This window comes from Hyaena hyaena, unplaced genomic scaffold, assembly GCF_003009895.1.
Source record: "Hyaena hyaena isolate Hyena2069 unplaced genomic scaffold, ASM300989v1 scaffold_680, whole genome shotgun sequence".
Lineage (NCBI taxonomy): Eukaryota > Metazoa > Chordata > Mammalia > Carnivora > Hyaenidae > Hyaena > Hyaena hyaena.
The window spans coordinates 523,446-593,056 of NW_024081312.1; the positions used below are offsets into that span (position 1 = coordinate 523,446).

The 69,611-nt window shown below is 36.8% G+C and overlaps 1 non-coding gene and 1 pseudogene across 1 annotated transcript; one reads left to right on the plus strand and one right to left on the minus strand.

The window, feature by feature from the left end:
- Positions 1–18,945: 18,945 nt before the first annotated feature.
- On the plus strand, positions 18,946–19,049 carry LOC120220257. The gene has a single exon (XR_005525503.1). It is a non-coding gene; the product is annotated as a U6 spliceosomal RNA (small nuclear RNA).
- Positions 19,050–21,344: 2,295 nt separating this feature from the next.
- LOC120220246 lies at positions 21,345–28,523 on the minus strand (annotated as a pseudogene).
- Positions 28,524–69,611: the final 41,088 nt, after the last annotated feature.

Sequence of the window (69,611 nt, forward strand, 5' to 3'; positions counted from 1 at the left end):
TTTCAGCTCAAAGTCCCACTTTGGGTTCTGCTCTGGGTGTGAAGTCTGCTTGAGATTCTGTCTCTCCCTCTCCCTCTCTTTCAAAAAGATAAAAAATAAATACAAATAAAAAATAAAAGAGAACTTGATATAAAGCAGTCACCAATCCCCAGGTAAAGCTTATATTGGAGATGCAAATGTATAGAGAATAAAATTTTACTTCCCCAACACAAATCTTCCACAAACCTGCTTTGTATATGAACCTCTTTCCCCAGTAGCTATGGTATTCTTGTATCATATTCACGTTGTAACGATCTGTGAAATGCTCTCTACTCTTGTCACCCATCTCTGGCCTTCTTTTCATTCATATATAAATCTTTTAATAATCTCTTAAATCCTAATCACATACACACACATGCGCGCACACACACACACACACACACACACACACACAAATCACATCATATCACACACACGTCTCCTGTGACCCTAACTAATATCTTCCCACTGATAAACCCAAAAGACATTTATAGCTCTCATTGCCAGACCAGTAACATGTTTCTCATCCTCTAATCTGTCACTTACGTCTGACCTATTCAACGAATCTTGATGTTATTTGAGGGTTGCAAATATGATTAATATAATTTCCTTATTCCCAAAAGAGTCCCTTGTTGGGACTCCATAACTGAGGCAACTCTGAAAAATCTTCCAAAGTTTAATAAAAATTAAATTCCCTGATTCTACTGAGAAAGTATTGCAATCTTCTAAAAACAAGAATTCACTGAAGAATGACCCCAGTTTATGTCAGTTTCACATAGTGGCTAACTTGAAGAGATACCCATAAATACCAGTTACAAATTTGGATTTAGGGCTTTTGGACTCTATTTCCAATGTTTTTCATTATGAAAGTTAAAAGAAAACCGAATTTAGCTGCTCCTGAGGGCCTCTATTTCAGAGATTATGCTGCAAATAAAATACTAAGTTGATGAGTAAAGTGGAAATAAACCAGAAACAGATGGCTGATATCTCCTTCAACTCATACATAATTTTAAAGACAAAGACAAAGGTGATTCACAAAACAACAACAACAACAACAAAAACACGATTCTGAGTTTAATACCTTTCAAAAACTTCTGTAAGATATTCTGATAGTTCAAAATCATTTGAGTTCATCTATCCATGACAAAGAGTATATAAATATAGCCTGTAATGTCTTTCTTCTTTATTAGCCTTCAAGATATATTTCTCCTTGAGTAAATGCACATCCCTCACATCTAATCTAATCTCTCCAATTCTTTCCCAATTGTACATTTCTTGTGCTTAGCATCATGATATCTTAGTAACCAGTTATACAGACAAAGAAATAAAAGTTTTTAAAAAGACAGAGATTTTTTTTTCTTACAGTAAAGGAACAAACAAAAAAATCTCACACACACAAAACTATGCATGAAGTTCAAATCAATACACCTAACCTTATTCTGACTTCAGTTTTCAGGGAAAGAGGCTTATTCTTTCTCTAACACTTTTAAAATATATATATTACAAGTACCAACAAGCATTTATGTTCACTGAAAAATATGTTAAGAATTATTCTCTTCTTGGTAAAACACTTCTGTAAACATGTTAATGAAACAAAAAAACAATGTTAACCTTATAATGATGGTGATGATAATGATAATGATATGATGGGATGTTAAAAAACAGGCTTCATCTCTAAGAACCTATATTATACCATCTGTGTAACCCTAGGCTAGTTACTTAAATTCTGAGTCTCAGTTTCCTTTCTTATTTTTGAAATGCTGTTATAAGGATTAAATAAAATAATGTATGTGAAGCTCCTTATAGAGAACCATTTGTGAATGTTAGTTTCCTTCAGTATCAGTTTGAACATTTGAACAATATTAAGTCTTCCAGTCTGTAAACATAAGATGCCTTTCCATTTATTTGTGTCTTTAATTTCATTCAGCAATGTTTTCTAGTTTTCAGTGTACAAGTCTTCTACTTTCTAGGTTAATTTTATTTCTAAATATTTTGTTCTTTTTGAAGGTATTGTGAAAGATTATTTTCTTTTTTTTCAAATGTTTTATTTATTTCTGAGAGAGAGACAGCATGAGCAGGGGAGGGTCAGAGAGAGAGGGAGACACACAATCTGAAACAGGCTCCAGGCTCTGAGCTAGCCGTCAGCACAGAGCCTGATGCGGGGCTTGAACCCACGAACTGTGAGATCATGACCTGAGCCGAAGTCGGAAGCTTAACCGACTGAGCCACCCAGGCGCCCCATGAAAGATTATTTTCTTAATTTCCTTTTTAGATAGTTCATTGATGATGTATAGAAATGAAGCATTTTTGTACATTGGAATTTGTTTCTTTTTAATAGCTTTTATTGTGTAGTCTTCACGGTTTTCTACATATAAACTCATGTGATCTTCAAACAAAGAAAATTTTGTGGTGAAAGTGTGCATTCTTGTCTTCTTTCTGATTTTAGAGGAAAAGCTTTCAGTTATTCACTGTTGAGTATGATGTCAGTTGTGGCCCTTTTACATTTGACTTTTATGACATTGAGGTAAATTACTTTTATAACTAGACTGTGGAGAGTTTATATCATGAAAGGGTGTTGAATTTTGACAAATGATTTTCCTGTATCTATTGAAATGACCAGGAGACTTTTATCTTTCAGTTAATATGGTGTATGAAATTAATTTATTTTCCTATGTTGAACCATCCTTTCATCCCAGGGATAAATACAACTTGATCATGGTGTATGATTATTTTAATGTGCTGTTAAATTTGGTTTTCTACTGTTCCATTTAGAATTTTTGCATCTATATTCATTGAAGGCTTTGGCCTAGAATTTTCTTCTCTTGTGGTGTCTTTATGAAGGTTTGGCATTAGGGTAATGCTGACCTCATAAAAAGAGATTGGAACCATGATTTCTTCTTCAAAGTTTTGGAAAAGCTTAATAAGAACTGGTATTATTTCTTTAAATGTTTAGCATAATTCACCAGTGAAGCCATCTGGTCCTGGGGTTTTCTTTTTAGAATGTTTTTTATTACTGATTCAAACTTATTTGTTGTTAGTCTGCTCAAGTTTTCTGCTTCTTCTACAGTTCAGTCTTGGTGGGTTATATGTTTCTGAGAATTTATTTATTTCTTCTAGGTCATCCAATTTGTTGGCATATAATTGTGTATGATTATTTCTTATGATCTTTTTTTAAAACTGTGACTTCAATTGTAATGTTTCCTCTTTCATTTCTGATTTTGAATCTTCTCTGTTTTTTCTTAATTGGTATAGTTAAGGGTGTGTCAATTTTGTTTACATTTTCCAAAAATCAGCTTTTAATTTCAGCAATATATTTCTAGGTTTCTATTCTCTATTTCATTTATTTCTACTCTGATATTTATTATTTTCTTCCTTCTGATAACTTTGGGCTTAATTTATTCTCTTTCTAGAAACTTGAAGTATAAAGTTACATTGTTATTTGAAATCTTTCTTCTTATAAATGTAGGCATTTAACACTACAAGTGTTCATCTTAGTACTGTTTTTGCTACATCTCAAAAGTTTTGGTATGTTGTGTTTTTAGTTTTCATTTATCTTGAGATATTTTGTAATACCTAGTTTCCCTTTTGATTTCTTCTTTGAGCAAATAGATTGTCAAGAGTGTGTTGTTTAATATTTATGACTGTTTCAGTTTTCCTTCTTTATTAATTTCTAGTTTAATTCCACTACAGTCAGAAAAGATACTTGGTATAATTTCAATCTTCTTAAATTTGTTTTGTGACCTAATCTCTGATTTATTCTGAAGTATATTCTTCATGTGCTTAAAAAGAACATGTAGTGTTTGTATATGTGTGTTAGTTGCAGTGTTTTGTATATGTGTGTTAGGTTCCTTTGGCCGATAGTGTTATGGAAGCCCATTGTGCCCTTATTGATTTCCTGTTTGGATGTTCTACCCCATATTGAAAGTAGGATATCAAAGTGTCCTACTGTTACTGAATTGCTATTATTTCTCCCTTCAGATCTGTCAATGTTTGTTTTATATATTTAGGTGGTCTGATGTTGGGTCCATATATGTTTATAATTATGATATCTTCCTGATGAATTGACCATTTTATCATTATATAATGATTTTTTGTGACAGCTTTTAAGTTAAAGACAATTTTGTCTAATATAAAATACGTCTACCCCGCTCTCTTTTGGTTATCATTTTAATGGAATATCATTTTCTAACTTTTTACTTTTAGCCTATATGTGTTCTTAAATCTAAAGTGATTCGCAGGGTGCCTGGTGGCTCACTCAGTTAAGCTCCAACTTCAGCTGAGGTTACAATCTCGCAGTTAATGAGCTCAACCTCCGTGTCAGGCTCTGTGCTGACAGCTCAGAGCCTGGAGCCTACTTTGGTTGGTGTCTCCCTCTCTCTCTGTTCCTCCCCACTTACACTCTGTCTCTGTCTGTCTCTCTCTCTCTCTCTCTGTCTCTTTCTCTCTCTCTCTCAAAACTAAAGAAACATTAAAAAAATAAATAAATAAAAATAAAATAAAGTGAGTCTCTTCTAGACAACATATAGTTAGATCTTATTTTTTAAATTCATCAGCCTCTCTCTGTCCTTTGAATGCAGAGGGTTGGTGCCCTATCCCCATCCCAAATTCATATGTTGAAACCCTAACTTCCAAAGATGATAATATTAGTATGTGGGGCCTTTGGGAACTGATCAGGTCTTGAAGTGTAGTCCTCGTGAATGGGATTAGTATTCTTGTAAAAGACACCCCACAGAGCTTCCTAGTCCCTTCCTCATGTAAGGATACCATGAGAAGTATCCAACCCAGAAGAGAACCTTCACCCAAACATGCAGGTACCCTGATCTTGGACTTCTAGCCTCCAGAACTGTAAGAAACACATTTCTGTTGTAAGCTACTCAGTCTGTGGTACTTTATTATAGCAGCCCAAAAGGACTAAGATTGCTTCTTTAAAATGATTATTTTAACTTTATATCAGGAAATTCATGTATCTCCATTTCTTTAAGGTCAGTTCCTAGAGATTCATTTTATTCCTTTGGACGTATCATGTTTCCTAATTCTTCACGTTCCAGTAGCCTTAGGTTGATATCTGCATATGTGAAGAAACCATCACTTCTACCAGACTTTATGAACTGGCTTTGACTGGTAATGACCTTCACCAACCAATCTGGCTAGATTCTGGCCTTTGTACCTAGCTGCCCCAGGCATTCAGTCTTTTATCTTTCTTTTCTTTCTCCTTCTTTTTTTTTTTTTTTTTTTTTTCCTTTTTGTGGAACCCATAATCTCTTGCTCCCTCTGCTGTCTGACTATGCTGGTTCCTTTGGCATTTATTGTGAACAATAAACAGAAACTGGCCTCCAGGGAGTGCACTAAAACACTAGAGATGTTAGAGACATGTTCTGTTTCTCTCCCTCAGTTCTGAGTTTTTTCCCGATCTCGCACAGCCAAGCCAGATGCAGAAAGCCACCTGCCCACTTTACTTTGTTCTTAGCTGCCTCAAAAGTCCAGATACGCCAGTTTCTTCAGTTCTCTGAGACAGGACAGAAACCAGGCCTTCAGGAAATGCACTGAAACACCAGGGACGCTGAAGGCACACTCCATTCCTTTCCTTCTCTACCAGGGGAGAAGCTCAGTTCTGTGCCTTTTCCCAACCTTGCAGATCTATGCTGGCTTCAGGGAGATTCCCTCTCTTCTTTCTTTCTCCTACCTGTTCAAGGCATCCAGACAACGTCAATTCTTTCAGCACTCAGTGAGAGGCAAGACAGAAAACCAGCCCTTGGGGTGTAAGTAAAAGAGATGGAGGCCAGGTGCACGCTTCACTCTCCTCCCCTTAACACACAACTGAGAAGTCATGGGCTGACCTCACCTCTGCTGGCACTGAGCTATGACAGTTTGGGGGAGGGGTGCTGATACAGATAAAATGACATTGCTCTTCTTACCCATTTCAGCGCAGCTGTTTTCAGTTTTATGTTTGTCTGAGGTGCTGCAACTTCTTAATTAGATTTTGGACTTCTCATAAAGATATGCTGGGACTGCCTCTTTCACCATCTTCCTGACATCACTCAGAAAACTCAGAAAAAATTACTTTCATTTAAACCAATATATCCAAAATCTTATTTCAACTTATAATCAACATGAAAAAGTATTAATTAGATATTTTATATTCTTTTTACATACAAAGTCTTTGGGACCTAGTGTATAATTTACATTTACAGCACATCTCAATTTCGGTAATGATTATAGTCACTTTGCAGATAGTACAGCTCTAGATCTTCTCCCTGTCCATGGCCATCCATAGATTTTAATTATTTTCCCGGGGGCAGGGGGAGCATTCTCTTCATCTACCACCCTCCAGGGCTATAAGTGAGGTGAACATAATGAAGAATGTCATTCCTGGAGCTATGTGGTTTTCACAGCCCCCTTGTATTTTATGTGTGTCTGGAAGTTCCACTGATAACCTTACAGGTTGAGTAATTGCGTAATACCTAAATCTAATTGATTCCATTTTAGAATAAACCTCCATCTTGAGAGTGAACTAGGCCCGAACCCAGTCCCAGGTTCTGCCCTTAGTTACTAGCAACGGCAATAGCCAATCAGTTTAAAACAGGTGCCTATATCCCAAGACTTTCCAGTTGGCAGTTTGCAGTCAGGCCAGATGGGCCAAACCAATCGGGTGCTGACAAGACAGCCTGTACCTATCAGGAGGCTGCCAAGCTGGAATGCCCCAAATTCCCAAAGCCCTGAGATCACGAGTTCGGGGCTCCATATCATCACCGCTGCGTTGGGGTCCATTGGAGTCCCTGCTCGAGCTTGTAATAAAGACCCTTTTGTATACTTGCATCAGTGTCGGCTCCTTGGGGGTCTCAGGGGACTCGCGAATTGGTCATAACACTGGGGCCTCGTCCAAGATTTCCCAAGACCCCCAGGACCCCTGAACCGGAGGGCCAACCAGCTGGTAAGAATCTTTTTCTGTTGTGTTTATCTGTGTAACTCTGGTCTCGAGACAGATCTGTATTAGGCAACCAAATGTGGTCAAGGCGGATGAGCTGGGGGCCACGGTCGCGGGAGACCTGGAAGTCTGTTGCTTGTTAAGTTTGTGTATCTTTGGCAATGGAATTCCCTCAAAAAAATAAGTATTGCTCCTGTTCAGTTACTTATAAAGCAATCATAATCAAAGATCTTGTGAAGACAGTTTCTCAGGATGTCTTAGGAAAGACCTGAACTTAGAAGAAAGTAGGGCCTCAATATGATGTTCGAATTGGCTTTGGTGACAGACATAGAAGTGGTTGGCATTTTCATCCTATCAGTCAATATGGATTGCGGGCTGAGATAAAGAGTGTCTCCTACATTAAAGATGTACTTCCTTCTGCCTTTGTTTGCAGTAAGGTGGCCAACCCTCTGGTTTCCCTAGGACTAAGAGTGTTACTAGAATGTAGAGCTTTCCATTTTAAGACTGAAATAGTCCCAGGCAAACACTAGTTTGCAGATAAGTCACATCAAGACTTATGTTGTCTCTGTCGGGATTCTTTTTCCCCAAGGTTCCATCCCAACGGTATTTTAAGATCTGTTATTTATAGCAACCGCTTCCAGGTTTTAGATGCTTGATTAGTTAAATGTTGTATTTGAATGCATACATCAGAAACCTAATTACAGAAGCTTGACTAAATAGAAGACTATTTTTCTCAATAACTAGAAGTATGAAAGTAGATAGCCCAAGTCTGCCACGGCAACTCCATGAAAGTATAAAAGACTCAGGTTCCCTCTAATTGTTTACCACTTAACATGAGGATTTGGCTTTTGTCCGTATCACAAAATGGCTGCCCCATCTTTAGGAACTGCATATGTATTTTAAGCAGGAAGGAAATTTAAGGTAAAGTACCAAAAAAAAAAAAGAAAAGAAAAAAAAAGAAATGTGCCAACTGAGGCTGTGCTATTAGCCAAAAAAAATTTTTAAAAAGTCTTTCTCAGAGCCTAAGTGTCCATCAACGGATGAATGGATCAAGAAGATGTGGTTTATCTATACCATGGAATACTACATGGCAATGAGAAACAATGAAATCTGGCCATGTGTAGCAACATGGATGGACCTTGAGGGTGTTATGCTGAGTGAAATAAGTCAGGCAGAGAAGGACAAATATCATATGTTTGCACGTATAGGAGGATTAGGAGGAACTTAACTGAGGACCATGGGGGAGAAGAAGGGGGGAAATGGTGGAGGAAAGGGAGAGAGGCAAACCATGAGAGACTCTTGAATGCTGACAAAAACTGAGGACTGATGGAAGTGGGGGGGAGGTGGGATGGGCATGGAGGAGGGCACTTGTGGGGATGAGCACTGGGTGTTATGTGGAAACTAATTTGACAATAAACTATTTGTAAAAAAAAAAATAAAAAAAAATTTTTAAAAAAAGTAAAAGTCAACATAAAGAAAAAAAATAAATAAATAAAAAGTCTTTCTCAGAAGCTCCATCTAGTTGAAGTCCACATATATCTCATAGAGCTACCCCAAGCTGCAAAGAAGTCTGGAAAATGAGTATTTTTCAGTTTCATTGATGCTTCAAAAAACTACAGCTTCTGTTAGTAAAGGAGAAGAGAAGAAAGGATATTGATTTAGTTACAAATCAGTTGATTTATAACTGAATGTTACATAATAAAGGTAAAATTTATCTTATTAAATTCAAAAGAAAAATATATACACTTTTGAAGATAAAGTAACAATGGAAGGGCCTACTTTTACACATAATTCTTCACAAATGAATTTGCTTAGAGATTCAATTAAATTCATGAGTTTTCTGTTAAAAACTTCAAAGAAATGCGGATGACCCTAAAGGAATTAGACTGAATCCAAGAGAATTTGGGGAACTCTAGTCCTTGTTCCTTTTTGTTAATTCTTCAGAGTCTGTGACTACTCTAAAGCCAAAGTCATTAACTCTGTCACCAGAGTGGTAACACAAATTAGTGAAAAATATTGGTATAAGACACGTATTTTGATTGCTTGTTAAAAATTGCTTAATGTTCTTGACATCTAAAGAAAAATTATTTTTTTCCATTTTTCTTGAAGCATTTTGACCTTTCGGTCCTTTTTTTCATTTTCCCACTTTTAAGACATAGTACAGAGAAATAGCTCTGTACTGTGAGAAAATAACAGTGCAAGCACAATGATAAATAACAACTGGCATTTGGCCTAGATTTGGAAGGCCAATTATGTGGGTTTGTGTCTGGTAAGTAGGAGAGAACCTACCCTATGTAAAGGGGGACCTACTACCAAGAGCTAAGCATTTATTGCCTACAGAAGTTCAGATCCAGTGTTGTCAGATTCTGTTTAGGATCCAGATGTTTTCTATCAAATTTCTTGAGTCTTAACTGTTGGTTCAAAAAACATAAAAATAATGGACAAAGTAGATATACCAGTTCTGTAAGTCAGATCTGGATTGTGGACCATCAGTTGAATACTTTTGCTCTCAGGAAAACTTCAGAAATTTTCCAAAATGCTATGTCTTTGGAGAGCAGTACAAGAGCATTAGATGTTCAGACACAGGGAAGAGAGAAGATAAAACTGGTAGATCAGATCTGGAAGAGGAGAAAAACAGAGATCACACATGATATGTCCTGATGTCATAAAGATGTAATAGATGCCTTAATTATATTTTGCAAGGACTCTATGTATAAACTTCAGACTGATTTTAATCACTTTTCAAGTAATGGTAGTAATCAATGCACTTCAGTGAAAACAGGGCTGGCTAAAGTGGTTGGCACCAATAAATACTAATCAGGGTCAATAAATGTTTTTCAAACAAAGTACTAAGTCTTAAATTTTGATCTACAAAAGTCTTCAAGGCTGTATATGAAATAGGAGCAAAAATGTTTGGGAGAAAGAAAAGAGAACTACAAGCTGGATAAATAAAAGCTTAAACAGTATAGCAGCATGGTTTAAAAAAATAGGCTTTGGAACCAGGCAGATCTGGTTTAAAAGCCAAGGCTTGGCACCCATAGCTCTATGAAATGTAATAAACGATCTTCAATTTTCTCATGTACAAAACTCACTAATGATAGTCCCTATCTTAAGGATTGCTGTAGTGTTTAAATTTAATGTTTAGGCAATATATGTAAAGCACTTAGCAAATTACCCAGCAAGGATTGAGAACAGCCACACCTGATATTTAGAAAGATTCTCTGAGGATATGCACATCTTTATGTCTATTTTTATATATAATATTCAAGAAAGCCATCAAATGCAATGAAATTCCACCAGTTTTACCAGTTTGAATTATTTTCCCTTAAAGATTCTAAGTATTTACAGTATATTCATTTTATAGCCCTTAGTTTAATAGGAGGATATTGATTTAATATATGTTTTCCCTAGTTACGCCAGCCTTTTTTTTTCACTTAAGAAGAAAAAATATATGCCCTAAAAATTGGTTAAATTTTACTGTACTTTAACCACAATCTCATTTTTACATGGACTTAACAAGCCAAGTGTGCTTTCCTTTCAGGCGAAAGATGAGACTCTGAATGGCAGCCATTTCATGTGTTGTGTCAAATGTCTACTGAAGCCTAGAAATCTATTAACCAGGTTTCTCTCATTGAGCAATGCAGACAAGACAGAGCATGCCTGTGATCACAGGCCTCCCCTTGGGGTTCTTTTGATTGTAGAGGAAAAGAGTATCACATTAGCAATCAATTTTTGCAATCTCAGAAATTGTCTTTTAGTGGAAGACTGTCTTCCATCTAAAACCCTTTCCAAAGTTTTTCCCAGCATTGTGCAGGCAAGGACTACTTTTGTGCTGTTCACAGTTATATTCCATCATATACAGAAAGTGCTCACCAAGCATTTGTGTGAACAAACCAAACTCTAATCTTTTTATGTTGATAATTCTCCTGGCAGACAAAAGATGAAATGTCTAAAATTGCACTTAAAGTTTGCACCATTATTTTGAACGATTGCTGACGCATGTCATTTTGAGTGACATAAGCAGTCATTTTTTATGTTTTCTTCTCCTTTCAACAAGCAGCACATATTAGGTGCTTAATAAATATCTACTAAACTAAACTAATATTTTCCATTTCCTTTTAACAATGACTAGGGGCACCTGCGTGGTTCAGTCAGTTAAGCATTCAACTTGTGCTCAGGTCAGGATCTCGCAGTTTGTGAGTTGGAGCCCCACATCAGGCTCTGTGCTGACAGCTCAGAATCTGGAGCCTGCTTCGAATTCTGTGTCTCCCTCTCTTTCTTTGCTCCTCCCCAATTCGCAAGCACTACCTCTCTCTCTCTCTCTCTCCCCCTCAAAAAAATAATAAACATTTTTAAAATTTTTAAATAATGACTAGCAGCGCAAATTTTATACTAATGTAATCCAAGCTATACATAGCTTGTTCTTGAAAATGAAATGACAAGGCAATGAATTAATGAAATTGGAAATCTATGAATCACAAAATCAGAGTAAATTCTAGTAAAAGAAGTAGAGCACTAGTTTTGAGTTGAGAAACAATAAAACGTTCTTATTCAAGACTAGTACTAATTTTTCCTTAACTGTGAGACATGTTAAAAAAATAAAGTAATGAGCCCATCTGGCTTAAGGTTCAAAATGATTGTGTTAAATAAGAACACCAGGATATTCTATGACTGCAAAACTCATTTGGTTACCTATTATAGCAACCTATTTTGAGCAATTTGAACAAGGGAATTAAGGTTTCATAGAGGAGAAAATGACAGCAATTCCAGTTACATAAATATAAGTAATTCAATAAAATACAATTTCTTCCCTAGAATTTATTAGCATAGCAAATAGACAAAATCAGTCTATACACAGTTCCCATTAGGAAACTCCCTGATAATAAAACAGATGGCACCATTCTGGATAATGTAAAAGGCAAGACTCTTTAAAAAGACAGATGTAGCTGCAAAATATTAAGGTACAACTAAACAAAGCCTGAGCCCTGAAATTTTAGGAAAACATCTTTTGATTTATTAAATGCTTTCCACCAATTCTTACACGTATGTCTGAAACACTGCACATATGTTTCAATTCGTACTAGGTAGGAATCTGGTTTTTGCCATTTACGCTTTCTACTCCACTTTCTCTATGAGGAATGTGTAACTATTTTGCCCTTAAATATGTATGTTTACATTTATATTTATTTTTGTCTTACATATTTTGCTTTGGATTTGTAATGGGGTGAGCATACTTGAGAAAATGCATTAGAAAATGTCTTTATTTCATAAACCATGTGAATTCCAAAGGGGAAAATATTTCTTTATTTCTTCTAATGTAAACTAACAATAGAAAGTAAGGAAAGGAAGACATCGGTGTGATTAAATAACATGACAGAGATCAAAAGTCCATTGAAAATTTCTAACACTCTCCTCTTTGAATGAATGTCTCTTCTTTCCTTCTTTCTTCTTTTTTTTTTTAATGTTTTATTTATTTCTAGGAGAGAGAGAGAGCGCGTGAGCAGGGGAGGGTCAGAGAGAGAGGGAGTCACAGACTGAAACAGGCTCCAGGCTCTGAGCTGGCAGTCAGCACAGAGCCCGACGCGGGGCTCGAACCCACGAACCGCGAGATCATGACCTAAGCGAAAGTCAGACGCTTAACCGACTAAGCCACCCAGGCCCCCCATTTTCCTTCCTTATTTCTATGAGAGAGATAGCACGGGAGAACATTTCACATATACCACGTTTTCTAAATACAGCCTAAATCTTAATAAACTTTTCTTGATCCTCTGTTTCTGTTTCTTACTTCATTCATTTCTCTTACCTTTCTTATTTCCTTTCATCAATTTTCGTTAGCTTTTCGAGCCCTTCCTTAAATAATTTGAGTTCCTTTCAAATTGAGCTGTAAATGAACTTCTATGCACTTTTCTTAGCAACTTTGATGAGTAGAACTTTCCTTGTCACTCAATTCTAAATTGATTGTAATTTTCATTTTGATTTTCCCTTTATCACTTATGCAGTATTACTTTTTTAGCTTATAAATCTATAGAGTTTTTATAAATAGCTTTTTATTCTTGATTCCTAATTTGATATACTGTATTCAGAAGACATGTTCCAACCTTCACTGGAACTTCTTTTGAGAACTAATATCTGACCAATGTTTATTAGCGTTTCACATATCCTTAAAAAGAATGTATATTTTCTATTTTAGGATGCAGATCAAGCTATTAGTTTTATTCAGAGTCATTCCTTTTTTATCTACTTGATCTATAAATTCCTTATAAGGTTTATTAAAAATCTCCGAGTGTATCTGTGAATTTGTCAAATTTACTTTATATTTGTATCAGTTTTATATTTTGAGACAATTGTATCAGTTTATATTTTGAGACAATTCTGTACACAGAAGTTCATAATTTCTATAATTCTTACTAAATTCTTCCCTTTTTATTCTGTGATAACCTTTATCTCTACTAATGCTTTTTGCCTCAGTTTCTACTTTGTGCTATTTTGTTTGGCTAGCTTTCTTTTAATTATAGTTTTCTTGATATGCATTTTAATCATCCTTTAATTTTTTTCATCTTTCTGTGTGGTTTAATTTCAGATTTGGCTTTTGGATACATCATATGGGTAGATTTTGTAGTGTTTATCCAATCTAATTATCTCCCTTTTAATAATGAAGATTAATCAATACACATTTACTGAATCTTCATACGTGCTATCACACAGGTCATAATTTTACTGTTTTCTTTTTTGTCTTCACTTTTCTCCTTTGCCACATCCTATTGAATTGATAGTTTTATATAATAATAATAACAGCTAAAATTGATGAACATTTAGTATAGGCTAGTTACTGTAAGGGCTTTGCATATATCAATTCATTTAACCTTCGCAATAACTCAGTAAGGGAGGAACTATTAATATCTCCATCTTACATTTGAGGAACTTGAGGCACAGACAAGATAAATAACATATTCCACATCATATGGCCAGTAAGAGGTGAAGCTGGATTTGAACTTGGCAGCCAAGTTCCAAAAATTGCTCTCTGAACCACCATGTGTATGCTTCTTATAGTACCTTTTATAACCATTTTTAAATGATTTTTTTGTTTCAGAAAAAGCTTACACTTATATCTATAATAATCTCCAAACTATGAATGTTTTAGAGTCTAACATCAACAGTGGAAAATGAGCCAAAGTTTTCTGAAAAACTGCTCTAATCTTACTATTTTATTGATTACCTAAAACTGAGAGAAACGGGGGAGAAAAATCAACACATGGCCTTATGACTGTTTTAAGTTACACTTTCAAAGTCCAAACCATTTACAAATTAAATCCGTTCAAGGGAAAACTATTTTGAGCAAATGATGATCTAGAACTTCTTAGCCTAGATTTTAAGAATGTCCAGCAGCTTTTGCTTCATGCTCTTTGGCCCCTAAGTTGGCACATTGGAAGATTAAGTAACTAGAGAAAGTGGCCCTGCGGCTGAGATGCAGTATGGAGCAAAAGCCACATGAAGAAGCAGCAAGTGCCAGAGATGTGAGAGAAGAAGCTGTCCTCAGGATTCCAGCCCCCAGCCATTCCAGGCATCCCAGCTGCAGCTCCTGACATTGTGGAGCTTAAACAAACCACCCCCCTTGTGCCTTGCCCAAACTCTGGACAGAATTATGAGAAACATTTAAGTGACTGTTGCTTTAAGCTGCTTTTTCCCCCTTTCTCATTTCCACATCAAAGTCCCACACAGGTACATATGTTTGCTGAAGCCAATATCACATGCCTGTGACAGCAGGAAGGATGTTCACTAATCTGCATCCTGAGTCTTCCATTAGGCGATGGGACATAACAAGAAAATTTCTCCAGTTCGAAAAGATATTAGTACCCATGAATAAGACACATGAGTACTACACAGTCCTTATAGCCATGATATGGAAAATATCAGCAATTAGCCATGGATCATGCAATAAATTAGATGCAACTTGAGAGCAGAGACTTTATCTGCCAAACTCACTAAGAAAAGAATCTAGCAAATGCATAGTAGACACTGTTTGTAAATAAATTACAGAATTATGGAATTATACATTTAGCATTCTCTCATCCCAATAGATACTAATCTGTCTTTCTTGTTGACAAGACGTTTCCTATACCTTTTTTTTTCTTTTTGATAACTGTCACAGGGTAGAGATGGGATAAGTAGTAACAGCTTCTGGGGACTATTTGATTAAGCTGTTTAAGGGAAAATGGATATAGAATAATTAATACAATCTAAGTTACTGAATTTCAAAGACAAATAATATTTTACTTACCCAAAGGAGAAACTACATTTGATGGTTAATTTTATGTGTCAACTTAACTAGGCCATGGGGTGTCCAGACATTTGGTCATACCTGATTCAGGATTGTCCGTGAGGGTGTTTTTGGATGAGATTAACATTTGAATCAGCAGACTGAGTAAGCAAATTGTTCTCCCTAACATGGATGGATCTTGTCCAATCAGTTGAAGACCTGAATAGAACAAAAAGACTGAGTGGGAAGGAGCTTTTGTTTCCTGTTGATCTGGGACATCAGCTTTCTCCTGCCCTCAGACTAGGACTTACACCAATTGGTTTTCCTCAGACCTTCAGACTTGGACTGAAAATTACACCATTGGCTCTTTTGCTTCTCAGGCCTTTGGACTTGATCTGGAACTACACCACCAGCTCTCCTGGGTTGCCAGCTTGCCCACTGCAGATCTTGGGACTTCTTAGTTTCTATAGTCATGTGTACCAATTCCTTATTTTATGTATCTATATATCTATACCTATATAAATATACATATTTACCTAGCTATATATTGTTAGATAGATATAGATATAAATCTGTACAAACATATCCTATTGATCTGTTTCTCTGGTGATTCCTAGCTAACACAAGTCACAAGGAAAAAGATCAGCTGGCCACAGAGAACTCCAAAATATTTAGTGCTAAAGAACAATGGAGAAAATTTCTGAAGGAAAGAAATACAAAATCTTGAAGAATATGACCCAAGAAGTTCATATACTCCCAAATTGTACTTCACATATAAAGCAATAGATATCTCCACATGGTCAAGGTCTCACGGACACAATATTTATATACCTCTTTTGGACAAAAACAAAAAAAAACAAAAAAAAATTTATTTGACAGTGAAATCCAACCAGCCAAGAGATGACTCAAAATAAAGATATTCTTAAATAGAGAAGTTGTGGGGGCACCTGAGAGGCTCAGTCAGTTAAGTGTCTGACTCTTGATTTCAACTCATGTCATGATCTTATGGTTCATGAGATAAAGCTCCCACTCACAGTGCAGAACCTACTTGGGGTTCTCTCTCTCTCTCTCTCTCTCCCTCCATCTCTCTCTCCCTTTGTCCCTCCCCTGCTCTCACATGCTCACACACTCTCTCTCTCTCTCAAAAAAAAAAAAAAGTGAACTTTAAAAAATTGTAATATAAGAAATAGTGGATATAATCTATTACTAATCAATTATTTCTCTCTAACTTCTCTATCCAAGTATAAATAGAAAACATGTTAGAAAACTCTTTTTTTCCTTCTGAATGGAAAGAAAGTATTTCTTAAGAACATTATAACCCACCAAAATGTTTTCCACATTAAAAAAGCAACAAACGTTCTCAAGCATAAAAGAACCCAGGGAGTATAAAAATCTTGAGACTTATAAGGAACAAGCATTTATGCCTTCATTTATGCCAGTAAAATTAATCTAATAAAGGGATGAATGAAAAATATGTATAATTTAAAATTATTTTTATTTTTAAATACTCAGAGCCATAACCATCTTCACCCACACAGTGTATTGTCTGTTTTATAGGACTTTATTATTCCACTGTCATCAATATAACTTTACTATTCCAGAAATGCTTATGCAGTAAAATAAAAGTTGCCAATCGTGTTTTTGTTCATTTCAAGAATTTCATGAAAGATCCATAAACTCTTCAATTAAAAAACCAACAAACTTGACAGTTTACATCCCCAGACTCAACCCAAATGCACTCTATTCTTGTTCAGCCTGGGAACAAAGAATGGTTTTCACATTTTTAAATAGTTGAATAGAAAAAGGAGAAGGAGGGCAGACTTTACGTGGCCCACAAAGCCCAAAATATTTACTATCTGGACCTTTAGAGAAACAGTTTGCTAATCCCTGTCTGATGGTTAAATTTATGTGTCAACTTGACTGGGCCAAGGAATTGCCAGATTAAACCTTATTATGGGGTGTGTCGGTGAGGGTGATTCTGGATAGCGTAGCATTTGAATCAGTGGACTTGTTAAGTAGATCGCCTTCTCCAATATAGGCTTCATCTGATCTGTTGACAGCCTTCAAAAAGAACAAAATAGAACAAAAAGGCAAAGGAATGAGAAATTTGTTCCTTTGCGTTTCCTGCCTGGCAGTCTGTTGCGTTGAGACATCAGTCTTCTGCCCTTGGAATGGAATTTACACAATGGGCTCCCTGGTTCTCAGGTCTTCAGACATGGACTAGAATTACACCACTTGCTTTCCTGGGTCTCCAGCTGGCAGATAGCAGATCTTGAGACTTCTCAACCTCCATAATTGTCTGGGTTAATTCCTCATAATAAATCTCTTCCTATATTCTATGTATCCAGTTGGTTTTGTTTCTTGTGAAGAACCTTGGCTAACACACCCTAATAATGGTAAAATGCTAGAGAGTTGATACAGGTAGTTGAAGTAGGATAATAAAGGGGCTGAGTCAGAGCAAACTGGTGTTTGTTAACAATTGTATTAATTAGGATAGAGGAAAAAAGCATTCAATAGGTCAATAATTACCAAATGCCAGAAGGTGTATTGATTTTCTCCAGTAAGAAAATCTCATCTGGAAAGGGAGCTGCTGGATTCACTACCAGATTAAGTTTACAGTAATCCACTTTCCTTCTCTGAGATCTGCCTGTCTTCTAAATGGACCAAACAGTGAATTGAATGGAGCTGAGGTTGAAATGATCATTCCTGCATCTTCCAAGTCTTTGCAGGCACTAGTTTCTGCAATTAAGTAAACACTGTCATGGAGCACTTGAGTGAATATAAACTCTTCCTGGTTTGCCTGGGACTTTCCTAGTTTGGGCATTCTAGGATTCCTCTCAGTCCCGTACAAATCAGGGGGGTGCTCATCCTAATATAAGGAGTTTAACAGAGTGTTTTGGTTACTTCTGAGTGACCTGGACAACTAGGGGAAGGAAAATTGTAAACTCAGAGTTTTAAGTTCCCCACTCAAAGTCTGGGTCAGGACGAGAAATCCAGTGACCGCCCTGAAAGGAACCTCTGCCTTACATAGGGATTGGATTATAAGTGTCTACTGATGACAGTCTAAATACTATTTTGCCACTGCATGTCATGAAAAGCAAGTGCTCTTTTTACCAGTGGAGACGAGGTTATTACTGTCTTTAAATCTAATCACACCCAAATACCAATTCCAGAAAAAAATCCAGAGTTAGTTCATGATATCAGTCCTTCAGGTTCTCTTTTGCTGGAGCCACACCCAACACCAACTTCTATAATAGGGTTCAATGAGAGAAAAAGAATTGTCATGACTGAGACAGAAAAAGGAATTTATTAAGAGATTAGACCTTGCAGTATTCTGGGAGTTGGTGGTGCGGAGAGCTGTGTTTGAAAACAGAAAACAAAATTTTACCACTTTAAGAGTAAATTCAGGGACACCTCCATGGCTCAATCAGTTAAGTGGCCAGCTCTTGGTTTTGGTTCAGGCCATGATCTCACACTTCATGAGTTCAAGCCCCACGTGAGGCTCTGTGCTGACAGTACAGAGTCTGGTTGGGATTCTCTCCTCTCCCTCTCTTTCAGCCCTCCCCTGCTTGTTCTCTCTTAAAATAAATAAACTTTTAAAAATATATAGGTTTAAAAAAAAAGAGTAAATCCAGCCATTCATTCCAGGTTAACCAAATTGGAATTTGTAATTTTCTGCTTTTCTCAGAGAAATGCGTATAAGTTCCCAAAGAAAGGTCATCATAAGAAGCAAGGGTGGGAATGCTTGCTTCAGCTGCACATATGTTACAACTGGAACCATACAGAAAAGATTAGCATGGCGCCCTCCCAAAGGATGACATGTAAATTCATGAAGCCTTCCCTATTTTTGTCCTGTGATATGCCCTGTGTCTGTTTTCCAATAGAAAGGAAGGAGGGAAGGAAGGAAGGAAGGAAGGAAGGAAGGAAGGAAGGAAGGAAGGAAGGAAGGAAGGAAGGAAGGAAAGATAAAGAAAGAAAGAAAGAAAGAAAGAAAGAAAGAAAGAAAGAAAGAAAGAAAGAAAGAAAGAAAGAAAGAAGAAAGCAAGCAACTGGAGGGAAAAAATGAAGCAGTGATGGGAAGTAGGAGCTTAGAGGTGAAGGGAAGGTAGCCGATTGTCCCCTATATATCCTGGGCCCTACACTCTGCTGCCATCTAGTGAGATTCCAGTCCCACTCAATGCTCAGATGTGTCATCAGTCCACACTGGCATTCTCTGAGGCAGCAAAGTTGCCACCCCGTCTTTGATCTTATGGTCCATACTTCTTTCCTCTGGAGTGTCTCTCATCAAGGATATAAGACTTTCTCAGGTCTACCAAGTTTCTCTCTCTCTCTCTCTCTCTCTGTCAGCTAACATCTGTCCTCCTTAAGAATAAGGGAAAAAATTAGCACACTATGCCACCCTAGTACCATTAGAGTTCCATTAAACCCTCTGCCCTCTATTTTATGGCTTTCCTGACATGGTGGCATGGGGACCCTATGATACTAAGAAGTGGCCTTCTTGTGATTCCAGACAGGAAGTGAGAGAGAACACAGACACTCATACTTCCTGCAGAGTCCATTCCTCCTTTATTCAGCACACAGGGCTCCTTCTCAGAGACCTTCACACCCATTCAACATTACCATAACCTCCTCAACTCATCTCCTTTTTCTAGCCCACAGAAGTTTCGTCGTTCCTGTTTTGCCTGATTTTTACATTCGTTTGTGCTGGGTTTATGTTTTACAGCTTTAATAAAATATTTTCAATATCTTGTACACACTGAAAACCCTGCATTACGTTACAAATGTGTATAAGGCAATGCATTCTCTACATGCCTGGTGACGATGCTGATACTCTATTAGTGCCCCGCCTACAGACTGTTGTCATACATTTCAACATCCAGCATGTCAATCAAGAAACAGGTTGTACCAAATCCAGGGCTTTTAAAACAGAGTAAAATAGTGGAGTTGAGAAATGAAAGTGTTACTGATAAAACAAGAATTTAAATTTATGGTTCAAAATTGGAAATTTATACTTTCTACTCTAAGCTTCTCAACACTAGTTGAGAAATAATAAAAAAAAAAAACTAATAAAACCTGGCTTTTGGTTGCAGCCCATTTAATTTTTAACTGCAAAATCCAACCTGTATATTATGAAAACAATTCTTCTTCAATAGCTATTGGCAAGAAGATGCAGATTTTCTGCATGTGCCGCTCACAATGATTAATAGACATCATTTCCTTCTAGACCAAGTTACCAGACCTTTGGTCACAAACATAGCTTCAGAAATCTTGGAGTAAGCAATAGCCTAAGTGAAAGTATCTACAAACAAGTATGTTAATACATGTGGGGTGAAGCCACAAAGGAGCACACAAATGCCGGTGTACCCACTTCCCCCCCCCACCCCATTCTCTGAAAAATTTAAATTGTGCAATGTGAAAATGTAAAAAACAACCATGAATTTACTCAACTTGGCTTGTCTGAGATGGTTAGCATAAATACACATATGAGGTGGTTTTTACATGAAGCAGATTTTAGTTGCTGGAAAGAAAATGTGTGGAATTTTTCTAAAGAAACAAAGAATAAATTCTTTTGCTGGAGTGTTACAAAAGATTGTAAGAGCCTCTGAACCACACTACCATGGCACCGTCCCTATTTGTCTGGCGACCATTCCAACACTACTGTCTCCCCCAGCATGCTCAACCTCAATATGGCTTCTACTAAGCCCTCCCTCCGTGCATGGCCTGAAAAGATTGCCCACACTGGTACCCAAGCCTGTAGAAAGTGCTGTAAGAGTTTTATTCTTATTTCTTGTAACATTTGAGTGACAAGCAAACTTTTAAACGAAAGAAAGAAGTTAAAGATGAAAGAAAGAAGTTAAAATGAAAGCCATCCACTTGTAAAGAAGCTATTTGTAAACATTGTCCATAAGAATTGTTGGCAGCAATGACTGACTCCCCCACCTTCTGAGCCTGGTGCCCTGGCATATCCATTATCTGTTCAAGCCTCACGGTAGCGTACTTGCTTCTTACTGATGCATGCATTCAGGAGGGTGGGGAGCTTTTTTTTCTAGAAAGACATGAAAGATATGCACACACACACACACAATTACAATTAGGGTCAACATCAGCATTATCCAACTTTTTCCTCCTTTCACTTTCTATAACTTATTCTCCTCCTTTTTCACCTTCCTCAAACTTATCAGAACATCTATGGCCTCTCCAGTAAAGTAATACACAGTATGTGGAACCATGTTTTCCAGAAATGCTGTTTCAAAATCCAATGTTAATTGGAATTCTGAACCTTCATCCAATGGCTCTTCATCTCCAGATGCGATCAGTAGGCTGAAGAAGTTAATTTTTTAAAAAATGAATCACTCCAGAGTGTTTCAGTAATTGTTCTAACAGTGCCTGGACACCATGTTTCAGTTTTTCTGGTTGTTTTAACTGTAATAATTTTCCTTTTTTACAATTCTACAATCAGTATTACACGCAGAAGTCAACTATTTCAGGGCCTTTAAAACAAAATTGTTCTGCCATATCTGGGTCTGATTTTACCTTATAAGTTTTGGTCAGAACTTTCTTGGTCATTGGGTTCAACATGGAAATTTAAAGCAAAAGACATAGCTCATCCAGATCTGAACATTTTACTTGAATACCCTGTAGGTTGTTCATTTGTCCATCATATTTTTGTGCTAATTCGCTTACCTGTCTAGAGGTTGGAGAATATATGTAGGGCAGGGAAACCAGAACTTTGAAATACAGTTGGGAATCTGAGTTCCCTACTGTTGCTGCTTTTTATTCTGGTTTGACTCGTTTATTTTTCTGGACTGTTTTAGATTGTTCGAACTGCTATAATAAAATATCAGAGATTTGGCGGATTATATGCAAGAAACATTTATTTTTTATAGTTCTGGAAGCCTCGAAGTCCAAGATCAGGATGCTACCACACTTGGGTTCTGGTGAGAGCTCTCTTCTGGGTTGTAGACTGCCAACTGCTCACTATGTTCTCACATGGTGAATGAGTGTACTAGCTCTCTGGGGTTTCTTTCATAAGACCACTAATCCCATTTGAATGCCCCTCTTCATGAGCTCATCACCTCCGAAAGGCCCCAGTTTCTAATACCATCAACTTAGGGATTGAGATTTCAACATACAAATGTTGAGGGGTCATCAACATTCAGACTAAGCAAGGACTCCAGCCAGTTTATTCTCTACATCATTTTCACTGTGCCAGTCTACCTCTGCTTCTTTTTTTTTTAATTTTTAAAAAATGTTTTATTTCTGAGAGAGAGAGAGAGAGACAGTGTGAGCAGGGAAGGGTCAGAGAGGGAGATACAGAATCTGAAACAGGCTCCACGCTCTGAGCTAGCAGTCAGACAGAGCCCGATGCAGGGCTCAAACCCACGAACTGTGAGATCATGACCTGAGCTGAAGTCAGATGCTTAACCGACTGAGCCACCCAGGCGCCCCAGTCTACCCTGCTACTTGAAGTTCAACTTTACCACAGAAATTTTTATCCCTTGCCAAGGAAAGATTGGGTTTAATGCTGCATACTTTATTTCTAAATATAATTTCTTCATAAATCTTGGTTTCCAAATGAGAACGTTTCACCTGAAGGTATCTCAGTGCATTGGGTCTTCTTACCGCTTAGGTAAAGCGTCAATGTAGCTTAAAGGACTGAAAAGGCGATTTTAAGTCATTCTCGAAAAAATCCCAAGGTGTGAAGATCTTGTGTCACCAGGTACATTAGGTTTCCTTTATTCTCTTGAACTTTTAGCAGCTTCTAAGAAATCTGAAGGAACATCATCAGTTGTCAGAATGCTTTTAGCTCTCACAACTCTTCTGACAGGGGAGCACAGTGGCTGTGCTCACTCTTTGGGTATGGCCCCCAGTGACATGCTCTTGTGCCAGAAAGAGATGGTAAACACCTCCTCACCACATTAACCTACCTTATCGTCTCCCAAAATATAATTTATATGCCCATGAGAGGTGCCTTTTTTTTCACTTAAAAGCAATAATATTCATATACATGCATTCATGTGTACCTGTGTTCTGTTTTCAAGAGGCAAGAGTATAGTGTTCTCAAAGGTCCCAAGTCTAGCAGCACATGGGGAAGAATCCAGGTCTTTAAAAGGAGTAGTTTGGGTGAAGAGGGGGCCATAAGCGGTCATGCTTTACAATATCATGTAAATTGCTTTACAGTATCACTAATTGATTTAGGAGTCTGGTGTCCTTTGTCCACAAGGCAGTCCATGTGTTGACCCCTGCCAAGGATTCCATCCTTATTGGAGACACAGAATCTGAAGCAGGCTCCAGGCCCTGAGCTGTCAGCACAGAGCCTGACATGGAGCTTGACTGCACAAACCGTTAGATTATGAGACCTGACCTGAGCTGAAGTCAGATACCCCAGGATTTATTTAATTATTGAGTACTTAACTTACCTTGTCATTTGACAAACAGATGTCTGCTCACTTCCACCATGGCCACTGCCCAACCTCCACTTTCATTATCACCACTTGACTGTTCAGTCTTTGAGGACAAGAAAACATGTCATTAGCTTCTGTCCTCTGAAGCACATATCACACTTCCTGGCACAAAATTAGTATTTTCACTGAATTCACAGTATTATCTCAGGTTTGCTTTTGCACTTTGTATGTCACTAAATGGACACCACTTCTATCTTCCATAACAGGCTTCAAAATGCATTTTACAGTCTTTTCACTTTATCTCCTAAGATTTACTGCAAATGAAAGTCACTGTGAGTGATTCAACACTTATCAAGCTATTATGAAGATTTCAAAATGCTTTGAAATTGATTTAGCAGTTAAATATTTCCCCATTGCTCCTTGGAGAGACTCTAGAAGTCTTCCTCTTTTCCTTCTCTCTATGACTTTATTTTCTTTTGATTTCTAGAAGTGTTTGCAGGACATTAAAACAAACCACTGAGACAAATCTATGAGGGAGTTTAAATGAATTGGAATTTGTAAAAACTTTCCTTTTAAATCCGGGACCTCTAGGGATTAGTAAAGGCAACATTTTGCTCTTGGATTAAATCCATTCTGTCTTTTTCTTTAGAAGCAATAGAGATTCCAGTATCAGGGCTCATTATTTCAGCTTCCATACGAGTTTAAACACAGCTGAAAAAGTGACTAGCTTTGTGAGAAATGAGATATGAAGCACTAGGAAATCCATGACATAACATTGGAATAGAAGATAGAAATCAAAGATAGAAATATGATAGATAACACCCTTTTGGAAAAGTACTGGAATTTAGTCTGTGATGGGGTTCAGTGTTATATTAAAGGCATAATTCTTGTGCCGCCTGGGTGACCTAGTTGGTTGAGTGACCAACTCTTGGTTTTGGCTCAGGTCATGATCTCACAATTCATGAGGTTGAGTCCCGAGATAGGCTTTGTGCTGACTGTGTGGAGCCTGCTTGGGATTCTTTCTCTCTCTCTGCCCCTCTCCTGTTCTCTCTCTGTCTCTTTCTCTCTCTCAAAATAAACAAGTAAACTGTTTTTTAAAAAATGAGGACATAATGCTTGTACAAAGGTCAAAAACTACTGTGCTTTGTTTTTGGTCCTCTCCTCCAATCTTGTCAATTTCCTCCCATGACATTTGGGTTTATTGTCAAATTATACCATTTATGGACAGGCTTCCAGAATCTTCTAAGTACCAACAGTGGCAATAAGATATCTGACTTGAAAGTACCCCCAAGAAATCAAACAACTTTAATTTGTTACCAAGAACTTCAGATTCTTAATATATAACAATGTTTCAACACTCTATGCAGAGAGCTATATCAGAAATTTACTGTAGAATTTTTTTTTCTGAAGTAAAAACAAATAAGAAGTTGTGAGGAACAAAATCAAGTTTAATTTATCATGTATTAGGATTGGGGAGAATAAGTGAATAGGCGATAGGAATCAAGGAGTGTGCTTGCTGTGGATGAGCACTGGGTGTTATACAAAAGTGTTGAATCACTATGTTGTAAGTTGAAACTAATATAACACTGTATGTTAACTCCTGGAAATTAAAATAAAAGCCTAAAAAAAAATAAGTTTACAAACACTCAAAAAAAAGCTTACTGTGTCCTAAAAAAATTATCACTGAATAATAAAAATTAAACCTCCCTCCTCTTTTACGACCAAGTCACATCTCATTAATAAGAATTCAATATTCAAAAAATGTGAAAAATCAGATTATCAAATTTTGTTGAAGAAGTAAGCACTGAAAATATAGCTGAGCCTTTTTGATTCTACTAAAGTGAAAAGTTCTAGTTCTTTATTATATGTATCAAAAAAATCATATATTAGACCTTATTTGGGAATTATTTTCAAGTTAAGCAAACATAAAACTTACAACACAAACACAGAACTTTCATGAAAGGACTCTAGCAGAAGCAGGCAGACATTGGTACCATTATTTAACTAAAAGAAAAAGGAAGTTGCAAGGTTTGAAGCCAAATGTCTGTGGCACCCAACGTTTGAAGCTAGTGTAAACTTATTTGTCCACCAGAGTTCACCAGAGTTACCTCACTCCCCAACACTCAGGTGAATCACAACAACACAGACATCTCAGCAACATCCTTCTGGGAGATAAAAGGAATATCAGAAAGCAAATACTAAACTTATATCATTATTTTCAAAGGGAATATGTGTAAAGAAGTCGCTCCAACTGGCTATCAGTATTGTTGTTGTTTGGTTTGGTTTTTGGGAATGGAAAACACAACCTCATCTTCAGGATCTGGGTTCCTTCAAGCGCAGAGCAATGTATGTTGTGTTCCAGATTTGCAAAGTCCTGGTGGAAACATTAAGAATCTTAGGGAATATTCACTGCTTTGTATCTCCTTTGATTTTTGTTATTTCCATTTTGTATCATCAGAAAAAAAATAATAAAGTTTATCATTGTATAAAATTAACTTATTACAGATAATAGTCACAAAAGATTATAAAATTAACTTTCTCTGAAGCAGATCATTAATTTTTATATCAATCACTTAAAACGTAGTGCTGAAACACACATGACATTCAGGAGGACATGGATCAAGCCTGAAACAGCAATTCAGGACCCAAGAACTCAAAAGAAGGCTGCAAACTCAAAATGAGTGAGAGTGAGCATCAAAGGGCACATTTATGCCTCTTTTGAATCTCTTTGATATTCTAGTCATCTATATTCCCCTTAATGACAATTGTCACTAAAGTTTCTGAACATAAGAACCTGAAAGATATAACTGTGTCCTTTTTATAAATATTCAATCAATATGCATTTCATAATTTTGAAGTTTTTGTGACCAAATAAGGACTCTTATCTTGCAACAATTGTTTGGTCTGCCCCTTTTCTTCTTTAAGAGCACAATACCAGCTTGCTTTTTTTAAAAAAAAAAAAAGCAACATCATGGAATGAAAACACCAAAAAGGAAATACTTTTGGAGGATGGTATAACAGAATAGAAATTCTCTACGTAGTCTCAATTTATCATTTTTCTCCTCTTATTCACAGGAAAAGATCCTCAATCTCAAGAATCAGTTTTATTTTATCAAGTAGATAAACAAAAGAATCCACAATTTATAATGTAAGAATGATAATAAATTAAATGCCATCATGTATATTCCTTGTGGCATTTTTTTATCTAGCAACTGTCTCCTCCGTCTCTGCTAATTCTCAAAAACAAAACTAAATCTAGATAGTCCTCTTATAAATTGTGATATATTTCTGGGAACATTGGAAAATCTTCAGCTACCCTGCAATTGTGTCACACTATATATAGTAAGAAAATTATTACATTTTTGTTAACTTCCTGGTAACTGTTGGAATTAAGTCAGGCTTTTATGAAAAAGCACCAAAAAACCTTTTCTAATTCTGGAATTATCAATTGAGTAACTGATCATAAATTATATTTTTTCTAGTATCCTATTAATTTTTTTAAAAATATGAACCATGTTGTTGGATAACAATAGAAGAATTTTGTAGTGCTTAGGAAAATACCTGATACAAAATAGACATCTAATAAACTTTTAAAATAAATGATGGAAAGGATACTTCTAACTTTATTATCTGCCTTCATGTCAAGGAAAGTTGTATTTTCCTTGGTTACTGTATACCCAAATAGGAAACATTCTATCTGATATGAACTCTTAGCCCTACCTTAAAATAATCTGAGTCTTTAAATTTAACCAGTGCAATTTAGCCAGACCCACTATGTTCTTATTGGACACAGACCATGTAGAAAACAACAAACAAGCAAAAAACCTGCAGGGATGTAACAGTCAGCCCCCACCCCCTGCAAAGCTTACAAAATAGAAAGGACAATATGTAAATTAGTAACTACAAGACAAGTGGGGGCGGGGGGGGGGCGTTGCGACTGGGTGGCTCAGTCAGTTAAACGTCTGACTTCGGCTCAGGTCACGATCTCGGGGTTGGTGGGTTCGAGCCCCGCGGCGGGCTCTGTGCTGCAGCTCAGAGCCTGGAGCCTGTTTCCGATTCTGTGCCTCCCTCTCTCTCTGCCCCTCCCTTGCTCATGCTCTGTCTCTCTCTGTCTCAAAAATAAATAAACGATTTAAAAAAAAATTTAGTAACTACAGAACTAGGGGAAATCATAAGCATTAGAAGACAAAGGAATATACAACTGTTTAGCAGGGAGCTCAAGCAACGTTGTCATGGTTAAAGGCGACATTTGAAATAAATTGTGAAAAAAAGGTAACAAGTCTTTGGCACATGACATTAGGCCTTGGGGTATCTCAAGCAAAGAAAACACAATGTACTTTTTCAGGTCTATTCAAGGAACTGTGGCTAATCCACTTGCACTGGAACAAATGGTCAACGTAGGAATAAAGAACAAGCATAGCCTGAAAGCTGATGATCAGTTTGGGGCTGGGGAGTCTATACTTCTTGCAGTAATGGTTTAAGATTTGTATCAGTCAGGTTCTAAGCAAATAGCACATTCCAGTGGTATCAATGGCTGCAGTGGGATGAAGAAAATATTTACAAAGGCTGTGGGCCGAGTGAGGGCCCAAGGATGGGACGGTCAGCAGCGCTAGTCTCAAAGCGCAAGCGGAAGGAAATCTTACTGGAACCTGCAGAGAGAAACTATATGCATATGAAAATGCCTCCTGACCGGAAGCACGGCCTTCTGGGGGAGGGGACAAGCAACCTATGGCTTGCTTGAGAAAACCAGGGGAATAAAAAGCCTAACTTCCTGTTTGCTCCTTCCAATCTGCAGCCAGCGCCTGCGTCCCTGGCAAGCAGAAAAGGGAGAGAGGCAAAGAACAAAATGGCCATACCAGCCACACATGCTCCCAAATCTTACCGGTGGCGGCACCTGTAACTGGAGTATTTTGACCATTGGCGTCTTTGCTTAATCTGAATCTTTCCGATGATCATGCACTGAATTTTCCCAGAAATTCATGAACATATTACCATTTTGCAGAAAGTTTAACTAATCAAGGAAATCATAAACCTCTTCCTAAACCAGCAAGCTTCCACTGCTCTGTGATTCTCGGTATTTTGATTCATCTCAAATTTTATTTTTAGCACGGACCATTTACTAGATTTCTTCTTCTGGAAAATGAGCTGCAGTGAAAATTTACTTTTATGTACCAAACCCCTGGGAGCACAAAAATTATGGGTTGTCTTAGCAATAATGCTGAGTCTCTAAGAACTTTATTTAATGCATTTAGATAAGGTTGTGTATTTCCAAGTATCTAATTGCAACTATTAAAAATCATTCCCAGCATAATCTTCCCAGAAGGGGAAGATCTGGGGATAAAAAGAGAAAAATCAACCTACAATGAACGTTTCAATACTTATCTCCATTTTCAGATTTTTGTTCAAATATTCTGTTCTACCGTGGAATATGCCTGTTTTTACCACACAGATGAATATAATTTTTAAGAATCCAATAATATCACCAAGTACCAGAAAAGACCGCTAGAATTTGGAAAGAACAGAAATATCTGTGCTTAAAATAGACATAAACTCTCACTGTCCCCTAACCTAAAATGGTTCTTGTGATTAACTTACATGATATGCTGAGGATTTTAGTCAGGTTAATTATCTCATAATGTGTAGATTAATCATACTAACGTTGGTGGCAGAAAAGCAGTTAAAGTCCAAAAGAAGAAAATGGTATTTAATTTGGGGTGACAGATTTTTCTTTCTTCCTGATCTTCAAATAACTCAAGAAAATCATTTTCTACATACCATTTCCTAGTGAGTTAATATGCAGTCTGGTCTTTCAGTTAGGAATTTCTAGGCGTGATGGAGAGAATAGGCATCTGACCAGGCTGCTTTTCAGTCCCTAGTGTGCCACTCAGTCACCCCTTGTAGACAGAAAGAAGTTGGGAACTGGCATTTTATGTTCTCTTATAAAATTTTTTAATGTTGTTTTTTAATTTTTGAGAGAGAGAACATGAATAGGGTGGGGGTGGAGGCAGAGAGAAAGGGAGACGGGATGTGAGGCAGGCTCTGTGCTGAGAACAGAGAGACAGATGTGGGGCTTGAACTCACAAACCACGAGATCATGACCTAAGCTGAAGTCAGAGGCTTAACCAATTGAGCCACCCAGGTGCCCCATGGCATTTTATGTTCTCTTTATCCTCTTTTCTAACAGTGGGATTCTGTCTGATTCATGGAAAAGGGTCAATTACTGCGTTTAACCAAAGCCATTTCTGTTATCACTGTAATGTTAGTGTGAATCCTAACTCTCTACTAAGAAGGTTCCTGATCTTTAACAAGTTAATTAACATCTTTGGCTCTTGGTTTCCTTACCAGTAAAATAGGTGCCACTATGAAGATTAAGAAAGATCATGTTTCAACAGTGCCTTGCACATAATAACAATTTAATATGTTTTAGCTACAATATATATTATTTTATGTTATATTGCATTATATTATTAAAATCCTATCCATTTTTCAATACTCCTACATTCATGTCCAGCTTTCTCAGTGAAACCATCTCCCATATAGTCTAAACAGTCTGCCCTTCCTGATTTTTGTAAGACATATTATCTGCCCTATTTGAGACTTTAATTGCATCGTGTCTTATAAGTCACTGCCCAGTTTTCTCATGTTGTCCCAGAAGCAGACCTCGATCCTACAGGGTCTGATGCCTGGTCCTAATCCTGACCAAAGTAGGAGAAATACATGCTGCAGTCCAATACCCTCTAGAATAATTCTATGCCCTATACTTCTTGCAAAGGGATGAGCTCCATCCAACTTGCTTGTCCGTTAAGCAGATTTTCCATCTGACTCAGATTTCCTTGCATGTAAGACCGGGTGTCCAGAGCCTAGCATCTTCCCTTGAACCCATTCTCCTTTGTTTGTATCTCTCACTATCCCCTGCCAATCTTCTCCCCCTAAAAGGGATGAGGTTACTTATTTCTGCTTCCTGCTTCCATCTCCCAGCCACGGGTAAGGATTATGTTAAAAATATCGATCGCATTAGATCAGTATAATTAATTACGCTAGCAATGCCTATTCAAGCTTTCCTTGGTTTCTAAATTCTCTTTGTCATATCCCATCCTCCCGTGATTTCATCACCATGACATTGAGTACGGCTTATTTAACTTGCCCACAAGCCCACGTGAGGCCAGACAGATACTGTGACAAAACGACTGACATTGTCCAGACCCTGAAGGAGAAGTAACTGAGTTTATACTTTGTCATAATGAGAAGCCCTTGAGGGTTTTCAAAAGGGAAGTAACAGGATAAAATATGCCTCCTAGGAAAATTGGTCCGAGTGCAATGTGAAGACATCTGGATAATATCTTTTTATTATAAACATCAAGCCAGTTATGAAAGGAAGGAAAAACCTGAAGGACAAAAGGCCCAAAGTGGACCGAAAGGAAAGGTCTGGTGTTAGAAAGTGGTATGCAGGTGGAGAGAAATAGAAGGAAAATGTTACAGAGGTTGAATTAACAGAATCTGATGACTATTTGAATATGTCATGGGGTAAGAGAAATAAGAAAACTGAAGTAACTTGCTTGAGGTCAAATATCACATGCATGTTTCTTGCCTCACCAACTTACGACAGGAATGATCTTAAATGTTTTCATACACACTTCAGTGCCCAGTAAATGTGTTCAGTTAACCAACAAAGAATCAATCAGTCTGCCTATGTTATCTGCAGCAAGCCTTGTCCACGAGGAATTCTCTTATCGAAATCTGGAACCTAAACCGCAAAGCAATTGTAGCCATTTTTCCAGGTTTGCACTGCAAAGCCATGCTGACAAAAATTAGAGATGCCTGGAAACTAGAATATCAATTCACTCATTGTTTTAGAGGTAATATGTTGACCCAGGCCTCCTCGATGTGATTAATAATCATTAGAATTAATTTGGATAGGTGCTAATTAAGTTTATCTCACTTAAACCAAACTTAAGTTATCTAATGTAAGATATACCAGTGGTCCTCAAACTTCAGTGAGTATGAAAAACACCTGGAAGGCTTTGTTTTTCTCATAATTAAAAAAAGTCAGAGTTTCTGATTAAGTTGGTTTAGAATAGTGTCTAAGAAATCACTTTGAGAACCACTGCCTTAAAGCAGTGTTTCCAAAACTTTGATTTTGAAAAATACCTATAGTACTTGCTAAAAATAAAGAGTCCCAATTTCACCTCTTGATCACCTCTGAATCAGAAAGTTCAGGGGAGGTGTTCAGGTATCTGGTTGTTTGTGAAATGCTTCATGTGATTTTTATAATCAGCTAAGTTTGTGAAACACTGCCATAATGCATCCCTGAGGTAGATTATATTATTATTCATATTGTACAAAAGATAAAACAGAGGATTAGCAAGCTATAACACCAATAAATGGCAAAGCTCTTAACCCTTCCACTGGAGAACTTAAGCCACTGTTCATGATCAAATACAAAAAGTTTCTTATATGGAAGTACTATGAGCACTTTGATAAAAGGGACTTTTCTTCTTTATCTCTGTATCTCTAAAAACTGACAAGGTGTATACTGAATGGTTGGTTAGAATCAAGCCCTATAAAATAATGCTATGTTGATTTAAAGTTTAAAACACAGACAGGGGTGCCTGGGTGGTTCAGTCAGTTAAGCGTCTGACTCTGGCTTCAGCTCAGGTCATGATCTCACAGTTCATCAGCTCAAGCTGCATACTGGGCTCCAGGCTGACAGCACAAACTTTGCTTGGGATTTTCTCTCTCTCTCTCTCTGCCCCTCCCCCCACAAAATAAATAAATAGACTTAAAAAACAACAGAGCAGGTAACAACAAACAAGCAAAAAAACTCAGTCAGCTTAAATAACCAGTGAAATTCAGGAAGGCAGAATCAAGTCTTCATTTGAATGAATTGACTGAAAACTTAAAATTCTCAACTCAGTAACTCTTAGTAAACAGAGAAAAAAACAGATACTGACTTTGATGTCAGAAAATGTATTTTATTAAGCATTTTATAAATGGCTTGATATTTATAGTAAAAATATATTTATTACCCAAATGCTAAAAGTCTTAAGAGTGACTTACAGGGGTGCCTGGTTGGCACAGTCAGTTAAGCTGCCAACCTTTGATTTTGGCTCAGGTCCTGACCTCACATCTGGCTCCACACAGGACATGGACTGTGCTTAAGATTCTCTCTCCCTCTCCCTCTGCCCCTCCATCCCTTTTTAAAAAACGGAGGAGGGAGCGTTGTGCACCTAGGTTGCTCAGTAAGCTAAGCATCTGATTCTCGATTTCAGTTGAGGTCGTGATCTCATGCTCATAAGATCAATCCCCAAGTTGGGCTCTGTTGAGCATGGAACCTGCTTGGGATTCTCTCTCTTCTTCTCTGCCTCTGCCCCTCCCTGTGCACTCACTCTTTCTCTCAAACTAAATAAATAAGCATTTTTAAATGCCTTACAAAGTGTTTTACTATATATTTCAGGATTTTCAAAAAAATGAAATATCACTGTTTCCCACAGTGGTTTACACACGCAAACTATCCTGAAAATTTTTTCCTCTGAAATGTCCCACAATTTGATTGAATGACTTATGTTTTAATCTTTATTTTTATTTTTAGAGACAGGATGAGAGCAAGGGAGAGGGGCAGAGAGAGAATCTTAAGCAGGCTCCATGCTCAGAACAGAACCTGATGTGAGGCTCGATCCTACAACCTGGAATCATGACTTGAGCCAAAATCAGGATTTGGATGCTTAACCGATCGAGCCACCTAGGCACCTCAGATTAAATGATTTTTAGAATATATAGTATTTGGCGCCTGGGTGGCTCAGTCAGTTAAGCGTCCGACTTCGGCTCAGGTCATGATCTCACAGTTCATGTGTTCGAACCCCGCATCAGGCTCTGTGCTGACAGCTCAGAGCCTGGAGCCTGTTTCAGATTCTGTATCTCCCTCTCTCTCTCTGACCCTCCCCTGCTCAAGCTGTCTCTCTTTCTCTCTCAAAATAAATAAAACATTAAAACATTTTTCAAAAAAAGAGTAAATTCCAGATATTAAAAAAATAGAAATCAAGAATATATAGTATTTTATATTATTTGACTATAAATTGATGTAAATAATAATGGCTAATACTGATTATACTCCATGTCTTTTAACACATTTAGTTCTCACAACAAGTATTTGAGGTATATATTATTATTTTCATCATTTACAGATAAGGAAACATAGGACCAGAGAGGCAGGAGGCTGGCCACTTCGCTTAGCCAGCAAGGGGTGGAGCCAGGTGATAAAACCAGACCATCTGGGTCTAGAGTTCACATGCTCAACCATAATGTTATGCTGTCTCTTATATTTTGAATAAAGAACAGATATCCTCATTTCACTTACTTTCTGGATTTATATCTCCAGGTGTCATTATTTCCAATAATAGAAGAATATTGTAGATGAAATGGGGACAGTCAAGAAAAAATAATAAAGAATTATCTCTCAAAAAAAGAGGGTGCTTAATTTGGGCCATACCTAAGCAGACAAAGAAGGAATGAGTGGCCATTACAGTTATAAGGGTTAGAACACTGACTGCCAATTGTTTTTTCAAAGAGCAACTCTACAGGGACAAGCAAATCTGCCAAGTCATTTTGAAAATTTCTTAACACAGACTTGCTACAAAGCTTTCCTAGAGGATCGAGTCAAAGGATCATGCTCCAGGTGGCTTGATGAATGCTGATTTTTGGTGTTCAGTCCCACATTCACCCTCTGGGGTTATAGGATTGCGGTGTGAACTGAAATCCCTGCCTTTCAGAATTGCAGTGGAAAATCTGAACGAATTCAGATGATCTGAGAAACCTAAATCTCCAAACCCTCTGTGCTTCTCCTGCCAGTAAAAGCAGAACTCTTTGCCTTCTCCCTTCTCTTGCTTGAGAATCCTGAAATGACCCCACTGAGAGGATTCCAGTTCTTCTCAATTTCTGATTTCCTGACTGAAGACACACTGACATACACAGAGTCACGTTTTAAACATACTAACAATAAATTTTGCAATGTAAGGTACACAGCACATGCATAATGAATATTTTTTGAGTGGAAAGTTAGACAAAGTCTTAAGCAAACCCATCTACACCATCAAATTCCAGACTTTGATGAGGCATATGACAGCAAAAATCTAGTAGCCTCCAATATTTTCTTCCTAAGCTTATTTTCCTAAGTCCAATCTGATAAAAAGGAAGATAATTGCACTAAATTTATAAATGTTGAAACTCCTTTCTGAACAAAAGAGTCCTTTACTTTCAATTAATAAAAATAAGACCGATTTCCCTAAAAGAAGAAAAGCTTAAGGTAAAATTTATTAATTCTACCTACAGTGGCTTGTTTTCTAAATTTTTTTTATCCAAGCAGTACATGAATACAGTTCAAAAATAAAACAAGATCAAAAGACTTATAAAGAAAAGCAATTGTCTTCTATGTTACCCCTCCCCACCTGTCCATTTTACAAGGGGAAACACATCTTTTTCTAACTTTTTAAAATTTTATTTTAAATAAAATAAACCCAATGTGGGGCTTGAACTCACAACCCTGAGGTTAAGAGGCACATGCTCTCCCACTGAGCCAGCCAGGCACCCCAGGTAAAACATTTCTGAAGTCCTTACACTACTTATTTTGGCAGTTGGTGTAAAATCTCCAAATATTTTTAGGTTGCTCTTTGTCATTTAAGCTAGTCTAAATTTTATTTATCCACTACTATAATGTATGCATATTTAAGTTCTCCCACCGTTTATCTATTCTCCATCGTTCTGCCAACACAGTTATATAAAGTTTTAGTTAAAATTGCTAAGCTCTGTTTATACTTTTAGGAATTTGTGAAGCCAAGAACTTTACAGTGATTATATTTCCTTTCCTGTACAGATTTCCTGGAGTTTCTCAGTGTTTTCCTTTTCTTCATAAAATTTATTTTTTATAATAATCCTCCTTTTTTTTTTTAAGTTTCAATACAGCAGGTCCTCTGTGAAAGCTCTATTTTTCCAGAGACCTCCCTCCTGGAGTCTTCTGTCTTCCTGCTGCCAGCCAGGCTGTTTCTCAGATTTATTTCATGACTATCGTCCCGAAGATTTTCGCAGCCTGAGCTTCTGGATCCCATTCTGCCTCATGTTGGTTTACTTCTTTATTTTACTGGAGTATACTTTCATAAAACTCCACTGAGAAATAAAACTCATTCAGGTAAGATACACATCCATACCTAAAAATGCATTTGAGCTGCCCTCCACCTGAATTACAGTTTGAGTAAAGATCACTTAATTAAAAGTCACTTTTCCTCTGAAAACTGTATCAGTGTTATACCCCCAGAACCTCCTAGAACAATTCCTAGCACATATTTGGCACTCAACAAATACTTGTTAAATGTGTGAATGAATGAATGAATGAATGAACGTGATGCTTTTTCAAAGCTCCTTTTAATTCTCTTCTGTTTTATGCCATCTTTCTTATTTTTCATTGTTCAAGCTGCTTTCTCAAAAATACAGTGATCTTTCTTTGTCTATGCATATTTAAGAAAAAAAAGCTCCGAAAAACCCATTGAGAGTACTATCCACATGAATGGTTCTCAAAATACGGTCTTCACCTTTACCTGGCAACTTAAAAAGCAAATTCTCTGGCTTCCTCCCAAGCTTCGTGTCTCAGAACACCAAAGTTGGGACCAAAAACTCTGTTTTAATAAACCCTCCAACTCTTCCCAATGTACACAAATGTTTGAGAAAAATGTAGGCAGGACCATTGCTTTTGGGTTATCTGGGGAGGAGTGAGCATTCATATAGGGAGAGCTTTTCTATAAGACTGCTAAACTCTGCAGGGAAGAAATCTTGGGTCTTTTGACAACGAGATAAATATCTAACTGCTAGTGTTTTGCTGGATGGTTGAGAGTGGGACACAATGACTCACACCTCTGATATGATGACAAGATGGACAAAGTGACTCTTGGATCCTTAGAACTGCTGTAACTTTTCAACAAAGAGCCATCGTTCCAATTCTCTGAGATATCTGTCTCTTTGGACCACTAATTCAGTTCCCTGGACCTCCTTTCTTAGACAGTACCTTTTCCACAAACTGTAATCACTTGAGCTAACTGAATATGTCTCTGTTCTCGCCACCTGAAAGAAGCTGACAAACATAGTTAAAAATTATAAACACTTGTCATTATATGTACTATTTGAATTTCTTGCAACTCGAAAAATGTGTGTTGGGAAACAACAAAATAATTCCAGCTCTTCTATTATAAAGTACATTTCATGTATTTCCGTCAAAGACCACTAGGTGGCACTTTTTGCTCTGCTTATAGTCACAATTTTCCCCTTTCCTTTGGGGTAAATCCTTTCATGGAGTTCCTTTGCCTCTAGTGGCACCTCCTCAAGATCTCCTGAGAGGATAGTTGCACTTTGGTGACTCAATTAGTCTTTGGTGACTCATTCATTTAGTTTTGCTGCATTAGTAAAGAGTCAAGTAATGTCTTCTAATTGTTCACCACCCTGTCACAAGTTGCATGTATTTTTACCTTGCTTGGTGGGAAATCTGAATACTAAACGCCCAACTCAACAAACTACAAAACACTTGTCTCATATGAAATGCAAACTGTTAGTAAGCTTATCACTCTGAGGATATTTCGCCCTTGCAATAGGGTCCGACCAAATGAAGTTCAAAAGGGAAAAAATGGTTCTTAAAAATAAACACAAGTTCCCTACACAGTGTAGTAACAATGATCCTTTGAGTTTTATAGAAATCTTTGTCTGACAAGTTTAAATAATATACAAATCAATATTTCATTGATCATCAGAGGATTTTTTTCTTATCTGAGAGGATATCCTAAAGATTTTTCTTCAAATTTTTTCCTGTGTATTTAATTCTACTCATTAAGAATCTGTTCATGCTTGATCATGTCTGACAAATCTTTACCAAGCTCTGTTCTAAGTTGAATTAGGGGGTCCCTCCTTAGTGCTCTGCATACCTCTAACATGGCACGTCCCACATTGTCTTAGAATTGGTTTTTTGTAAGTTACACCCCCTTAAAGAGCAGGGCTGTTTGTTTCATAATCATTTCAGTATCCTATTTCTATAAGTGCACATTACCATAGGGCACAGTGGGGTGTCTAGTTAGATTTTCATTTGAAAAGCAAGATAGGTCCTTAATTATTTGATGAAAATTTTTTAATATTCACTAGTTTTCTTAGAAGTCAGCAACCCAGTTAACTAATGAAGTATATTACAAACTAACACCGGCTAATATAAGGTGAGGGGAAAGAAAACACAAGATTACTGAAATGATAGCGATGGCCAGAAGCAAACTTGTATCTTGTGCAAGTGACAGGATATTTGGTTGTGTCCTCTTCTCTAAATGTCATGGAGTCTTAGAATATGTGAGTGTGGTCCTTTGAGGTCTTTCCTGAACACCCTCACCTTATGTCACTTTATGTCTTACTAAATAACATACATTTCCATAAACACGAAGCAATGCAAAACAGTCATACAGTTGCTCCAAGTTTTCCTAAAGTTCACTGAAAGGTCAAGCATACAAATTACAATCACTGGCATACAAATTATCACCTGCTGACAGCTTCACAAAGTAAAATATGAATGTGTTTCCTCTGAACTTCAGCAGGTTATCTATTATTTCATTTGGAGATTTTAGTTACTTTTAGGGAAATGGATAGAGACATCGGAACAAGGGTAGTAAAACGTGGTTTCCATAGAATAGAAGAATTTTACCATGAATGATTTTTAAAAATTTTTTAATGTATGTTTATTTTTGAGACAGAGACAGTATGCAAGCAGGGCAGGGGCAAAGAGAGAGGGAGACAGAGACTACAAAGCAGGCACTTTTCTCTCAGTGCAAAGCCCAATGTGGGGCTTGAACCTACAAACTATGAGATCATGACCTGAGTCAAAGTCAGACACTCAACCAACTGAGTCACTCAGGTGCCCCCACAATGAATGATTTTTTAACATCTCAGGGGATGGACTGTGAAAACAAACTGACCAGATGACTAAACACAAGAGAAAATATTATATTTTTATTTTTAAAACATTTTTTAATGTTTATTTATTTTTGAGAGACAGAGACAGAGCATGAACAGGGGAGGGGCAGAGAGAGAGGGAGACAGAGAATCTGAAGCAACCTCTAGGCTCCAAGCTGTCAGCACAGAGCCCAACACTGGGCTTGAACCCACAGACCTCAAGATCATGACCTGAGCTGAAGTCAGAAGCTTAACCGACTGAGCACCCAGGCACCCCAAGAGAAAATATTATTAATGACTCCATCTGGGTCTTGTTGGCTGAAAAATGCTTAGTCTTTCCAAAGAGATACTAAAGAAAGATAAGACAACAATGAGTCTTCTTCCTCGGCCAGAAAAATCCCTGCTTTCAGTGTATAAAAATGTGTGAAAGTGACCCAGAAAAGACCCTCTAGCTGGGACGAAGCCCAGCTTTCCGCCTCTTGTGCTACCTCCCAGGCAGCTGGACACCAAGACTAGACAATAACCAGAACTGAGTTGGGAAGAAGAGAAAATGAAGAATGTGAGTGACCAAGACTTCACTGCTGTTTATGTGAACTTCTCTTCATCAAGTTCTTCTCAACAGTTTGTCTAGTATGAACCTACGAAGAGGAAAACTGTTCAAAATAAACTCCTTATTTGGCTTCAATCACATCATCACTAAGAGGCTTAAATAGGCAGATTTAAATACAATTTTATTTCACTGGCCTGCACTGTGTTGTTTGGAGAGGAAGCAATGGACTGTGTAATCCCCATTCTGGGATGCATCGTGGTCTCCCGAATGATAGGGAAAACTTTGTCTTTTAGTTTTAAGAGCCAGAAAGCCCAGAGGCCATGGATTCAAGTCGTGGTGCAGACATAACTTTGAGACTCAGGCAAGTCATTCTATGTGCTTTGATATCTCCTAAAATAGCAATGATGGGAAAAATTACTTCACACGACTTCTGCATGAGTCAGAAAAGGTAATACTAATAACCACCAAAATTTATCATGTTAGAATAAATTTCTAAAGAGTAAGTGTTCATTGAGAGGCAGTTATAACTGTTCTATTGTAGTCAGGAGGACTCTTTGACAACAGCATTTCTTTTTGGAGAACAGAAAAGAAAAAAAAAAAAGAAGAAAGAAAGAAGCTTAATTGAAATCAGTGATAAATCTAACTAGCATACCCAAGCAAAGGTAGGCATAGCCTGGCCACAAAAGTCATTCAGGGAGCGATCTATGGATCTGAGCTTTCTATTCAAAATGTATGTCATTGGGTGTGCTTTCCTGGAACCTGGCTCATAGGTTTCCTTCAGAAAGTCTTGAGCCTCGCCCTTTAGTCACATCCACTATTCAAAGTCGGAAAAAATTAGTTTACTATTCAGTTTACTTAACTTCCTACTGTGAGTAGAAATGAGTCAGTTATTCCTACTGTCAACTGCCAGAGGATCAGATTCAGAATAGGGCTAAGGACACCTGGGGCTTGAGCAATTTTTCTCCTCAGTATGTGACCTAAATAAATGATACTTCTTCACCATGAAAAATTATAATGCTATACAGATGAAATAAATCAATGATTCTCACCATTTTCAAATGTTCCTGTTTTATACATGCATCCAATGAACAATGTTTTAAATTTATTTATTTATTGAGAGAGCAAGAGCAAGAGACAGAAAGCACATGCAATCGGGGGAGGGAAGAAAAAGAGAGAGAGAGAGGGAGAGGAGAGAGAATCCCCAACCAGGATCCACATTGTCAGCACAGAGCCCAATGCAGGGTTCAAACACGAACCACGAGATTATGACCAGAGCTGAAATTGAGAGTTGCATGCTTAACCCACTGAGCCACCCAGGTGCCCCCATGCAAAGAAAAAATTTTAAATAGCAGTTATCCCTTTGTAGAAGCCTTTCTAAAAGTACTATTTCAATTTACTGACAGACTTTAACAAAATAGAAATGTCACAAGAAACCTCAATCAGTGTGCCTATGTAATGAAATCTCCATTAAAAACCCTAAACAATGGGGTTCAGAGAGCTTCCAGTTTGGTGAACACATGGAGGAACTGGGAGAGTGGTATGTCCAAAAACGGCACCCAACCACCCTCTCCACACCCATCTGACTGTTATTTTGTTGTCCTTTTATAATAAACTGGTAATAGTAAATAAAGTGACTTGCTGAGTTCTATGAGCCATTTTAGCAAATTATCAAATCTGAGTAGGGGGTTGTGGAAACCTACAATTTATAGGCCGTCAATCGTGGCCGGGGACTTGTGAATGGCACTGAAATTGGGAGCGGTACTGTGGGACTGAGATCTTAACTCATGGGACTTGAAACTAATTCCAGAGAGATAGTGTCAGAATTGAATTGTGGGCACCCAGTTGGTGTCTGGAGAAATGGAGAATTGATTGATATGAGAGAAAAAAACCTACAAATTTGGTGTCAGAAATGATATAAGTAAAAATAGCTTAAGTATTAAGAAAATTTTGAAGGGAAAGAAAATTTTAATATGTTAGAGCTTAAAACTAAAGTTAGAAATGAAAATTTGTGTTCATGTGGAAGCCTACATATGAATGTTCATAACAGCTTTATTTGGAATAGCAAAGTACTAGAAACACAAATGTTCATTAATGGTCAAATTGTTGAATAAACTTTGGTACATCCATACAATGGAGACTATTTGTCAATAAAAAAGAATGAACTATATGTAGATAGATACCCGTGACAACCTAGGAGGTTCTCAAGGGCATTATGCAGAGTGAAAAAAAGTCAATTTCAAAAAGTTGTATTCTGTATGACTCCATTTCCATAACGTTCTCAAAATATCAAAACTATAGCGATGCAGAACAGATTAGCAGTTTCCAGAGGGCAGGGGCATCAATGGGGGGCAGCAAATACAAAGAAGTAGCATAATGAAATTCTTTTGTGGTGGTGGAAGAGGTCTGTATCTTAGCTGTGGTGATGGCTTTATGAATCTATACATGGGATTAAATTGCACACAGCTACACACACAAAAGAATGCAGGTTAAAATTGGTGATCGGCAAATGAAGTCTGGTTTATTTAACCAGACTACTTAATATTCTGGTTAATAACCTAGTTAATTTTAATAGTCTAGTTAACAGTAATTTTAATAGGTTAGTTAACATTTAATAGTCTAGTTAACAGTAATGTACCAATGTCAGTTTCCTGGTTTTAATATTGAATGATAGCAAATAGAAGATGAAACCAAGGGGAGATGTGGAGGTAAGGTGAGATTCTGTACTATTTTGTAACTTTCCATAAGTCTATAATTATTTCAAAACGCAGTTAAAATATGAAAAATAATAGTTAAAATAATATTTATATTGGGTTGTTGATAACATTTGCTTTGAATTTCATTAATTTTTAAGAAAATAGGAATTTTTTCCCAATGTGTTATACAAATGTCACCGTCTTTTTTTTTTTTTTTTTAATGTTTTATTTATTTCTAGAAGAGAGAGAGACAGCGTGAGCAGGGGAGGGTCAGAGAGAGAGGGAGTCACAGACTGAAACAGGCTCCAGGCTCTGAGCTGGCAGTCAGCACAGAGCCCGACGCGGGGCTCAAACCCACAAACCGCGAGATCATGACCTAAGCGAAAGTCAGACGCTTAACCGACTAAGCCACCCAGGCGCCCCTCAAATGTCACTGTCTTTCCATGGGCCATTTCTGATTTCACTTCACTCTGACCTGCAAGTAAGATTCAACATTTGATTGACCTCCCCATTCAAAAAACCATCATTTCACAAGGCATTGGTGAACAATACAGATTTTATTACAATTTTTATTTAGGAAACATTGCAAAATATACAATATTAAGTTCTCAATTAGAAAATATAGAAGGATCCTATTCATAATTATAATAAAAATCATAAAATGAATAGGAAAAATGTAACAAAAATGTTTAAAACCTATACCAACAAAATTACAAACTCTTTTAAAAGATATAATTGAAAACTTAATAAGTTGACAGAAAAATATAAAAGTTCCAAATGGGATAAGATAAAGTTACAAAGATGCAATTCTACTGTAATAATCTTCAAAGTCAAAGTTATTACAATCAAAAATCATAGGAAGATCTTTTTGAAAACTCAGTAAGCTTGTTATTAAGTTGATATGGTAAGGAAGGTGCATAATAATAAAAAACAATAGCTAAAATTTCAGATTACTTAATATTCTCCATGCACTGTCATAAATTATTTTATAATCCTTATTGTGAGGATTATAAATCATCATTACATGTGAGGAAATTGGGATTTAAAGAAGCTAAATGAGGGCACCTGAGTGGCTCAGTCGGTTGAGCATCCAACTTTGGCTCAGGTCATGATCTCATGGTTCGTGAGTTCAAGCCCTGCGTCGGGCTCTGTGCTGACAGCTAGCTCAGAGCCTGGAGGCTGTTTCAGATTCTGTGTCTCCCTCTCTCTCTGACCCTCCCCTACTCACGCCCTCTCTCTCTCAAAAAAAAAAAAAAAAACCAAAAACATTAAAAATATTTTTTAGAGAAGCTAAATGACTTGTCTCTTATCACCAAATGAACAAGAGATGAAGCATTACCTCTGATCCCTGCTGGTTTGACCCACAGTCTCTGTTTTTAGCCACTAGATTCTTCTGCCTCCAAAGATAGGAGTCAATAAATTTCTTTTCCTTTTGAGTCAAAAAATTCTCTTATTTTTTAAAATGCTTATTTATCTTGAGAGAGAGAGAGAGAGCAGGGGGAGTAGAGAGAGTGAATCACAAGCAGGCTCCCTGCTGTCAGTGCAGAGCCTGACATGGGGCTTCATCTCACAAACCATGAGATCTTGATCTGAGCAAAAACCAAGAGTTGGATGCTCAACCAACTGAGCCACACAGGCACTCCTGAGTCAACAAATTCTTAAAAAGAAGAATAAAAATGAGGAACTTGGAATGGTAATTTAATAATTATAATTAATTAAAGAATGTTGTATATATACAAAAATAAACAATAGAAAATAGAGCCCAAGAAAGGATTAATAGTTATACAGATGAAAACTTAGCTTATAACAAAGGTGGCATTTCATATTAGTAGAGAGAAGATGGTCTAGTTGAGAAATGGTGTTAATATAATTGGAAAATATGAAGTTTCAGAGGAAGTTTGGAAAACCAATGTTTGGTAAAAAAAAAAAAAAAAAATACCAGCCCTAAATAGTGACACGCAGTAAATACATTAAAGATATAAATGTATTAAAAATCATAGCAATACCTAAATACCTATAAAAATATATTTTTCAAATATTAGAGTAAAACTGTCTTAAATAAGGCATAACTTCATAAAACATAAAGAAAAAATAAACGGATTTGTCCTGATAAAAATTCAAAACTTGCATGACAAAAGAAACCGTTAATTAAATTGAAATGCATGTGACAGATAAAAGATTTGTAAGATATATAATAAACATCAATAGCCAGATTCTGTAAGACATTTTTAAAATAAGAAAATCACTCTCATAAAAAATGTGTATGTATGGATGTGTGTTGTACACAGAAAGATAGAAAATAGAAGTTTCAGTCAATTTATATAAAAATGTCATTTTCCATTAACATTTTTAAAAGATGTTTAATCTCATCAATAATCAGAGAAAAGCAAATCAAAAACGAAAATGAAATACATTTGCCTACCTGAATGGCAAATTTATTACAGATTGATAATAATAGGTAATGTTTTAAGTAAATGAGCATTTTTTTTTTTTTGGAGGTGAAAGAGAAAGGAATTTATTTCCATGATGCTGACAGCAGAAAGACAACCGACTAATGTCTCAAAGACTACCTCCAAAGTGCTGAAAATACTTCTTGGTTTATATAAGGAAAGTGTGGGGCAAAGGTCGGTGGGTACATGCAGGTGGGCAGTAAAGGTCAGGTTGGTCATTGTCTTGGGGTCAATCGCACGGGGTAGTCCCTATTGCTTGAGGGGGTAGTTCTGGTTCCCACTATGGGATGCTTTGCTGGCTGGGTCTTTTGCTTGAGTTAAGAGATAAGCTAGGGCCCCTGTGGGGAAATCTGAAGGGAGTAGTTTAAGTCCAGGAGAGCCCCCAAGTCCCATCAAGATGATTAGGGAGGTGCTTCAGTTTGAACCACATAACGAGATAAACCAACAGCTTGGAGTGCTTTTTTGTTCCTCAGTAGTGAGGGTAGGGGGAGCAGGAGCAGATGGCGGCAGAGGTACTGAGGATAATTATAGGAGCTGGCTACCAAAAGTGGGCATTCTTTTTCCCCCCAGTATTATTTATTTATTTATTTTGAGAAAGAAAGGTGTTCATCAAGGACGGGCAAGAGAGGGAGAGGCTCCTCACTGCAGAGACTCATAGAGGAGGCTCACACCCATGAACTGTGAGATGAACCTGAGCCGAAGTTGGGCATTTAACCAACTGAGCCACCCAGGTGCCCCCAAAGTGAACATTCTTAAGCAGTATAATTCCAGAATAAATTGTAGATGTCTTTCAAGAATACATTTTTGGCAATATCTTTTCAATTTTTCTCATGCTTCTCTTCTCTGACCAAACACTCACGGTTAGAAATGCTGCCTAAAAAGAAATACTTTTATCTGTGCCCTAAGATATATGCATAGGTATGTTTGATGCAACATTTTGAAGTATGAAAAATTTAGAAACAGATGTGTAAATATAAGGTATTTACATAAGGTGTTTGCAAAGGCATCGCTCAGAAGAGTCATTTTATAATTGGCCTCCCAACATACACAAATTTACATTTCTCTGTGCCCTTTCAATCACATTCTTTTGAACAGCCAAATAATGTTTAAAGGTGTATTAGCCAAAACAAACTCTAATCAGCTAGAAAGACTGAGAGAAAAAAAATTTTAACATAGCTGTTGTAATTATTCCCTCAAGTATGACTCACGATTAGAAATGTTGGATATCCCAATTAGCAAGCCTTCTAAAGACTTCTAAAATATAATTCGCTGAAGTGGGTTATGCACAGGAATAATGAAAAAAGCAGCTGTCCTAACATTATGTAACCATTATGTGCTTTCAGTTTGGCTGGGAAATGAATTTCAAATAATGGCATCATAAACAGGTTTAAAATAATAAGCAAAATGTTGGCATAGAAATGAAGATGTTTTGCTCTAGAAATGTGTCAGATGAGTCAAAAAGCGGTTCAATGATAGATAATGATAACAAACCTGCACTAGAAGAGTTTGGATTAAATTGTTACAGGGGCGCCTGGGTGGCTCAGTTGGTTGAACATCCAACTCTTGATTTTGGCTCAGGTCATGATCCCCAAGGTCATGAGACTGAGCCTGACGTAGGGCTCCATGGTGAGTGTGGAGCCTGCTTAAGATTCTCTCTCCTTCTGCCCTTTCCACCTTACTCATGCTCTCTCTCTCTTTCTCAAATAAATAAATAAATAAATAAATAATTTCATAATATTTATGACCAAAATCAGCTACTAATTAATATTCTATAAATATGCATGATATTAAATATTTATAATAACTAAATTAATGTTACAAGTAAACATTTGATCACTTCATCTTTGTCCTGAAGGTTTATGTATTCACTATGACCAAAAGAAATGTATATATTTGGAGGTTCTCATTACGAGAATGAGAGAAGCTGCTTTATTTGGAGACTACCCCTACTTTAGGGTAATAATTGTCCAGTAATAAGAGAGCCGTTACATAAACTATATCCAAACCATTAGTAGAATAAAATGAAAAAGTTACAAAGAATGTTAGACCTACATGATGGGACGTGGAAATCTCTCCAAGAGAGTTAAAAATAAAACAAAATACAGTTGGCCCTGGAACAAAGAGGTTTGAATTGCAGAGATTGACTTATATGCAGATTTTTTTCAAAAAATAGCGCACAGTAGGGCACCTGGGTGGCTCAGTTGATTAAAGGTCCTATTTTGGCTTTTAGGTCATGATCTCACAGTTCCTGAGTTCAAAGCCCCTCATCGGTCTCTGTGCTGACAGCTCAGAACTTGGAGCCTGTTTCAGATTCTGTCTCCATCTCTCTCTGTTCCTCACCAACCCATGCTCTGTCTCTGTCTCTGTCACTGTCTCTGTCTCTCTTTTTCTTTTAAAAATAGACATTAAATAATAAATAATTAATGAATAAATAAATGAAAGCATCGTGCTATAAATGCATTTTCTCTTCCTTATAATTTTCTTAACATTTTTCTCAAGCTTTCTTTATTGTAAAAATATAGTATATAATACAAATAACATATAAAAACGGGTGCTAATCAACTGTTTGTTATCAATAAGGCTTCCGGTCAATGGTAGGTTATTAGTAGTTAAGTTTTTAGAGAGTCAAAGTTGTACTTAGATTTTAGATTATGTGGGGGTCAGTGCACTTAACCCCCACGTTGTTTAAGGATCAACTGCACTTGATTTGTGTGTTCACTTAAGATTCTAGAAAGATACACAGAACATTGTCAGCAGTTACATCTGGAAAATGAGAGGGGTAAACAGGTACCTTAACAGTTTGCTCATATATTTTTATGCTATGAATACAAAAACTATATTTGTGTGTTGCTTATGTAAATTTTAACAGAAAGAAGGAAATTGATATAATAATGTGGAAATGTGGCAAAGACAAGTTGCTAACTTATTTAATGTGATGGAATAATTTTTATGGAATTATGAGTATATGTATAGGTACAGATATATAGTCCTTAGGGGTGTGTGTATCTGTGCATGTGTGTGTGTGTGTGTCTGTGTGTGTGTGTGTGCGTGTGTGTGTGTGTGTGTGTCCAAACAGATTAACATGATTACCTTCAATAAAGGGGATAGGGTATTGGGGTTTGGAAAATGGAAGCGACAGTCAATATTACAGTTTTGCTTAAATTTTTGTGATATGTATATATTATTTGGTAATTTAAAAGTTTAAGGTAAAATTTTATTCCTATAATTTACACCCCTCTCCAAATGGCCTTTTACCAAATATCCAAGCCCTTCCTTCACTTCTTTTTTTTTTTTAATTTTTTTTTAATGTTTTATTTATTTCTAGGAGAGAGAGAGAGACAGCACGAGCAGGGGAGGGTCAGAGAGAGAGGGAGACACAGAATCTGAAGCAGGCTGCAGGCTCCGAGCTGGCAGTCAGCACAGAGCCCAACGCGGGGCTCGAACCCACAAACCGCGAGATCATGACATAAGCGAAAGTCGGACGCTTAACCGACTAAGCCACCCAGGCGCCCCAACCTTTCCTTCACTTCTAAAACTTGTATAATCCTTTCACTCAGCTCAAAACTGCTGTTTACCTAAAGCCATATGTAACCATCCCAAGCCAAGACTGCAGGGTACAGTTGTACAGGATGTACACAGGATGTGCCCTGTACAGGAGCATCTAGCCAGCGGAATAAGTGCAGACCCGCCAAAGAGGTTGAGGAGCTCCTGCTCACCAATTCTACCACAGGCCTAGCAACCTCTCTGACCTCAGCTAAGAGTGAACTTGCTGTTTTATGAATTCTTGTGACTCAGTCACCATCCTTTATGGAACACCCATTTGTTAACTTTCTTTTCTCCCCTATTATATAGTGAAAACTCCTGAGGATGAGAAAGTGCATTTTACTATCCTTCCAAGTGCCTAGGACACACACCATTTGGCAAGAAATATATGCTAAATGAAGAATGTATTTATAAATGTGCCATTATACACCAAATTAGCATGAACATTTCAGCATATGGATTAATATATAAAATTTTATTGTAACTGAGGATTTATGTATTTCAACAATATCATACTGCCAAAACGTTGAGTTAAGTAGGCCATGAAAAATGGTGTAAGGCAATATCCAACTTATAAAAGAGCAAAATGGCATGGTTTAACTGCAAGCTGAGACCAAAATATAATTAGTTATTTATTAAAACGCAGACTACTGGGGGCCTAGGTGGCTCAGTTGGTTGAACACTCGATTCTTGATTTTGGCTCAGGTCATGATCCTAGAGTTGTGGGATGGAGCCCCATGTCGGGCTCCACGCTGTGTGTGGAACCTGCTTAAGATTCTTTCCTTCTCTCTCCCTCTGCCCCTCTCCCCTATTCTCTCTCTCTCTAAGTTAAAAAAAAATTTTTTTTAATATAAAATACCTTGCCCCTTGAATATATGTGAGCCAGATAAGGGAAATAAGCCTTCTAAACAAATAACAATGCAGGATTGGAGAAGACCAAAGGGAAAAACTATAATTTACGTATGAAGGCAAATTAATTCCATAAAATATGCCGCAAATATGGTGGCATTCAAAAATGTTCTGTGAACTAAATAAAGATACTTAACTCTGTAATTGGGCTCTGTTAATAGGTAATTCTGCTGGAGCTCTTATGCTATGATTCAGATCAACAAGTATCACGGAGCAGGAGCAAGCTCCTGTGATCTGTGGTCTATATTCAAACCAGGATGTGTTCCTTTAGCTCCAAAGATTAGACTACAGGGAGCTATATAGTTAATGTCTCCAGGGATCATTTTTCAGTATCTCAGCCAATTTAATTAATGTCTTTAGGTGCCAGCTTCCTTATACAATGTGTTTGTGCATTTCTGAGACATTAATCACACTAGATAGACCTGGATGCTTGATCTTAACTTCAGAGTTCCAGGATTTAATGCCAGGATATCAGGGGATTATATAATGAATGAAATGAAAATTATTTAGATAGAAGTTAAGTCCTCCTGTTATTCCTTAGTCAAAATGCCTATGTTGATTACTTATAACATATTGATAATAATTAGAATCTTACTTATTGCCAGTGAACCTTACTCCTTATTGGCAAGATTGCCTAGGAAATGTGCTCAAATTTACAGATAATTTTATTCAATCCCCATAGTTTAGTCCCAAGAACTAGCTTGAACTCAGGTGTACAAAGCTAAATACCTAGTCTGCATCATAAAAGTAGTTCATGAAGATTAAAGTCCCTTAAGGTGTTTCATATTGATTTCATTACATTTCAAAGCAAACAAGCATATATAACAAATAATTTTTTAGGCAGAAATGGAAAACTTCCTGCAGAGGATACAGCTGGGCCCATGGACTCAATTCCTTGACATATGCCAGTCTGATATGAGGGAGTGATCAATGGCTCATGGAGTCCTGTCCTACCCATGAGAGAAGTAGATGAAGTTTCTCTATTATCATTACCTGATTTCTACAATTTCTCAATTTCTGCCCTCTCCAAAGATCCTTCTTTTCTTAGATATCTGGATTTTGATGCTTGATGTTTTTCAAGACATGGAGTATTCAGTCAAGGAACTAATTCACATTAAGATATTCATTACTAAAATATTTTACATTCTTTCTCTCTCATCTCCCTAATTCCAATTTTAACACTGATGATACTTCAACTTTTCACTCATGCCACATCTTTCCCAGTATATTTGTATTTCTGAAGACTCAGTCTCATGATCATTTCACTCTCCAATTCCTGGTATTAGGAGAATCTCAACATCATCTCCTACAATTCATCCTTTCTTTCAGTTCTACACCTACTTAAATGTTGTAGTCAGACATTTTTGCTTGATTTCCTAAAAGGCATTTCTTATATAGCAGACATTACTGAAAGTTTGGGGAAATGCATAAAGTCTATATCAGTGCAACATAAATGACCTAAAATTAAATGTTAGACTTACCTGTACTTAAAAATAGTTCCTCAATTTGTTTCTACCAATTGGAACTGCAACTTTCAATATTGCTACTCAATTGGTTTGCTGACCTCCAACCCCCATTACTCCTGCTTGATTGGTGTAAGCAAATTCCTCCGTCTTCAAAGCCAACAATGTCATCTCTCTCTGACCCCACTTATGTTTTCTATTGTCACATCACTCTGACCACAGCCTTTTCCTAGCTCAAGGTCCTTATCCTTAATCACAATGTCAAAGTCCTTTTGGCCAAGTAAGGTAACCTATTCACAAATTCTGGGCATTAGGACATGGACATCTTTATAGGGTGTATAGTACAATCAGTTGACGTCTTTTCAGGTGTATATGGTGCAAGAAGTGGCATTATTTGTGACTACCAAATTGCCCATTCACTGTAGCTTTGGTGTTCTTATATACAGTTAGTGGAACTGTACTTGGAAAATTCATTTTAGAGGTTGGTTTCAAATATATCAAAATTAAATATGCACATTCTCTTTGACTCCATATACGTCCACATCTATGAAATCCATGCCACAGAAATAATTACAGATTTATTCATTCAACAAAAAATTATTGGAGGTATATTATATACCAGGTATGCTTCTAGTTTCTAGGAACAAAGAGAAAGCCCTTGATTTCAAGCCATGAGTGGCAGATGGCAAAAAATAAACAAATATGTATTATGCAATTATGTGATAGATGCTTTTATTAACTGATGAAAACAAAAGCATTCAGTCTTTCTTAATTCTTCTCCTTTCCATACAAACCAACACATTTTACTGGTTCTATCTTCAAAATATGTAAGGATCCAACCATGTTATGTGCACAAATATGCATTTACAAAAATGTTTCCCAAAGGAAACCAAGACATTATTACCAGATGAAAGGAGAACAAATATTAGGTAGGATACAAACAAGCATATACCATGATATCTTACATATCTAAATGTGTGTAACACAAAGTCTAGCCAAGTAGTTTGCAGTTATGACATACCGGCATATCACGAAGTCTTCAAAGCTATGCATCAAGTTTTTATTATTGCATAGATATTTTTATACCCTACCTGAAGATACATTCTACTATGATGATATCTGTTGGACATATCATTGAGCTAAATGTACTCTAAAGCAGTCCATTACCACATATAAATTTCTGTAAGTAAATGCTAGAGAGATAATTTAGTATTAGGATAACATCAGAGTTAGGACTCACATTTTCTAGAACATTTGAGAACATTGTTTCTTAAACATGTAAACAAATCCAGTCAAGACCATAACCCATATGTTGGCAAACTTTTTCTGTAATGAGTAAGATATTAAATACTTTAGGTGTTGCAAGGACAAGCCATTTGGAGTCTGCCACAACCACTCAGCTCTGCCATTACAGCACAAAGTAGTCACAGATAATACATAAACAATCGACCTTGGGTATGATCTTTTTTTTTTTTCCTAAAGCTTATTTATTTATTTTGGGAGAGAGAAAGAAAGAATAAGAGAAGGGCAGAGAGAGAATCCCAATCAGGCACTGCACCATCAGCACAGAGACCATCACAGAGCTCAAATCCATGAGCCCTGAGATCATGACCTGAGCCGAAGTCGGTTACTTAACTGACTGCGCCACCTAGGCACCCCACCATGGCTATGGTCTGATAAATTCCTCAAGTATCATATAATTTTATCTGTAAAGAGGTTAGTATTAATATCTAAAAGAAACTCACTTTTAAAAACATAACCATGCTTTTGGTGGTTGATGGGCCAGACTATAGTGTGAAGACCCTTGCCATAACCAGTTCTGTTCAAACAACATAATATTGAAAGACATGGAAATACGTAGCCCAATTAAATTATCAATTAAATGAAATTTAATTACATAAAGTATGCCTAAAACATTCCTATGTTTAAAAGTGTGCTATGAAAAAGTCAAAAGCAAAAGTGTGCTATGAATACGGGTGAGAACCTCCCAAGTCCCCATTTGGCCCCTGCCAGATGTGACTTTCTTCCTGAATGCTTGCTGCTATGATTCAGAGCATTGAGTGTCAGAAGGTAAGAGCAGGCTCTAATCCCTGGTCTATATTCAGAACAAAAATACCTTGACTCTTCTCAAAAGAGCATCGTATTTTAAGCTCACTAGTCAGGGAACTTCGGGGTACTCTAGTATAACTGCCCAGTTAATTAATATTCTTCACTGACATTTCAAATAGGTTTGAAAATAAGTGCACTAATCCTTCCAGAGTTGGTACTCCAGATCTTCCCTTCAGAGAAGCAGGATTTAATACCTGGCTATGATGAGGCTTAAGTAATGACTGTAGGGCATACCAGAGCATTTAAAAATCACTTGGACAGAAACTGGCTTTTCACTTGACTCAATAACTGAGACTTATTTACTGTGATCTATTAATTCTTTTTTTTTTTTTTTAATGTTTGATTTATTTCTAGGAGAGAGAGAGAGACAGCGTGAGCAGGGGAGGGTCAGAGAGAGAGGGAGTCACAGACTGAAACAGGCTCCAGGCTCTGAGCTGGCAGTCAGCACAGGGCCCGACACGGGGCTCGAACCCACGAACCGCGAGATCATGACCTAAGCGAAAGTCGGACGCTTAACCGACTATGCCACCCAGGTGCCCCTATTATGTATTAATTGTATTCAGATAGTTTTGGCCGCCATTACTTTTGGCCATAAAATTATTTTTCTTCAGTGACAAGGTTGCCAAGGGAATGATTCAGAAATTTTATTGCCCACCACAATTTTAGCTTAAGAGCAAGTTCAAACAATTGCACAAAGCTACATTACACAATTTAAATCATTAAAATAGTTGGATGAGGATCAAATTTTTCTGAGGAAATTCCACATGGATTCTATTTTACTTAAAGCACATTTTACAGCAAACAAGCATTGAAAGTAAATATCTTATTAGATGATAGTTGCACTTTTCTGCAAATGTCATTGCTAGACCCTCAAACTCAGTGGTCTGTCTCCTTCTAACATGAAATAAAGTAGAGGCCAAAGACCCCCGGAGCACCACATTTGAAAGAAAGTTTCTCTTTTACCACTATCCTTCAAGCATTGCATAACTCCTTCTCAGAAATACCCGTGCCTCTTCCTAAGGCTCTTCTTCCTCATGGGTACCTGAGGCATTAATGTTGCTCAGGACCCTTACCCCTTGCCTAACAGAATTAAGCAAGCCTCTGATAAAACTGTTTCCAACAAAACAGTAGTGACTTAAATACATTAGCTTCATCCTCCTTTTTGATACAGTCAATTCTAATTTTAACTCACATGTCGTCTATCCAGCCTCCAGTCCGATCTTCGATCCTTTCTCCCAGGATTATTGTGCATTCCTATGATTAACCCTCTTCTGCCACTAATGCATTTGTTCCTGATTCCCTCATTATTGCCTTCCTTGACTGAGGTCTTCCATCATATGAAATTCAGATTTATTTTCTTGTTCTCTGCAAAAGGAAAAAGAGGAAAATGAAAAAGAAATTATTTGTGTAATGGCCTTCTGTGAAGATCTAAGGACAATAAATGAGGTCATGTAGCAGTGACATGCACAGACAGTTGAATATTATCCCCACCAACTTTGAGAGAAGCATCTTCTCATGTTGCTTAACTTTCTTTTTCCATCTTTACAAACACCAGCATTTCAAAAATACCACCTCTGGGTTTCCTTTTATATATCCAAAACTCTTCCATATAATCTGGTAATCATAGCCATTTTGTCTGAATCTAACTTTTCTCTCGAACTCCCCAGTCTCTAAAGTCAAGAGAGCTGAATGGAGATTTATTTGGTCACTGAAATGAATTATCAGTGAACCCTCTACATTGTAGGGCCAGCTAGCATTAATTTTTATTTCAAATAACTATTATTTCATTCTGTAACATTATATATTCTTTCTATTGGCTTCAGTGTTTCTCATTGTAATGTGTTAAAATTCTCTCTTTAGATCTCTCTTCCCTCTTGGGACTATGAGCTTTACAAAGTCAGGAACGAAGTCTTATTGTTTTGTTCTTAACTGTTTATTATGAAAAATAGTCTAATGAACCTCTGATACTCATCAGCCAACTTCACCAATTATCAATTAATGGCCAGTCTGGCCATTTATACCTTGTCCCTCGCTCTCCTCAATACCCAATTTTGAAGAAAATTCAGATATCGTATAATTTTACCTGCAAAGCTTTTAGTATTGGTCTCTTAATGATAAAGATTCCATTTTTTTTTAAAAAGCACATGGCCAAAATGACACTAACATAAAACTATTAAAAATAATTGCTTCATGGGGCATCTGGTTGGCTCAGTTGGTAGAGCATGCAACTCTCAATCACGAGGGGGTGAGCTCAAGCCCCACGTTGGGCATGGAGTCAGCTGAAAAAAAATTAAAAAACAAAACCATTGCTTCATTTAGTCATGGTTTGTTTTCTAATTCTCCACTCCTACACAACACCTGGCACATGGAAATGCTCAACCACTATCTCTTGAAATACTGAGCTCTCAGGAAATTTTGAGGATGCGATACTCAGTCTCTCCTTTTTCCCCCAATAGATTCTGAGAACTTTTCAAATTTCAGCCCAATATTACCTTTTCTATGGAGACTTCCCTAACTCTCCCAAATACAGTTAATCACTTCCTCTTGAGGGCTTTTATAATTCGTCATTCATATTATTTGTAAGTATTTAGATACTATATTGTGTGTATTTAAATACTGTATTAGAGTACTTAAATGCTGTAATCTTACATTTATTTGTCTGTGTTCTTGAATTCTGGCATTCTTTTAAGGGAATAATAGTACGCTGTTTATCACAGTAACCTCAACTCCCAGAGAGCTTAGTTTGGTTATAAGAGAGATTATCTAAGAATTTGAAGAAAAGAAGAAGGAAGAGAGGGAAGACATAAAAATCTAGACCCAATTATGCTCCCTGTCATAAGAAGTCTGTGGGAGCATTTGCACGGCCCCCGCACACCCTGACTTCACTCCTAAGTAAGCAATAAGGCAGAGATATTTGTCTGTTTTATTTATTGTTTTATCTCTAGCACCTGGAGTTATAAGAGTTTAATAAATATGGAAGGAAGGAAAGAAGGAAGGAAGGAAAGGCCTTGGCCCTATATAAAAGATTGATTTGTTAAATGTGCATTTGTAAATTAAAGTGTATTATATTAACAATTTTAATGATTTCCTATTTTCACAAACCTTTTTAATAAATCGAATATTTATACAAGTGTCTATCACTTGTGTTCAAACCAGGATATATTCCTCTCAGATGAAGTATATATTATTTATTGTCTTAAACAATGCCTAACTAATGATCAGTGACCTGCTAGGAATTTGATTTCAATATGAAAGCCACCAACATAACCAATGCCCTTGATTACCAGATCCAACGGTAGATGGTATTTCTGGGTGTACTTATCTTAATGCAAATGGCAACTCAACAAACAGAATTCTTACTTCTTCCTTCAGGGTAACTGGATTCATTACCCAGATCTGTCAGGGAGAACAGAGTAGTTGGTGAAGAGATCTAGATAATTGAATTTACTGAGACAAAAATTACATTCTCCTTTACCTTGGCTCAGGAGCGCAGTTTGATTTACTTTGACCTGGAGATATTATTTGTATACTTGATTGACTGTCAGTGAGCTTTCGGCAAGGGAGTCAGAAACCTTTTGTGAATCCTATTCGTTTCCCTCTTCCCAGTCAATAGCTTCAAGTACTCAGAGGCAAATCACCTGATTTACCATTTAAAAAGACAAATATCTTTAACTTCCAACATCACCACGTTCCCATCATATCTGGGTATTTAGCCTCCCAGCTATTAATTATTTGGCACCTGCCAGCCTGAAAGAAAAGAAATACAGAGTAGTGAGGGGGCAAAAATGTCAGAATGAAGTCTGTGAAATTTCTGTCAACCCCCAGCCTCTTTTAAACACTCTTCCCACATGGCCCCACTACCTTTCTTTCCTAGAGTGCTTCAAGTTCTGACTTTTTTAAAGTTCTATCCTGGAGTAAAATAAACAAATTTATGCCAAGATTTTCATGACATCCTACTCTATTCTACACACACACACACACACACACACACATTTTTTTTTTTTTAAACAGGGGACTTCCAATTCATCCTTCAATTTTCAGTTCAGTAATTATTTCTCTGAGCTACTCATCACTGAATAAATGCCCCTTCTCACTAGAATTGAAATGATCTCAATAGCAAAATGGAAAGGCAAGCACAAACTGGGAAAAAATATTTGCAAATCACATATCTTATAATGAACTTACATCTAGACTATATAAGAAGCTCTCAAAATGGAATAATAAGAAAACAAATAACTCAATAAAAAAATTAGCAAAAGATTTGAACCAATACTTCATCAAAGAAAATATAGAGGTAGAAAACAAGTACCTGAAAAGATCCTTATAATTTTTAATAATTGATAAAGGAAATTAATACCATAAAAAGGTACCCATAGATTGCCTAAAATTAGAAAGTCTGACCATACCAAATGTTACCAAAGATACAGAGTGAGTGGAATTTTATATACTGGTGGTAGGAAATTAAATGGTATAATGGCTTTGAAAATCAGTTTGGCATTTTTCTAAAAAAGTGTAATATAGGGGCGCCTGGGTGGCTTAGTCGGTTAAGCGTCCGACTTTCGCTTAGGTCATGATCCGCGGTTCGTCGGTTCGNGACTCACCTCTCCAACAGCCCCTGTACACTACATCACGCCTCATTGGCAACCACCCTTCCCCATCACTGCCTCCAAACTGAAATTTTTTTTTTTTGTCTCACTTTCTGTTAATTTTTAGTATATCAATACTTTTTTCACTTGTCAAAAAATTTTTTTAATCAAAAAATAAAATATTTTTGGGGCGCCTGGGTAGCTTAGTCGGTTAAGCGTCCAACTTTCGCTTAGGTCATGATCCGCGGTTCGTCGGTTCAAGCCCCGCGTCGGGCTCTGTGCTGACTGCCAGCTCAGAGCCTGGAGCCTGTTTCAGTCTGTGACTCCCTCTCTCTCTGACCCTCCCTTGCTCACGCTGTCTCTCTCTCTCTCTCCTAGAAATAAATTTAAAAAAATAAAACATTTTAAAAAAAATAAAAAATAAAAAAATAAAAAAGTGTAATGTATACCTACCATATGACCCAGCCATTCCATACCTAAGTATTTACCCAAGAAAAAATGGAAGAATAGTATCTACATAAAGACTTGTACATGAACAGTCACAATAACTTTATTTATAATAGCCCCAAAGTGAAAACAACCCAAATGTCCATCAATGAATTAACAGATAAATAGAGGATTAGCTTTACAATTGAATACTTTTTACAATACACACAGAAACATGAATAATTCTCAAAGTAATTATGCCAAGCAAGAGAGGCCAAGCAAAAAGAATACATACAATATGCCCATTTATGTAAAATTTTTAAATACAAAGTAAGCTACAGTGACAGAAAACAGACTAATAATTGTTCAGGGAGGGAAAAGAGAAGATACAGGGGAGAGATTACAAAGAAACACAAGGATATTTGGGGGAGTGATGGATATATTCATTATGCTGATTTTAGTGATGGTTTCATGGTGTCAAAACTTCAGATTGTACATTTTAGATACATGGGATTTCTTTTAAGTTCAGTTACACTTCCATAGATGTGTTAAAAACAATTTATCTCTTTCATGATAGGGACCAAATATTAATTATATTTGTATCCTTGAGTTCTGGATGCTGCCTGCTCTTGGTACATAGTAGGCAGACGATACACAACAATTCATAGCAACTGGTGAATAAGATAAGATAAGACGAGAATGGTGTCCAGCTCTGTGGAGACACCTCACAGTACTGTGGTCATGCAGATTGACTCTGAGCATATAGACTCATCTTACCTCAGTTTCTGCAAATGGTTACAGAATATTTACGGTGAAGCCTGTTTCATGGGAATACGTTTGGTTTTTAACAAATGTTTGGAAAGGATTTACTATCAGAAATAGCACTATCATCCTTTGGGTGGGACCTTAGTACTGTTTCCCGTTATTAATTTCAGATTTTCATTGTCTTTTGGCCAGCTCTCCATTCAGACCAGTAGAAAAAAAAAGTCTGTCAGTTACAAAGTATGAGAAGAAGGAAGATAAAGCAAAACTATTTTATCTATTCTATCTTTGATTTGAATGTGATAGAGAGTAAAATTATAAAATGTTTGAACTATTAAAAACATTTGGCAATAGACACAATAGTGAATAATTCTGTCACTTTACAGCATGAAAAGAAATAACTGTGAAATATAATACATTCATTTAATCTAGGTTAAAATTTTATAATAAACATGTAAATCATCCATATGGTAAAACTGACTCTTTGGCACTTCCATCTTTAAAACAAATCAACTGACTCTATAAATCTGTATGTATTGTTAATGTTGGATCTGAATATGGAATAAGAATGCTATTAGTTGAACTGGAAATCTTTGCCAAAGCATTTCTCATCATCCAGAAGGAGAATGGGAAAAACAGAGAGTTGGTAGAAAAGGAAACACAAATGAGTCTTAATATATGAAAAGATGTTCACTAAATGCAAATTAAAACTATAATGAGATACCATTTTTCATGCATCACATATTAGCAAGGATGAAAAGATCTGATTATTTCCTATGTTGGCAAGTGTTGGGGAAAGAGGTGCTTTTATTCCTTGCTGTGGGCCAGCAAGTTAATGCATAACCACAGTGGATGACAATCTGTCAAACTGAAAAAGCACATATCCTTTGGCCTAGCTGATATGTACAGTCTGCTCAGTAGAGTGCTTCAAACTTATGTTCTGAGAGTAAATGCCATTCATACAAGTATCCTTTTTCCTAATGTATTATTTACTGTTAATGTAATTGTATGAATATAAGAGAGCCCATCCAATATAAAATTTAAACTATGACATAGATTATCTCGGTTAAAGTTTCGACATCATAACTTTTCCCATTTGGTCTATAAATTCTCACCAAATGTGCCTTTTTTTTTTCCGTGAATGACCTAGCAACACTATTTGAAAAACAGACAGTAGTACATCCCCATAGCTACACAATATTGGACCCCAAATGGTCTTTTTTAAAAATCTTCATTCCTGCAGTGCCTAGCACAAGCACAGCACATCGGATGCTTCCATTACAGATTTGTTAAATTAATCTAGAGACTGGAGAGATTTAAACACTAAGGAACTACTGCTGGTGAGGAATTTTTAATCTTATAACATCCGTGCTTTTGCATAGGGACAGGAGGGACCTATTTTTGATTCAGAGTCTAAGCAGAATTTGCCAAAACAAAACAAGTTTAAAATAAACCCCTATAAACAAAGCATGTGAAACAGAGAACTATAACATGAAGAAGTCATTTTTGTATATTAATGCAAATAAAAAGACAGCCAGTGTTTTGCCAAACATATTAGAGGAAAGCATATCCTTTTGTAAAAGACTATTAATAAGGGCTTGATCCTTAAAGACTGCACTTTAAGTAAGTGCATAATCAAAGGCTGGCTTTGTAATAAGAGCCCTAAAGGAAGAAAATGACAGATCATATTTGTAGGACAAGACCCATATGGGACAACAGAATAGATAGGACCAGAATGGAAATGATTTCTCTGCCACAATAGATAATGGATGTCACTAGATTCTTGGCAAAGAGAATTGAGGATTATTTCTGAAACAACTAGGAATCCTTTAAGATCTGTTATATGTAAATACATAAGGTAAGCATTTCTTCTTACAAAATCTGTTTATTCCTGACAAGTCATTTTACTTTCTTTATTAAGTCCCCAGTTAGAGATATCAAGTAGTGCAAGCCTCCTGACTATGCTGCAAATCAAGGAATGGCCTGCATTGAAAAAATGTAATGAAGTCTATTTCAATCTTGAAAGGCCAAATGTGTATTACACATTTAGATTTTTCCAAATTGTATTTTTTTAAAAATTAGACATGGCTGATGCTCCCTGGTTTTGGGGTAAAGGAGGGAGGTTCAAGAGAATAAATGGAGTATAAGTTCCTTAGTCCAAAGATGCTTACTCTAGACCTCTTTTGGAAATTGATAAAGTATGCTAGCTTATTAGTGATGGAGAATGGCTGCACTGAAGAAACAACCTTAACTTTAACATAGCTTTCTCAAAAGTTTTTTTTTTACATATATTCAATAATACACAGAAAGATCTACTATTTCACAAGACAAGCTTTGGAAGAGTACACTACTTTGTGACAACTAGAGATAGGAGTAAGGTGCCTAGAACAGAATGAGGCCCCAATAAATGGGAACTGTTTTTTCCCATCCCAAATTATAAATCTGTTAAAGACAAAGACAGATGGTTTAATAACCAATATCCAGGAACATGAGTATAAAATTTGAAATTTCTTGGATAGAATGCCTTCCTGGGGAGTCTGTGTTCAAGAGTTTGGTCAAAGAGGAGCACCTGGGTGGCTCAGTCACTTAAGCGTCCGACTTTGGCTCAGGTCATGGTCTCACGGTTCTTGAGTTCAAGCCCCAGCACAGAGCCTGGAGCCTGCTTTGGATTCTGTGTCTCCCTCTCATGGTCACACTACCTCTCTCTCTCCCTCTCTGTCTCTATCAAAAATAAATAAAACATTTTAAAAAAGAGAGAAAAGTCTCAGGATACCAAAAAACCCGAGTTTGGTCAGGAAGAAACACTGCAGGATTGTATTGCTTAACAAATTGGAGGAGTAGGGAAGAATGTAATGACTCAAAAAATGAACAAGTCATAAGACATCTAATGTGGTTCTGGAAAGCACAGTCTCAGTAGAGGCTTTAAAGGGAGAGAAGTTGTTCGAGCCCCAGTAGGAAGTTTCCTGAGATACGAAAGTTTAAAAAAAAAAAAAAGAAAGAAAGAAAGTTTAAAGGTTAAGAATTATGGTTAGGAGTTCATTGGGGAAATTCATTCTATTTTACAAATATATGTTGACAAACTGACCTTATGTTGCAATTTACACCTGTTGTCTCAGCATGACAGCTAACAGCATCCACTTTTGCTCTCAGAAGTGTTTCAATTTGGTTATAAATTATATGGAGACCCCCTATGTATCGAACACCTGCTATGTACCAGTTGCACTAAGCAGTAATAAATTGTTTAAAAAAAAAAAAAAAGGCAAGTTCCTTACATCAAAGAAGTGAACAATCTCATAGAAGCAAGAGCAGCATGTCTGAAACAAGCTGAAAACAATAACAGGTTTTCTAGTTTAAGGTCAGTGTTTAGTACAGCAAAGATAGTACAAAAGAAAACAGCATGGAGAGAGGTATAATGTACTCAAGGTGTTGAGGAAGGTTGATGCACAGGCTGGTCCCTGTAAACCAAACTGGAATCACTGTGCCCAGAGTGTAAAAAGGATGTATACAGACATAACTCACTGACTCCACATGATAAACTTCAGGATGCCTTTCTGCAGCAAGAAAACTAAGTTCCCCAATGGAGGCTCAATTTTTTAAACCAGTTTCTTTGGATTAGAAGGTCAGATAACTGATTCTACAGCAAATGTACCCCAAGTATAGACAAAGACTTTCTCTTTTCTCTTTCAGACTTTGAATGTACCAAATTTGGAATTTTATTTATTTCTCCCAAGAACCTGTTAACTTCCAGAAAAGGGCATGTTTTTGACATCCAGAAACCGAACTGTAGGACTCTTTTGCTCTCAGAACCCTTTCCATGTCTGAGGGAGTCTCTGGTTCTTGATCTCATCATTTCCACGATGTCAGCAGCCCCTTGCTGAGTGTCAGCTCCTAAAGTAGATCTGCCTTCCATGGCCTTGTGGATTGAACCATGCCATTTTTCTAAAAAGTACATTTTCATTTTAACAGGTCTTATTTCTGAGTAGAGCTACAGAAGAACACAGCCATGTGCTCATAAAAAGCAGACTTCAATATTCTATGAAATTGGGTGGCTTAGGAAGAAGACACCTGCTGAGCATGGCACAGAACTCCACAGTTTTCACCGGGAAAGAAGATGAATGAGGACATGTAATCATCCCCTCTAGGAGCAGCAGACCTAATGAAGAACAGAGCCCTTTCATGTGGGTGCTTCCTAATGCTTTTTGCTGACTTCACACAGCAGCTTCAAAGCCCTCCTCTGCCAAGAGTAATTCTCCAATTTGAAGAGCAGCACAGTCTTTTCGCAGATCCACAGTTCCCTTTAGACCTCAGGCCATCTGGATGTGGATACTGGAAAGCACTTCATTTCTAGCACAGGAAACAATTCCTGATTCAGTCAATGCAGGAGGAAGGGGAATATTTTCAATTAAAGACTTCCCAAAGAGTTATGTCCTTAGTGTTGGCATGCTACAGTGATCCAAGACCCCAAGTTAGTACAACTTGAAATTAAAAGAGAATCTTAATTCTTGGATTACTAAAAGAGAATCCTAGTGTGTGGGGCAACCATTATATGAGCAAATTCATCCTAACTCTATAAAAGACAGAATAAACTAACTAATAAAAAGAACAAAATACTGACTTGTGAAACCTTAATTTGATCCCTCAATACTACTATTGTGTAAGAAACCACTTGATTCTTCAAACAATTACTGGCTGTGGAATAAAGTATAATTCACAACATTTTCTTCAAAGGCAGTAGATATTTCTTCAACATGTGATATTTTTTATTAAAAATTTTTCAATGTTTATTCATTTTTGAGAGTGAGAGAGAGACAGAGTATGAATAGAGGAGGACAGAGCAAGAGGAAGACCCAGAATCCAAAGCAGGCTCCAGGCTCCAAGATGTCATCACAGAGCCAGATGCAGAGCTCGAACTCACCAACAGTGAGATCTTGACCTGAGACGAAGTCCGACGCTTAACCAACTGAGCCACCCAGCTGCCTCTAGAGATTTTCCTAATTTTATCCATTGATTCTCTTTTTGAGTTTGTTTTTATTCAGCTTATTTTAGTTTTAATTTCTTGGATTGTACCTTTTTCATTGTATCCTGTTCTTGATTAATGGATGTCATACTTTTATTATCTAAGGATAATGACTTTAGTTCCTTTGATGTTTTCTTCTGCTTTCTGCATCATCTCTGCTTCCTCCAATGATTTCCTTTTTCCTGTTGATTTGTTTTGATGTCTAGTGCTCCTTAATTATCAGGGTCAGCCCTAAGTCTAAATGCAGCCCACAGCTTGTTTTTGTAAACACTCTTGGTTTCACTTTCTCTAAAGACTAAGTCTCTAGTCTTCTGTAAGAATGAAGAAGGTTATCAACCTAATTAGCCAGTAAGGGGGAGGAGACAGGGCCAATTTAACTCCTTCTTTTACAGACTCTTAAGTAATCCCCTACCTTGGGGCCCCTTCAATGCCACTTATGTGTACATTATGAATTATCTTATATTTCCAATTTCTGAGCTTTCTCAGGGTTCTGCAGGGCAAATTAATTTGCTTGTCCAAAAGGAAATTGCTATCCCTTCTGGAAGTAAGACATTCATTCAATACACAAGGTCATCTTCTTGGTCTTGGAAGAGCCTAAGGAAATGTCACCTATACAACAGCTGGACTGTGTGCTAAAATTACTATATTGAGGAACCCAACTCAGGGTCAATGCATTCTGTGATGCAAACATTTCCCAGAGGCACAATTGCTTACTGCAGATAGAGCCCCACAAGGATGAATAGGAGTAAGTAAATAAAAATTGAAACATAACCAGAATGAAACCATCTGGTAGTGATGTTGCCAAATACAATGTAGAGTGTAATTAGACATCTGTTTAATGACCTTTGATAGCTCCAGGGAATGTCTTTTAGCCACTGAACCAAGGATGTCACTAAACATATTGCAAGTAGCCCAGAGTATGTCCAGAGGAATGATTAACAGTTAAGCAGAGACCTCATGAGCTTTCACACTAAATTAGACTGACACTAGAGTGGGTATGGTAATGGAAATCTTTGAAAATAGATAGAATACTTAATCCAATTTTGCAAAGACTGATTTGTTCTTAACAAATCCCATGTTCTACTCTTAAAATACTTTGAGCTCAGAAATCCTGGCTTCACAACATGTAAAAGATTTTGTCCTAATTTTAATTCCACCTAGCCATGAGACAGAGAAAAGAAATTGAGAGAAGAGAGAGAGGCACAGAGGGAGAGACAGAGAAAAACAGAGTAAGAGAGACAGAATAATAAACTGTAATGAAAGATGACTCCCATGTATAAAAAATCATAGACCTCCATTCAAAGATAATTTATATAATAGAAGAATAAAACAAAGCTCTTGCTCATGGAAAGACTACAGCCTAGTATGAATACATAAGATGTGTAGATCAGAAATATGGGATTACAGAAACTTTTTATCCTGATGAGGTCCTAATAATTCACTTTTTGCTCTTATTTCCCTTGCCTTTAGAGACACGTCAAGTAAGAAGTTGTTGCGGCTGAGGTCAAAGAGGTTGTTGCCTGTTTTCTCCTCTAGGGTTTTGATGGTTTCCTGTCTCACATTTAGGTCTTTCATCCATTTTGAGTTTATTTTTGTGTATGGTGTAAGAAAGTGGTCCAGTTTCATTTCTGCATGTTGGTATCCAATTCTCCAGCACCATTTGCTAAAAAGACTGTCTTTTTTCCATTGTATACTTTTTCCTGCTTTGTCAAAGATTAGTTGACCATACATTTGTGGGTCCAATTCTGAGTTCTCTATTCTATTCCATTGGTCTAGGTGTCTGTTTTTGTACCAATACCTTACTGTCTTGATGATGACAGCTTTGTAGTAGAGGCTAAAGTCTGAGATTGTGATACCTCCTACTTTGGTTTTCTTTTTCAACATTACTTTGGCTATTTGGGTCTTTTGAGGTTCCATACAAATTCTAGGATTGTTTGTTCTAGCTTTGAGAAGAATGCCAGTGCAGTTTTTATTGGGATTGCATTGAATGTATAGATTGATTTGGGCAGTATTGACATTTTAACAATATTTGTTCTTCCAATCCATGAACATGGAATATTTTTCCATTTCTTTGTGTCCTCTTCCATTTATTTCATAAGTTTTCTATAGTTTTCAGCACACAGATGCTTTACATCTTTGGTTAAGTTTATTCCTAGATATTTCGTGGTTCTTGGTGCAATTGTAAATTGGATTGATTTCTTGATTTCTCTTTCTATTCCTTCATTATTTGTGTATAGAAATGCAACAGATTTCTGTACATTTATTTTGTATCCTGCGACTTTGCTGAATTCATGAATTAGTTCTAGCAGTTTTTTGGTGGAGTCTTTTGAGTTTTCCATGTAGAGTATCATGTCGTCTGTGAAAAATGAAAGTTTGACTTCTCCTTTGCCAGTTTAGATGCCTTTTATTTCATTTTGTTGCCTGATTGCTAAGGCTAGGACTTCCAACACTATATTAAACAACAGTGGTGAGAGTGGACATCCTTGTCATGTTCCTGATCTCAGGGGGAAAGCTCTCAATTTTTTCCCATTGAGGATGATGTTAGCTGTGAACTGTTCATGTATAGCTTTTATGATGTTAAGGTGTGTTCTTTCTATCCTGACTTTCTTGAGGTTTTTTATTAAGAAAAGATGCTGTATTTTGTCAAATGGTTTTTCTGCATCTGTTGTCAGGATCATATGGCTCTTATTCTTTCTTCTATTAATGTGATGTATCACACTGATTGATTTGTGAATACTGAGCCAGCCCTGCAGCCCAGGAATGAATCCCACTTGATCATGGTGAGTAATTCTTTTAGTATACTGTTGAATTCAATTTGCTAGTATCTTGTTGAGAACTTTTGCATCCATGTTAATCAGGAATATTGGCCTGTAATTCTCCTTTTTAGTGGGGTCTTCAAATCTCATGAAGATAAAAAGCTTCTGCACAGCAAAAGAAACAATCAAGAAAACTAAAAGGTAACCAACAGAATGGGAGAAGATATTTGCAAATGACATATCGGATATAGAGTTAGTATCTAAAATCTATAAAGAACTTATGAAATTCAACGCCTGAAAAACAAATAATCCAGTGAAGAAATGATCAGAAGACATGAATAGACACTTTTCCAAAAAAGACATACAGATGGCCAAGAGCTCAGCATCATTCATCATCAGAGAAATACAAATAAAATCACATTGAGATACCACCTCACACCTGTCAGAGTGGCTAAATTGAACAACTCAAGAAACAACAGGTGTTGGTAAGGATGTGGAGAAATGAGAACCATCTTGCACTGTTGGTGGGAATGCAAACTGGTACCGCCGATCTGGAAAACAGTGTGGAGGTCCCTCAAAAAATTAAAAATAGAGCTACCCTATGACCCAGGAATAGCACTACTAAGAATTTACCCAAAGGATACAGGAGTGCTGATTCATAAGGGCACGTGTACCCCAATGTTTGTAGCAGCGCTTTCAACAATAGGCAAATTATGGAAAGAGCCCAAATGTTCATCAACTGATGAATGGATAAAGATTATGTGGTTTACAGCCTTGTGTTGATAGCTAGCTTAGAGCCTGGAGCCTGTCTTCGGATTCTGTGTCTCCTTCTCTTTCTGTCCCTCTCCTGCTCATGCTGTCTCTCTCTTTCTCAAAAATAAATAAAACATAAAAAAAAATTAAAGATGATGTGGTTTATATATGCAATGGAATATTATCTGGCAATGAGAAAGAATGAAACCCTGCAACAACGTGGATGGAACTGGAGGGCACTATGCTAAGTGAAATAAGTCAGTCAAAGGAAGACAGATAATCATGTTTTCACTGATATGTAGAACTTGAGAAAGTTAACAGAAGACCATAGGGGAAGGGAAGGGGAAAAAATAGCTTGAAACAGAGAGGGAGGCAAACCATAAGAGTCTTTTATATGCAGAGAACAAACTGAGGGTTGCTGGAGGGGAAGTGAGGGGCATGGGCTAAATGGGTGATGGGGATTAAGGAGGGTACTTGCTGGGATGAGCACTGGGTGTTGCATGTAAACGATGAATCACAGGATCTATCTCCAAAGCCAAGAGCACACTGTATACACTTTATGTTAGTTAACTTGACAATACATTACATTTTTTAAAAAAGAAAACAACAGAACATAAATTTTAAGAAATGGCTACTTAGAGCAAAATGGAGTAATAAAGTACCTGTCAATACTAAAAAAAAAAAAAAAAAAAAAAAACCCAAAAATCCTGAATACAATCCTCTCAATTCTATAGCAAAGTAGTGAAATAGTGATGAGATTGGAACACAGGCCTCTGGATGGGTAGGCGACATTCTCCTGGCCCTTCATATACTATACTATTTTAAAATGAAAATATTAGGAATGAATTTATAAAAAGAAGTGCTATCCTTACCTTAACAATCACTACAGAATCCCCTTAAAAAATTGTCCACCTCCAGAAAATCTAATATGTGATTCTTCAAAATAAAAATTCAGTTTGAAAAAAAAATGAAAAGAAAGAAAGAAAAAGGAAATATGGCATCACAGAAGAGAGAAGTTATTTCCAGCTAAAAGACCAGGTATGGCTTTATGGGGTATGATTTGAGCTGCCTTGTAAAAGACAGATTAGATTTTGAAATAGATGGTAATAATTTTTACAAATAGATTGTTGGTAGTAGATTAAAAATCTATAGTATAGATTAAAAATCAACTACAAATAGGTTATTTGTAATAGATTGTAATAAAAATAAGGAACAGAAATTACGATTTCTGAGGCAAAGCAATGCTTCTCACAGTTCAAGACCTATTCTCATTTTGAGGTACCTGGCCAGCTCAGTCAGTACAGCATGTAACTCTTGCTCTCAGGGTCATGACTTTGAGCCCCACATTGGGGGTAGTTTACTTTTTTAAAAAGAGAGAAAGATGGGGCACTTGGGTGGTTCAGTCAGTTGAGCATCTAACTTCGGCTCAGGTTGTGATCTTACTGTTCGTGAGTTCAAGTCCCCAGTCAGCCTCACTGCTGTCAGCACAGATTCCACTTCAGATCCTCTGTCCCCCTCTCTCTCTGCCCCTACCCCTCTTATGTTCTCTGTCTCAAAAATAAATAAAACATTTTTAAAGGGAGAGAAAGACTATAATTTTGAGGCTTTCAATGTAATAAAAAGTAAAGAAATGAAAAAATATATAAGGTTACCAAATATATATATATATAGTTACAAAAATATAACATATTTTAAATATTCAATCTTGCATATGTGTCTCTGTTTCATTTTGAAGCAATATTAAAGAGTATAAAGTTAAGACCCTTTTTGATTGAAACCTCCAAGACAAATGGCCTTTCGGCTTCTGACAGTTACCCCAGATAGGCTCTGGGATATAAAAACAAAGGGAGACAAAATTACAAAGCTCGGTCAGAAGAACTAAATGTGATCTTGATGACAGAAATATACAAGACAGGTTAGGAGGGGTTTTCCTCCTATATCTTTAAGAAAAATTTAGGGAAGTTCTTTCAGGATAAAGGAATCACACAAAATGTAATTTTTTTAATGGCTTAGAAGCATTTATCTATCTCCTTCACATGTCACTCCCCTTTTCAGCTGCGGTAATAATGTGCTTTCTTAGTAAACTACCTCATAGATTTTCTTCCACATCAATTTTCATTCTCTAGAAAAAGGAAGTAGTATGAAAGCACAAAGTGACTTTCCTTTGGAATGGCAGCATACTTTCACATCATAAATACCAGATGATCTCTTTACCAAGAGTCAGATCAAAAAGAAACTGTGCTTTGCAGAAAGAAAGCTTATCGTCAACAACAAAAACATTCAAAGAGCAGCAGCGTGGATGCCAAAGATCATTAGCTCACAAAAATCACTACTTTATGCTTTGTAAATCCCTTTTGTTTTGCCAATTGCATTTCACACAAAATTCACTCATCTCCCAGCTCTTTTTTCCTAATGACTATTTCTCAGAATTAATCCTGACATCTTTGGTGATGTTGGTGAACAAATTAGAGTTTATCAGACAGAAAAATAAATGAATCTATATTTATTTCTCTAGACTTTAGAAGAGGATGGGTTGGGAAACACTATGCAAGAAACTGTCAAAGGAAATGGAAATGGGAGATGGCCAAGAGAGTCACAACAAAGAAATTCTGAAGTATATTGGAGGAAGGTTTTCCAGGATAAAAACAAGTAAAAATTGGGAGCTTTGAATCCTGCCTAAAAATAAGGTCATCTGAAAGTAGAGGTGTGGAAGTTACAAATAGTTTTGTTCACTTAAATATTTAAATAATATCTTTGTATGTCAAATGCAGTCTCTATTTATTAGTTTATAGAGGATTCATACTTAGAGATCTGGTCTTCTTTTTACGATATGGTTTTTCTCCATTGATGAGTGAATGTAGGAAGACTGGGACTAGAGTCATTTCTGACGATTCCTAATAAAGCTAAAGTTTTTTAATAAATAGAATTTTAAATATATATATATATAAAATATATATATTAGGCTCCTTTTGGGAATTTATCTGTTAGGCCTATCTTTATTAGAAAGATTTGTTTGGAGCACCTGAGT